Source organism: Anomaloglossus baeobatrachus, chromosome 5 (assembly GCF_048569485.1).
Source record: "Anomaloglossus baeobatrachus isolate aAnoBae1 chromosome 5, aAnoBae1.hap1, whole genome shotgun sequence".
Lineage (NCBI taxonomy): Eukaryota > Metazoa > Chordata > Amphibia > Anura > Aromobatidae > Anomaloglossus > Anomaloglossus baeobatrachus.
This window is the reverse complement of record NC_134357.1, coordinates 133,443,938-133,516,026: the sequence shown is the minus strand read 5'-3', so window position 1 is coordinate 133,516,026 and position 72,089 is coordinate 133,443,938.

Genomic DNA, 72,089 nt, shown 5'->3' with positions numbered 1-72,089 from the left:
ATGATGAATGCCACACAACTCCAGGCACATTTAAGGGAGGTAAGAGGCACCCAAGTGTCATGACAGACCATTAAAAACTGTTTACATAAGCATGGTTTGCATGCTAGACAACCTGGAAGGGTACCTGACCACACCAGCAAGCATAGGCATCATCGTTTTGCATGGGCATCATCATCTTTGCTGGATGGGGGACCTGTGGGCTTCAGTACTGTTCACTGATGAAATTTGATTCATGCTCAGCAGAAATGATGTTTGCCAACGATATTTGGAACGTTAAGGAGCACACTATGCATCAGCCACTGTTGTTTCCAGAGGAGCTTTGGTGGTGGTGGTGTTATAATGTGGGCAAGTGTGTCAAGTCAATACAGAACTGACCTACTCTTTTTGAATGGTACAGTGACAAGCCCCTACTATTTGAATAACGTTTTATTTCAGTCATTGTGCCTCTGCATGAACAACACAGGTCTAATTTCATCTTTATGTATGACAATGGTCCAGTGCATCGAGGTCGCATCATTAGGGAACAGCTGCTTGAGAGTGGGGTTCCTCAAATGTATTGGCCTTTCTCCAGACCTCAATCCCATAAAAAACTATGAAATAAGCTGAGTTTCCATGTATAGGCTCATAACTCTTTACCCCAGAACTTCAATGAGTTTAGGGCGGCCCTTCAAGAAGAGTGGGATGTCATGCCTCATCAGACAATAACTCGACATGTGAACAGCATAATATGTTGTTGTCAAGCTGCAATTGATGGCCACATGACAAGTTATTGAGAGATTACGTTTTTTGTCGGTATATTCACCACTGTGCCTTGAAAAAATATCCATACCCCTTTGAACTTTTCCACATTTTTTTATGTTACACCCACAAACGTAAATGTATTTTATTGGGATTTTATGTGATACACCAAAACTAAAGGCCCCGTTACACGCAACGACGTATCTAACGATATATCGCCGAGGTCACGGATTCCGTGACGCACATCCGGCATCGTTAGCGACGTCGTTGCGTGTGACACCAACGAACGGCCGTTAACGATCCAAAATACTCCCCTTATCGTTGACACGTCGTTCATTTTCAAAAAATCATTGGTTGCTGCAGGACGGAGGTTGTTTGTCGTTCCCAAGGCAGCACACATCGCTACGTGTGACAAGTTGAGAATGACGAACTACACGTTACCTGCGGCCACCGGCAATGAGGAAGGACGGAGGTGGGCGGGATGTTACGGCCGCTCATCTCCGCCCCTCTATTGGTGGCCGCTTAGTGACGCTGCTGTGACGCCGCATGAACCGCCCCCTTAGAAAGGAGGCTGTTCGCCGGCAACAGCGACTTCGCTAGGCAGGTAAGTCCGTGTGGCGGCTCCTTACGATTTTGTGTGCCAAGGGCTTTCCAGGAGAATACATTTAACAGTCCAAACAACTTTAAAATATATAGTTCCTTCACCGCCTATCATGGTGAAGACTACAGAGTGGTTTTGTCTCTCTCCCATCGGACCCAGACTGTGAGAGTACAATCCTTAAAAACAAAAGGGGAGAAGCCTTCCAAAAAGTCCAGTAGGTCTAATACTTGCTAAAAACAAAACATCCCATTTTGGTTCCATCTCTGGCTGGACACAGTCTCTCACGGTTGGGGGCAAAGTCCATGAAGGGGACAGAGGAGAGTCCAGAGGCAAAGTGGGAAGGGCAATGTCCATAAAAAGGATGAGACAAAGTCCATGACCAGGACAGAGTTCACGGGACAATGAGGCAGGGTCGCTGAGAGCTGCAGGGTGAGTCCTTGGCCGAGGGTACTGTCCTTCTCCAGCCCCACGGCCTTGCAAGATTCCCCAAATCCAGCAGGGGAAAGCGCAACCAGTGCAAATTAGAAATAGGGGGAAAACAAATTCTAACTCGCAGTTCTGGCCTCATCCGGCCATGAGGGGCATTACTCCTCCCTCCAATACAAAGCAAAGTTCTGGCCTCTTCCGGCCACTAGGGGTATCTCCCATCCCTCCATCATTCTACAAAACAAAGTTCTGGCCTCTTCCGGAGACTCCAGGGCAACATACTCTAGCCCAACTGGTACAATAAGGTCCGACTAGCCTGGGGTCCCCTTCCTCCAGTAGAATAGAAGACTTTTAAATGAGCATCCCTTTTAACATGGCTAACAGTGGAACAAAGAGGTTTCTCCGGCTTTTCAGGCTGCCTTTTTCTTCCAGGCCTCCCAAGATTTTAGAGAAGGAGGCCTAGTCAATTTCCATGGGATGTTGGGGAACACTCAGTGTTCTGAATCATCCCTCAGCAGGTTGATGCCAGTATATAACAATTGGGTCATTCAGTTCCCCATTACATTGATAGTAGTGTCGGCCACAAGGACAGCAGATGTAGGTAGTGCTGCAACGCTTCTTTCAGCCTCAGGGGGTCTGAACCACCTGCGACCCGTGGGGAAGGGGTGGTCAGTTGGCAGGTGGTCTCACAGTGGGGGGGGCTCCTTGCCACTGGCTGATGGAGCTGTGCCACCCCGTGGACCCATTACCTTCAGGTCATCGCAGGGTCTTCAGGGACGGCACCTCCTGGATCCTTCTGGTCACAGGTAGGTTGACTTCTATGGGATTCGTGATGCCACTCTCAGTATTGCGGTCAGGGTGACCGCCACTGCAGTTTAAGGGACACCTGGGGCTGATGGTGGGTGCAGTTAGATGTGGTGACCTCCCGAGAGTGAGGCTGCCCCAGGGCCTCGTGTAGGTGTGTGGCACCACAGGTCGTAGAAGAACTCACACGCACAGCAGGAATGTCTTTCAGGGGTTTTACTCACTTCAGGTGGCAGGGGTGAGTAACCCGGGCGATGCTGTGATGCTCCAAGTGGGAACCAGGCTCCTTGAGCCTGACTTAGGGGGTGGCTGCTGACTCGCCTTCCTTGCCCTCTTGTGTTTGTGGTGACCAAGACTTGTAGTCCTACGGAGTCACCCAGTGAAGTTGCTTCTGCCTGTTCTCCCCTTTTTCGACCCGTTTGCTTGTAGCCTGGACCAGGTCACTCCGGCTGCTTGCCTCTTGTGATCTATGGACCCTCTCGTTGCTACGTGGCTGCGGACTCTGTGGTGTTTTGGTAGAGGGTATGAAGTACCCCCACCTGCAGGTTGAGCAGGCCAACTGAATGGGCCCCTGCTCTGGGGACCTGTAACCCCGTGCAGGCCTTGTCCTCGCCTGGAAGTCCCCGTATTCAGCCACCTCTCTGCACTCCGGCCTTAGGTGGATTTCAGGTGGCACTATCAGGCGACCGTTCTCCCCTGCCAGCAACCACTGCACCTGCGGTGTCTGACTAGTGACAGCCTCCAGGTTTCCTCCTGGTGACTGCTCTCCCTGAGCTTCACTGACTGACTGGCTCACTACTCCCTCCCCTCTGTGCCTGCCTACGCAACTTAGCAACCAGGCTCTCTACCACACCCCTTGAGTGGAGATGGAGGCCACGCCCCCTCCTGGATTCCGCAGGGGTCCCTTCAAAGGTCAATGTGGGAGACCTGGTTACTATGCGCCTGTGTAACCACACCCCGGTCAGCCTTCTGGATTACCTGTGTTGTACTGCCCCCAGCATGAGTGAAGTACTCAGTGGTGCCTGACCAGGTCAGGGACGCCACAGAGCTCCTCCGTGTCACCGGCTACACTACAGTCTCAGCCTCCTCTTCACAGCTGTCTATCTGTTCTGCTATAGTAGGCTGGGAAATTCCCACAGCATACCAGCCTTTCCGGCATCACAGCCATATAAATATAACTTTTTCTCCCACGTTGAGGGTCTGCAATTGAGCAGGTAGTCTGTTACCTCCACAACAAGCAATTCACTCTGCTTCATCCGACCCTGCAGGTTCCTTTTCTTGTGCTACTCACTGTCTCGCCATTTCTCTATCTGCCTGTACCCAGAAAACCTCTGCCCTATATTTCCTCCTGTGCTGGGGACCGTCCGCCCCACTTAACCCGTGCTGTCCTGTCACTCCCTCTGCATTCCCTCACACTAGGGGACCAGGGAGCCGTGACACCTAGTGTCAGTCGGCCATATTACACAGGAGAACACGTGCAAAATACCATACAGTAAAACACAAGCATATATAAATACAGTACATTACGATAAACCGATTTACCATACATATTCGGGGGCGTCAGGGCACTGGACACCCTATTACAATTGCTCCTCACTCTTTCTACCCCTACACACTCCTAATTGTAGCTATAACCTGCTACTTCTGTGAACTAATAGTTCATTTTGCTTTTCCCAAGTTAGATTTCAGCTATATTTCAGAGTAGCTCAATAATGGAGATATAAGATCATTTCTCCAATTGGATATATTATAAAGTTTCTCACTATTGATTTAAGAAAAATATGTTAGAATGACTGTGACCATATAAATGTGCCACATTAGTCACAGTGGCATATGCTGCATAATACCTTTTATGCTTCTTTAGACTCTCTGGATAAACTTTATTCCACTTAATTATTGGATTTTAATCCAGAAATTGCACCAAAATTGTGGCTCCTTTTGTTGCACCTGAAGCCAAGACCACTTCAAAAAAAGACGCACCATTTCCTGTTTCGTCACACCCCTTTGTCAGACAAGGAGAAGAAAGTGTCTAAAACACATAATGAAATTAATGCAAGGCATATGACATTTCACAGCAGAATTAATAAACAAGCTAGAATTTGTACCAGTGTTTTTGTCCTCAGTATATGCCATTGTTAGATCTTGTCCAGCTACTCAGAGGCCCATTAGGTAAAAGAGGCGCTCTCACCGTACACACATCTTTCTACCAGGAATGAGACTGTTGGTAAATGCATAAGATATTTAATTTCATGGCTAAAAACTATTTGTCAATTGTAAGAGATGTGGCGCCCCTGAGACCCTCAGGCACTAAAGGGAACTGCATCCTCTTCAGAATGCAGGACCTACCCCCTGGGACCTGGAGTACCAGTGCCCATTCCATCAAAAAATGACCAAAATCCTAGTTCTCCACTCCACACTGGGCATAGAGGCTTAACCATGTATGGGGATGGTCGCCATTGTAATGAATCCCTGGGTATAGCCAGCCTGGTGGGAGGGGTCAGTCAGTCGGTAGTGGTGTGTGGACGTGCCTGAGCTGGGTCCGTGTAACGTTGAACCTGGGGGCACAGGAGAGAGGTCACCAGGACAGGTACCGGAGATACCACTGGGAGACCGGAGCACGCATGGGGCACATGACCCTAGGTCAAGCATCAGTTTCAACCGGTTTGATAAATACCTGCCCGGTGAGGACGCCTTCACGGACTTCACCGAACCAAATAATCCGGGGGCATCAGCAGTAAACTAGGATCGGGGTTCAGACACTTACCTCCCCACAGGGTCCGCACTGCCCGCCGTACGGAGAAGGAGACTGTACCCCAAAGGGACAGTCGGGGCCCCACACGCTCCACGCTACGGGGACCCAATCAACTGAGAGTGCCGGGGACAGAGCAACCTGGGTCACTACACTGGCACTGGTCCTCCAAGTGACCTGAACCAGCAACCCCTGGGTCCACAATGAGTAGAGACTGTTAAAGACAACCTGGTGTAGTCTCCGTTATTGCCCCCGTTACATCTCCCAGGCACAGCCCTACCTGCGGAGGGCCTACCATCACAGCTGCTACTACCACCAGCCCTAGGAGTACCCACATCTAGCAGCGGCAGCTCTCCATCCTTAACCGCAACCCGCAGGTGGCGTCACATGACAAAAACTCTTAACTCCCCTGTAAATACCCCCATTACAAAAGAGGCCCAAGGTATGGAACCGGGCAACGGCCACCAGAGTGACATTCCCATTTATTACTGCCCGGGACTGAGTACCCCATATCCCTGGGCACTACAGAGATACATAAGAAATTGTTATGTAATGAGATGTTCTCTTGCAAAGGGGTCCCTAGGTGTCTGTGTCTGCCTCTGGTGTGCTAACCATGTGGACTGCTCTGAGGAGGCCTCATAAATGAATAAAGTAAATAAGACCCTAACAAAATAAACCTGGAGGGCAGTGCTGAAGAACCAACATTTTATACTTTTTGAAAGCTTAAAGGATTCTTCCTATTTTTTAAATTGTGTGCAAGACTGGAAGGGTCACACCAATTAGACCCTGACTGACTAAGGCCTCTTTCACACGTTCGTGAAAAACCACGCACATTTTTCACGGACGTGTCAGAGGTGCTTTTTGCCCTCCGTGAGTCATGTTTATGGGCTACGTGTGTTCTCCACGTGTTATCTGTGATAACACACGGAGAATGGGAACTTTCTACTCACCTGTCCCTGGCGTCGCTGTCTGTGGTGCTGATCTTCGGTCTCCGGTTCTGCCGACTGCCTGCTGCTGCTGCTTCCGGCCGCAGTGAAGTGAATATTCAATGAGCATAATGAGCAGCAGTCGGCAGCAAGTGACAGCAGCGGCAGAAACTGCAGGGCTGGAGAAGGTGAGTAAAGTTTTTTTTTTTTTTTTTTTTCAGACACATGTCTTTTCTTCGGTGCGTGTAACACGGAACACATCCATGTGGCCCATTTGCATTACGTGTGACACGTTTGCGTTCCGTGTGACACCCGTGATGCCGGAGAGAAAACGGACATGTTGCCGTGAGAAACACACGGACACACGTAAGTACAGAACGGACACACGTTCCGTGCGAAAATACTTACGTGTGTCCAAAACCATAGGAATACATAGGTCTACGTGTGCCCGTGTCTCCGGTACGTGAGAAAACTGCCAAACACGTACCGGAGGCACATACGTGTGAAAGAGGCCTAAGAAGAAGCAATGTTGCATGTTACCATGGCCCATTTACTTTTTCTTTGACTCGACCCCATTTTCACCCAATTTCTGTGTTTGGTATAGCAACAAGCATAAGAAAAAAATATTTTTAATATCGAAAAGTTAAAAGAATATAAGGACCTAATATTTTACCTAGCTGAGAGTTTTCTATACTTTTGTGCAATTTATATTCCAAATACTATTAGATTTAATGAAATATTTCTACATGCAATGCTATTGTTCCAATCCAAAAAATATCACGCTCCCCCATATAACCAATGGACCTCCCTGAAAGTCAATGTGTACAGGAGTGTTATTGTGACGCCCTGGCACTGCCAGGTGGACACACAGTGTAGGCCTCCGCACAACACCTTCCCTCACAGGGTTAAACCTCTCCAACCAAATCCTAGTCACCCCCCCAGGGTAGGAAAGGCACACCAGTGGGCGGGACCAGGCGGATGGAGAACGCCCACCTAGGGGTCTAGAGAACCCGGGGCGGAACAAGAGTTAGTTGAGTTTTGAGTTGAATTTTGAGTTGAGTTTTGAGTTGAGTGTTGAGTAGAGTTTTGAATAGAGTTTTGAGTAGAATTTTGAGTAGAGTTTGGAGTGGAGCTAGGAGCAGGAGTTGGAGAGGGGCAGGAGGAGAAAGTCTGAAGCTCAAGTACAGAGAGCAGAGGCGTCGGCGTTGGAGCCCCGGCGTATTGGCTAGGTGGCAGATGGTGGTCCGTGTCTGTCAGGAGACGGGAAGATGGCAGCCGGAGATCTGAGGTGGACAGGGGCAGGGATGGAGCCCACCGGTACCGACACCGGAGACCCGACCCGGAAACCGTGCACAGAGGGGGTACTTGGACCCTGAAGCCAGGTCCGGAACCAACGGCCTAGCTAATTAACCAATTGAGGGCAGGATTATAGGTCCTGTCCCAACCAAAGTCCCATAAGCAGACAACCACCCACCGAGAGGGATAGGGCATCAGACAGGGCCTGGTAGATCCCATGGGTCAGCATCAGCGGGCAAGGCTCCCAACAGAAGTACCGGGAGCGGACTCCAATGTTCCTCACCAGGAAGTCCACCACACCAAAAACACAGTACAGAGGAAAGTGACACAGACCATCACCCCGGGTGAGGGACCAGAATACACCCGGCCGTGGCGGCCGGCCACCAGCACCTTGGTTAACCATTGGACTTGTCTGATTCATTTAATCATGAGTAAACTGAGACTCCCTGGTCTGAGCAGGCGCGCCGGCCCCTGCCATCACCGTCCCCTGCACCGAGTCATCGGGCCCCGGGGCAACCATCCCTACCCACGGAGGAGTTAATAATCAGCTGCCATCCCATTGCACCTGGGTGCCCCACAACAGCAGCGGTGGTGCCACACTTTACCACACACCGTGGGTGGCGTCACAGACTGCGTACGGCAAATTTCGTACAAATACGTCCCCTTTCATTTGAAGTGTCCGCGTGACCCTCGGGTCTGGAGAGTCCCTCGAGCCACACTGCGGATCCGGATCTGAGCAGCCTGGCTGCTACTGACGGGGGGGGCGGCACACCATTACAATAGGTACAGAGGTTTAATCGCACCCGGGCCATAGATCTTAGGGGGCTCAAAAAGTCCCTTTGGTATATTTGGTATATAAAAAGATTAATGCTATTTAAAGACTTGCAGTAATTGGGGACCCAGTTGGAGATTTTGCACTGGGGGCCATGAGCTGCAAGTTATGCTACTGAAAGTGTATTATTGGGATATGATTGCATGATGGATCCTAAAGACCACTGAGGCTTCCGTTATAACTAGAAACCAAAACACTGATGTGAAAACAATGTTATAAAGTTGAAATATCTACTATACACCTTCTTTTACGTAAATCAGGAAATCCATAAGCACAACACTAAATATCATATAAATCTGACTTATTTGTCCAGAAACTATATAGAGAAAAGCTTTTAAATCCCTAATACCAAAGGCTATTACTGAATTTCAAAATTACTGTAGTTTTCCCCAATTTACAACATTTTATGTAAATTACTAGTTGCAGGTGATTGCATCATGAGTTATTGCACCCTATTGAGAGTGAATAAGGGCAATGTAAATACTATTAGGAAATAGAAGGGTTGACCTTCTGGTCTATTTCCTAAATCTCATGTGCCACTTCTCAGTGATCCTTTCACAGCCCATTCTGGAGCCGTTGACCTTTTGTAGACAGGCTACACTGTTGTTAACATAGCCCAAGGATGGAATTACTCGGATACCATATTTTGTCTTCCAGACATGTTAATAGGAGTGAAGGTGATTAAGTGAAATTTGCAGTAAATCGTGACATGTCATTTATGAGACTATGGGAAATAAGACAAGAGAAAGGTTTAGAGGGCCATATAAAGCACTCACTGCAACTTTGGTAAACACAGGTATGACGGGTGCCATTTCCTGCCAGTTGTCTAGCTGGTTAATCAAACACCGTCATTCATTGACTATATACATGAATACAGCCCTGTGTAATCCAAGCAGGTCTGGATCAGTGTATTGATGTCATGGTGAATTCTCAACATGAGAACAAATCTAGATCCTTTATATATCACAAACTAGAAGCCGGAGAAACAAAAAATGGAATGAAAAATCTTGCACCTGTGCATAATCCATTCACCGCCCAGCCTGTTTTCACCTTCATGACCAGGCACATTTTTTCAATTCTGCCCAGTGTCACTTTATGATGTCATAACTCTGGAAAGCTTCAATAGATCCCAGTCATTCTGAAAATGTTTTTTGTTTTGTGACATATTGTACTTCATGCCAGTGTTAAGTTTAGGACAATACTTTTTGTTTTTGTTGTTAAAATACTGGGAATTTGGTGAAAAGGTCACATTTTTCATATCTTTTTATACGCTTATTGGTATGTGCACATGCTGCAGATTTGGTGTAGAAATTTTCTGCATGAAATCTGCACCTTCTGGCGGAAAAACACACCATGTGTTTTTGTGCGTTTTGCCATGCATTTTTTAAATAAAATCAATGCGTGCAAAAGGCTAAGGCCGAGGACACATATCCGGCTTTTCGCCAGTTTGACGGATGCGGCACACGCCAGTGCAGTATGATACACTACAGTGACAGAGCCGCAACTTCCGGGTCACGTGCTCCAGTCACATGACAGCATGTGACCGTCGCTTGTTGCGCTGCCAGTGTACTATATAGACTGTACTGGCGTGCGCCATATCTGCAAACCGTCGAAAAGCCGGTATGTGCACCCGGCCTAAAAAAAAACCGCACCAACAATTGACATGGTGCAATTTATTTTCTGCACCAAATCTGCAAGTAAAAAATAAGCAGTATGAACACAACACTACAGAATTCTCAGTGACTTTGCTGGCATAGCTGGCATGAAGATAGACATGCAGATTTGGGCCACAATCTGCATTAAAACTGTACCAAAAAATGCATAAAAAATGCTCTGTGCGCACACAGCTTAAGCTAGAGCGTTATGTCACACAAAATAGTTAATAAATAACATTTCCCAATTGTCTTCTTTACATCAGCACATTTTTTGAAAGATATTTTTTTTTTGCTAGGAAGTTCAAAGAGTTCAAAGTTTAACAACAATTTCTAATTTTTCCAACAAAATGTACACAATTATTTTTTCAGGGACCACATCACATTTGAGGGGCCTAAGTGACAGAAAATACCCATAAGTGACACCATTCTAAAAACTGCCCCCCTAAAACTGCTCAAAACCACATCCAAGAAGTTTATTAAACTTTTAGGTGTTTCACAGGAACTAAAGCAATATGGAAGGAAAAAATGAAAATGTTACTTTTTCCCACAATAATGTTTCTTAAGCCCCCAATTTTGCATTTTCACAAGGGTAACAAGAGAAAATGCACCATCAAATTTGTGTAATTTCTCCTGAGTGCACAGATGCCTCATGTATGGTAAAAATTTATGGAAGGGCCCGGAAATGAAGAAGTTCCATTTAACTTTTCGAATGCAAAATTGCCTGGAATCAATAGCGGATGCCACATCACGTTTAAAGAGCCCCTGAGGTGCCTAAACAGTGGGGCTCCCCCACAAGTTAACCCATTTTGGAAATTAAACCCCTCAAGGAATTTATTTAGATGTTTGGTGAACCCCCAGCTGCATCACAGAATTTTATAACATTTTTGTTGTTTGCAGAAATTTTTGGATCTCCTGACAGAAAAAGCCCTTTTTTTAGGTGCATTTCTTCTGTGTTTTTGGTGCATTTTTGATGCGTTTTTTTCATGCATTTGGGGTGGAAAAACGCTGAAAGAATTAACACATGGCAGATTATTTTGTGCATCAAATCCACAAGGGAAAAATAAGCAACATGCGCACAGCACTTCAGAATTCTCATTGATTTTGCTGGCTTAAGGATAGCCATGGAGTTTTGTGACAAAGCTGCATTCAAAAATGCATTAAAAAAAAAACTAATAAAAAGCGCAGTGTGTGCACATAGCCTAACTGTGGGTTAGGCACATTGTGGGGCTCAGAAAGGAGGGTGGCTTTTAGATTTGTGAGCACAGATTTTGCTGTATTTCTTTTTTGAGAGGAGGAGCCATAGTGTTTTTCCAGAGCCTTTGTGCTACCAGTAACATGGAAGATCCCTATATTTCCATTAACAGATGATGGACCTGAGTGGGGACTTGTGTTTTTGTGGGTTGAGGCTAATGCTTTTTGTCGTCAACTTAAGATACAAAACATTTTGGATCAGTTCACATTTATCTTGTACTCTATGCTGAGCACTTACATCAAAGGTTTCCATGTACATCTCCAAAATACATGATTTAGGCAAAATCCCCAATGGAACCATTCACTTTAATAATGCAGCAGATACTCCAGAATGTGTTTGGTCTTTGTTCAGCAGTGTCTGTCTTTTCAAAGATAAACAAAACTGTTGATGACCGCACTTTGTGCACGCCTAAAAAGACGCTTAAAAAGATGGACACTACCGGACCACAGGCCAGATGGGAGTTCAGAGTGACTCTCTCTGCCTCATTACAGTGCATTTTCAGTTGGGATTTTTTTCTGAATCACAATTTTCAAAGATTTACAAGAAATCCATTGTATACGCGCTCAGCGTGGAGCGCAGGATAAATGTAAGTTAAGCCATACTGCAATCTTTGGGAGCTAGAATGAACAAATCAACAGCAGTTGAAGAATTGACTTTATATATTTATTTTGTACACCACACACCATGTGGTATAAGTGATGGGGTGGCTTTATTTCTCTGGTCAGTACGATTAGAGCAATACCAGATTTATATTCACTTTTTTAGGTTTGGCTGCTATCATGTAAAAAAACATTTTATTTACAAAATAAAGGTTTTTTTGTTTAACTGAATTTTGAAGGCTATAGTCTTTTTATTTTTCAATTTTTATGCAGAATGCAGCCAGGCCTTTTAGTGTTGGTTGATTAAGATGAGGTGTCTGTCCTGTGGGGTGCACTTTATAGTGCTGGGCAGCCCGCCTTATGTAACTGTCGCAGGCGGGGAGGACGCCACTGCGCTGCGCTCGCTAACGCTCGGGTGCGGCACTGCTGCGATGGCTGCTCGGTGGCTTAAGCGGTGGGCCGGATCCGGGGACTCGAGCAGCGCTCCTCGCCCGAGAGTGAAAGGGGTGGTTGGTTTGGGGAATTTAGTCCGTGACGCCACCCACGGGTCGTGGTGAAGACGGGCACCACCGCTGCTGGTGACGGGGATCCCGGGAGCGATGGTAGGGAGCAGCTGGGATGTTGTTTTCCCCCTCCGTGGGTAGGGGTCGGTGGTCCCGGGGCCCGATGATGATGTGACAGGGAGGCAGGGTTGGCGAGGTACAGGGTTGCAGGGACAGCGTGGCGCGGTGTCGGATGGCAGGGGTGTACTCACTCAGCAAGAAAGGTACAAAGTCCTCGGTAAACCAAACGGCTGGATGGACGGGTCCCGCAGCCGGCTGCATTGTTTCTCCCCGGACAGGTGATGGCGGCTGTCTTTCCCTGCACCTTGATCTTCTCCTTCTGACTACTATGGATTCCAGTACCCATAGTCCGCTCCCCGGTGTATGGGTACCGGAGGAGCCCATTTGCCCGCAGGCGCTGGCCCTTGGGTCTCTAGCCTTAGGCGGTAGCTGTATACCCTCACGGTGTGGGCGGTTGCCTTCAATTGGGACTTTTGCTGTTATGAAACCCCTGGGGTTCCAGTCACATTCGGATCTGACTATTGACGGCGGCTCCAAGCCTGGTCGGGGTCCGATGGCCCTGCCTGGGTGTGCTGGCTTCACTTCGCTCCCCGGTCGGTATTGGCGGGCCGTCGCCCGACCCCGGTCCTACATTTCTGCGTTGCTCCACCACTCTTGCAGACAGCCACCACCGTCTGCCAACCTTGCTGTCAGTGCCTGGGCCACAAACCCAGACACCCAAGTGCTCACTCCTCTCACTTCAAACTTCAACACTGAACTGTCACTTTTCCCGCCTCCAGGCCTGTGAACTCCTCGGTGGGTGGGGCCAACCGCTTGGCTCCGCCCAACCTGGTGTGGACATCAGACACTGGAGGGAGGCAACAAGGGTTTTTGTTTGGCTGGTGTCCCTGTCTAATGGGGGTGGGGGTGTTTGAGTGTTATCTGTGACGACCTGGCTAGGCCAGGGCGCCACATAACAGTATAGGTATCATCAATAGGCTGTAAGCCAGACACTGCATTGCACTTACCTGCACTTACGCAAGGCTTATCTCTGTGCATGTGTAATACTAGCAACCACCTCCTCCGTGAATTGATAAGGTTTGTGAGTGGTTGTTTCATCAGTATTGTGCACTTGTGTTGTCTTCACCTTTATCATGGGGTCTGCTGCAGCCTGCTAGCACAATGGTAATCTGACCTTGTGTTGGAAATGGCTGCTTCTTTTTTCTGGGATGTTATCTGAAAGAGGTGAGACACTCATTGCTTTAGAAATAGTATACTTTATATAATATTACACTTAACAAAAATATAAATGTTGCGGACGGGGGCCGGGCCGCTGCAGAGGCTGCTCAGATCCGGGTTCGTTACTGCGGCTCGAGTGGTAGCCGGATCCGGGCTTGTACAGCCGTCCGTCCTCACAACTGTAGGAAAAGGGGGTATTTATAGGGGATATAGTCTTTGTCAGTGACGCCACCCGTGGGTTGCGGTGAGAGTTGGTAGCACCGCTGCTGCCTGGTGATGGGATGGCCAGGGCTGATGGAGCAGGGCAGCAGGATGGATCCCCTCCACTAGTAGGGGAGGTGTAGTCCCGGGGCCCAGGGTGTACGGGAGTGCTGGTTATGGAGAATGACATGCAGGGTCGGACCGGGGATGGATGGTGTACTAACAGTTCCAAAGAGTTTCACACAAAGTCCAGTGGTAAACCAAATTGCCAGTGACCGGACGCCTCCGGCGGGTGTATTCGGGTCCCACACCCGGGTGTAGCAAACAGGGTTCCCTTCCTCCTGCATTCAGTATTTGTGTTTTCAATGGGACAACTCCACTTGGAACGGGGAAGTCCACTCACGGTACTGTGTATGTTGGGAGCTGTGGCCCGCGAAATCTTACCCTTGGGATCTCTGTGGGTTCTGACGGACACCCTTTCCCCCGCGTTGGGCTTCCGTTTCGCTCTCTGGGCTTACGGTGGAACAAGCACAACTTGGCACCGGAATTAACAAGCCAAGAAAGAAGTGAATGAATACCAAAATCACTATCAAATTTTAAATATTTTATTCTCAATAAATTCATTCAATAAATATATAAATAAGAGAGCCACCTGGGGGGCACATGGTTCCAGAACTATTTAGTCATCATATCTTATCCATTGTTCAACATAACAAAGAGTGACCATGCATCACATCAGTCAGGTATAAGGCTATGTGCGCACTAGAAATGTGAAGTTTCTCAAGAAAATTTCTCGAGAAACTTCTGGGAGTGAAAGATTTCCGGACCTCCGGAAAAAATCCGCACCAAATCCGCATGCGGATTTGACGCGGATTTGCCGCGGATTAGCCGCGGAATTGCCGCGATTTTCCCACGGGTGGTTCCCTGCGGATTTCTGCAGGCTGTACTGCCGAAATACGCAGGGGTACCTGCGGAAATAATGGACATGTTCATTTTCTCAAGAAAGTTTCTCGAGAAATTCTTCTCGCGGAAATTTCTTGAGAAAAATCCGCACCAGTGCGCACAGCTTTTTTTTTTTCCATAGAATTTGCTGGGAAATGTCTGCACAAAGATTGCAGACATTTCTCAAGAAATTTCCGCGGCAAATCCGCGGGTAAATCCGCGGGTAAAAAGCTCTAGTGCGCACATAGCCTAATATTCCATATCGTATCAAATCAATCCCAATGGTTTCATGCTGATATGAAACAAAGGAAAAATACATTAGAACATGGCATTGATCACCATAGTGTATTTTTTAAACCATCAAGGCATATAGAATAGTCATATGTGGCTCCAAAGTGCCGATAAATACTAACATATATACATCCTACGGTATATCTCTGCCACCGTTCCAGTATTATACCTTTGTATATCGTGGTAATCACTGGGGTTATAAGTAGTAATGCAATAGTAATGGTATATTGAAAAAAGGTATATTAAGTAAAGGAATTGGTTTACAGATAGTTCCTATTTATATTCCCAGCCATACGGGCTGGTAGTATTTAGTATAAACCAATTACCATTTGCACCCATATGCATTCAGCATATCCATACCGCCATCTGGCGATTTACCCCAGTGTGTCATATGCTGATTCGACCACTTGACCGACTGTGATGCACGACCACTTAACAGTACTACAATACAATAATGCAAAGAATTATATGCAAAACATGGATAGAGAAGTACTTACATTGGTAAATAAATTGCCTGGCCATGCGTCCCGCCACCCCTGACGTACGTTTCGCCACTCGCTTTATCAAAAGTCGGTCAGGTGGTTGTATTAACATATGACACACTGGGTTAATCGCCAGGTGGTGGTAAGGACTGCTGAATGCATATAGTTGATAATGGTAATTGGTCTATATCCAATATTACCAGTCTGTATGGCTAAGAATATAAATGGGAATTATCTGTAAGCCAATTCCTTAATATACCATCATATATGCATCACTATTTTAACCCTAGTGAGTACCACGATATACAAGGGTATAATACTGGAACGGTGGCAGAGATATACCGTAGGATGTATATATGTCAGTATTTATTTGCACTTTTGAGCAAAATATGACTAATTTATATGCCTTGGTGGTTTAAAAATACACTATGGTGATCTATGCCATGTTCTAATGTATTTTCCCCTTGTTTCATGTCAGTATGAAATTATTGATTGATTTGATACGATATGGAATATTATACCTTACTGATGTGATGTATGGTCACTTTCTGTTATGTTGAACAATGGATAAGATATTATGATTAGATAATTCTGGAACCATGTGCCCCCCAGGTGGCTCTCTTGTTTATATATTTATTGAATGAATTTATTGAGAATAAAATATTTAAAATTTGATAGTGATTTTGGTATTGATTCACTTCTTTCTTGGCTGGTTAATTCCGGTGCCAAATTGTGGTAGTTAAGTCTGATTGAAGTGTGTACAGTCAGAATTGGACTTTTGTGATTAATTACGGTGGAACAAGGCCTGAAATCTTGTCCCCAGCTGGTTAATTAACAAGGGGCTTGCAACCTTCCTCGTCCTAGGGTCCAGGCACCCCGACTGTGAACGGACTCCGGACCGGATTCCCGCTGTCGGCACCGGCGGGCTACAACCCTGCCCCGGTCCACTTTAGGTTTCCCGCGACCGGATCGCCTGTGGTCCTGCTTGCCATCTGCCACCTAGTCCGGTAGTCCAGGGGCCCCTACCCCTGACTCCGCTGCTCTCCACACTCCTCCACTGTCAACTGTCAGAACTCCACTCTTCTCTTGTCTGTTCTGTTCTACTGTCTGAGCTTGTCTGCTCTGTTCCCTCCCATAAAACCTCACATTCCCATCTGCCTGGTCCCGCCCACTGGTGTGTCCCTAATTGTCATGGGGGGTGACTAGGCTTTACTGGCTGGTGTTGTGCACCTGGGTGTGGGTTTTGTGTTGGTCTGCCAAGGAGGATGGAGTTTTGTACCTGAGAAATTTGTACAACCTCTGTGACTACCTGGTTTTGCCAGGGCGTCACATAAACACAATTTTGTTTTTGTTCCCATTTTTCATGAGCTGAACTCAAATATCTAAGACTTTTTCTATGTACAAAAAAGGCCTTTTTCTCTCAAATATCATTCACAAATTTGTCTATATCTCTGTTAGGCCTCTTTCACACGTCAGTGATTCTGGTACTTATGTGCTAGTCTTTATACGTACCAGAATCACTGACATATGCAGACCCATTATCATCAATGGGTCTGCACGCATATCAGTGACTTTTCACTGATTGTGTCTCCGTGCGTGTCTGTGATTACCGCATGGAAATGTGTCCGTTTTTTTCTGGCATCACTGATGTCCCACGGAATACACTATGGTGTGATCTGTGAAACACATACCAGAAAAACACGGACATTGAAAATAAAAAACATTTTAAGCTCACCTTCTCCAGCGCTGCTTGTCTCTGGCCTCTGCTGCCTCTGCTTATTCTCATGCATATTTATGTATGCAGCCACAGCTGACCCGGAAGTAGCTGCAGCGGGGTCAGCAGTGAGAGGAAACACAGCAGAGTCAGAGTTCTGCACCGCGGACAGCAGGTGTGGGAACAGGTGAGTTTATCTCCATGTGCTATCACGGGTAACGGAGCACATATCATGGATTGCACATGGACAACCCAAGTGTGCTGTGAATCATGGCACACGGAAGGACATATGCGATTTTTACACGTCAATGAAAAATGTCTCCTTTGATGAGATAATCCATCCACCTCACAGGTGTGGCATATCAGGATGCTGATTATACAGCATGAATAATGCACAGGTGTGCCTTAGGTTGGCCATGATAAAAGACCAGACTAAGTGGTTGACACTTGTTTGCCATGTTAAAAAGTAAAAGGTAAATGTCACACAGGGAGACAGTGGAAATCTTCAATGACTCAGGATGTGCTCATGAACAATAATCCCCTCAAGCTAGATTTTCTCCCGATAAAGCTATAGAATTAAGAATAAAATAAATTAATTTAATTTATAATATATTACAATATTTCAGTTGAATCCTAAAAGTGAATCCGATCTTCACAAGAAAACATTCATTTCATCTTTCTATTTCCCACAGTTAATTATTTGTCTAATTTTTTTTTATTTCTAACTTGTATGTTACAAAATAAAAACTCCCAGCACTCCCACACTTACTGTCTGTTCCCTGTTCCTTCTGAAATTGTTATCTCACTCACTTCAAAGATTACTAAGTGTCTCCGCCATGTGTTCCCAGGGATTGCATGAGAAATTCAGTTCTGCTTAATCGTTCACCATGTTTTTATGCTACAATGTAAGTCAGAGCTAATGTCATCACAGTAACATTTTGGGGTGCACAGTTTGTATTCTACGTATATTCCATTCTAGGCTGATTTAGACTACATTTAGATTCTTTTACAATGTTATGTTCTATTCCATTTTCAGGTTTACACTTTTCCCAATTAGCTTTCTGCAGAGAAATACTTCTCTTGTTTCTAAATTCATAACACCGGTATTAAACAAAACTTATCCTAATTCTATTCATAAAATGAAACGATGCTGCAATATTTTGCTGTTTGACTATGGGAATGTTTGCACAAAGAGAATTTGTCAGGCTGGGCACTGATGTAAGGTTAGGTCTGGTTTGTAACGGACTATAAAGGCCCCGTTACAAGCAGTGACGTATCTAACGATATATTGCCGGGGTCACGGATTCCGTGAAGCACATCTGGCATCGTTAGCGACGTTGTTGCGTGTGACACCAACGAGCGGCTGTTAACGATGGAAAATACTCACCTTATCATCCATCGTTGACACGTTGTTCATTTTAAAAAAATCGTTGCTTGTTGAGGGCGCAGGTTGTTCGTCGTTCCCGAGGCAGCATACATTGCTATGTGTGACATGTCGGGAACAACGAACCACAGCTTACCTGCGGGCACCGGTAATGAGGAAGGAAGGAGGTGGGCGGGATGTTACGGCCGCTCATCTTCGCCCCTTCGCTTCTATTGGGCGGCCGCTTAGTGACGCCGCACTAACCGCCCCCTTAGAAAGGAGGCGGTTTGCCGGCCACAGCAACGTCACTAGGCAGGTAAGTCCGTGTGACGACTCCTAACGATATTGTGCGCCACGGGCAGCGATTTGTCCGTGACGCACAAACAACGGGGGCGGGTACGCACGCTAGCAATGTTGCTGTGTGTAAAGCCCCCATTAGAGTAAAAAATTATAGTTAAAATTTTGAAGTTTATAAATGATTTAGTGTTAAAGAAGAATCATGCACATATCTGGTATTGACATAATTTTAAAAACTAATAAAAATGTACAAACTATTTAAAGGGTAGCGGTTTCTTTACGTAATTTTTCAGAATAAACTATGCTGTGTGTGTGAATGAGAAAATAACACTATTTATTGCGTTTTTACCAGTTTTCTTCTTTACATTCTCCTTCTCTAATTTGCAATAACCCCTGAGCTGATGGGAGGAAACTAGATGCTGTCATGTCTCCCATAGAAAGCACCACAAACAGGGATACATTTCTGCTCTTCATTCCTTAGCACACAGACAGAAGCAGCAGCATGGCGGAAGTTATGTAGCAGCAGTGTTTAGTGTAATCGTGAATCCAGCTCTTGGTTGTAGTAAATAACATGACAGAAACATTAGCACAATCTTTCTGTGTCTCTGTCATGGGTATGTCACTGGTGACAGACAGTCAAGTGGTTTCTGGCAATAGAAGGTCACAGCATTTGGCTGCGCAAAATGCTCCCTGACTTTCTGTTTTTCCTGCAGTTAGCATTCATTGTACTAGGTAGATTTCCTGCTGTATTTTCATCTATTCCCCTTTAGGACCCAGTGGAGCAATCCTTCCATCCAGCTGATGATTATCAGCGTTCTCCTTGTGAATAAATACTCCCATCTTCCCTGGACTTGTGCTGGTGATAATATTCAGTTGATTCAATCTCTGGTTGCAAACACATGGCTTGTTCTCATCTGTAGTACCATTGCTGTAACTTTGCTGAACGTCTACCTGAGCCATCTGTGGATAAGTAGTTCATACACTTTAGCCGTGTGTGTCCTCCTTGTGTCTTCTATAGCATTAAGAGGGGCTGACGAAGAGCTCATCCTATCCATACCCTTTTTAGGGCCCAGCTTTAGGGATACCTAGGCTCGGCGCCTAGGTGCGGAACCTATCTAGAGTGGTGAGGGACCCCAGGGACCTGCAGTAGGTTTGATCAGGGGTCACCATCTTCTTCTTCGCTAGATACAGGGTTTCCCTTCCCTTTCACTGTTTTCTTGGTACTTCCCCACACCTAGCGTCACAGTCTCCCTCTGATTATTTTCTCACTTGGCTCCTCATTCCTCCTTCCTCCTTAATTCAACATGGAGTATAATAGGTTGTCTAATCTAACATTTTATCATGGCAGTCCATTTTTCCAACATGACAGAATTGAGGTGTTTTAGCACAGTAGGTAACAAACTCAGGAGGTGGGGGGAGGAGAACAAGCGGCTCATAAATGGGGAAAATAGCAAAATTCTCTAATAAGATATATATCAAAGTTTCTTACATTTTGATTTAGGGTGTTTGCTCAAATTACTATTCCCTTTTAAGCCTGCATAAAAAACAACATTGGTCTATATGGCCATTTTAGAGCACCCTCCAAGTGCATGATGACTCCACCTTACCTTTTGATGCCTTTGCCTTCATACAGATGTTTTTTCTGAGGATTTGATAATGATGTATTCCTCACTATAAGTATTTAGTTTAGTAAATACAGTAAGATCTGATAGACTCTGAACGGCAGCACATAGGGGCCATAAAGCTCTATAGTGGGAGGATATTTGGTCTCCACGCACTGCTCTACTGGCGCCTGGTATATAGAACACTTGCTTCACCAGTAAACCACTGTGTGCTCATTTATGCCTATGTATATACATATTCAGTTACTGCTCATTTTTTTTTACTTTAGTAAGATGTAGGAACACACTTTTTGGAAGATGGTCGGCCATTTATTATTATGCTGTGCGGCACAAGTGCTCTGCATATGTGCGAATAGTTACAGAACCATAAATACCATGTTTGTCAAAAATCTGTATTATGTGTCTCATTTGTAGATGGGAGAAGACGTCTCATGAATAATTGTTCTCCAGTTTGAATCTTCCTATAGTTTGAAGAGTGAATAATTGGTGTCATACTGCATCCCTAAAACATGGAAATATTGCCAGTGTAAAGGAAAACAGGTGTTGAAATCACTGGCTCAGTAATTTTCATGGTACCACCTGTGCAAAAGCAGGACCATCCCCATCCCCAGCACACGCTCAGCCCTTTAGGAAGGCCCCTGGTAAAACACAGTTAACTTTTCTAATTGGCAATAATAGTTCACATGCCTGTTAATTAAATACATGTTTTACATACCTAAAAGCAAGGAAGAACATAGCAGTAGAATCTGTTTCTACAAGCGTCTAGTCTTTTTTTCAGACTGTGACAAAGCAGATAGTGCGGAAGAACGGACATTGCTTGTTAGGATGACAGCTTATAGTAATCTGAAACTCAACGGGTTATCCTATATTAGAAAGAAGGTCAGCTTTATTCCAGACACAGTGCTACACTTATCCATAGACTGGATTCACGTGAATGCATCTGATGCAACATGCTAATGACCCTCCGCTCCCCTGTGCTGCCAGAGTGAGCAGAGCGTCATGCAACTGTCATCTGATCCTGCAATCGCATCACTGCTGCGGAGGAGAGGGAGGGATTATTCTTCCCATCTCCTCCACTGTCAGCTGATGCGATTAACGCACTGCACGCGGATGTCATCCAAGTGCAGTCTGATGTTTCACTCGCACCCATAGACTTGTATGGATGCGAGTGACATGTCTCTCGCTGGCAGTCACAAAATGCTGCAACTATTTGCTCATTCAGAATCTGGATTACATAGAAATAAGCTGACCATCTGCTCTCCCTCATTGAATAACATTGGTCCGAGTGCATTGTGGGATTTTGTCGCATTGCACTCGTCAAAGTCATACACTCGTGTGAGAGTACCCATAGATTGTGGTTGTTATTGTGGCTCATGTCAATTTGCTTAATTCACACTAGCAGGTTTACAGTGCCTGAATAATTATTCATATCTTGTGAACTTTTCTACATTTTCTCATGCTACACCCAATAACTTAATTTGTTTATTGGGATTTTTATGATATACCAACACAAATGAGCAAGTATTCATGAGGTGTAAACAAAATTACAGTTTTCTAAATATTTTAAAAATAGAAATTTGAAAATTGTCACGTGCCCTTGTATTCAGCCTGCCTGAGTTAATACTTTGTAGGACCACCTTTTGCTGCAATTCCTGCTGCAAGTCTTTTGGGGTAAGTCTCTACCAGCTTTTCACATCTAGAGGCTTGCCCCATTGTTATCTGCAAAATAGCTGTAGTGAGATTGCATGGAGAGCATCTGTGAACAGTAATTTTCAAGTCTTGTTACAGATTCTCACTGGGATTTTGACTAAGCCAATCAAACACATGAATATGCTTTGATCTAACCATTTCATTGGATCTCTGGCAGTATGTTTAGGGTCATTGTCATGCTGGAAGTTGAACCTATACTCCAATCTCAAGTCTTTCCCAGCCTCTAACAGGTTTTCCCTCTGCAATTGTCCTGTATTTAGCATGATATGCCTTCTCATCAACTCTGAAAAGCATGATACAGCGACCAGCATGTTTGACGGTGGGGAAGGTGTTTTCAGGGTAATGTGCAGTGTTTTCTGCCGCTGAATGGGGACAACATCACTTGCGCTGTTTTTTTAGGGTGCCAACATCCGTTCCTTAGGTAGGGTAGTCCTTATGACTGCAATATAGTAATTGTCAGTGGTGATCAAATCCAGCCCTCAGATTTCACCTGGACCCCTTGTTTCACACGATTGACTACACTGTGTCTTGCCTGGTAATGTTTTTTAGTGAAATATAATTTTCTTTACACTTCCCAGATATTTGCTATTTAGTTTTGGTATATCACATAAAATAAATCTAAGTTTTGGTGCGAAATGTGAAAAAAAATGTGGAAGTGGTCAGAGTATGAATACTTTTTCAAGGCACTATCTGGGTAAGACTGGTGCTTTTTCTAGGAAAAGTAGCTGATATTTTTGGCCAATCCTGACAAACCCTATAAAATGCATTTTATATAACAACATGCTTAAGATGCATGCAAATAGTTAAAACAGTAAGGAGTGATTGCAATGTCTGCATGGCCCTCAGAATCAAAACCACTAATTTACAATTTCCAGTCAAGTCAATAGATTTTCATTCCTCTTAATGGGTCAAAAGGGTAAAGTTTACTTTTTAAAAAGAGCACCCATCTGGTGTAAGGAGACTGTTAAGCCAATGCTCCCCTGAGAAATAAAATATGCAAATAGCTCCTTTACAAAGAGAACAGGGTTTCCGGTGACACCTTTAAGAGTTACCAATCATAGAATGTAATGTCGACCATTTAAATAGCCTTGTGACATGATGTGTTGATATAAAGGAAAACCAAAATCTTCTCCAAGGCATGACACTATAATCTAAAATGAGAAACTGGTTGCACTTCCTAGGAAGTGCATTAAGTTTTCTAAGTTTGTCTTAAATCTAAGACCCCTGATGCATGTCTTAGTGCTCTTCTCCACTTGCAATTTCTATGTGCGAGTGTGATCCGATAAAAAATTGGATCACACTCGCACCAGTGTTAATTAATGAGGCAGTGTCCTCTTGCTAAATTTTTACCAGCACGACTCGTGCTCTTGGTGAAATCGCAGCATGCTGCGATTTGCACCGAGTCTCAGCTCTCTCACCCCCATGCAATCCTATGGGAGCGAGAAAAAAGTCAGAATCCGGGGGGCATGCACATATCATACAGATGGCATACGCATTTCACACGGATCCTTGACACTTGCATACCGCGTCAGACTGGCTACTGGAGGAATCATCTCCTGTAAAACCAGTCCTGGCCGCGGTTACATGCACTGAACTCTGGAGCTGTCACCTGAGCTCCAGAGTGCAGCCTGAACAGTGAGCGCCGAGTGATTGATTCCCCGGCGATTGCTGTTCAGTTCAGCACAGCTGCAGACAGACCGGGCTGATGTCTGGAGCTCAGGTGACAGCTCCGGAGTTCAGTGCAGGTAACCGCGGCCAGGCCTGGTATTACTGGAGATTCCTCCGGTAGCCAGTCTGACGCTGCTTGCATAAACACTCACATAGCACCTGCATGACGCTTGCATGTCATACGGATGCTATGTGAGGAAAAAAACACACACCGTATGCAGACCACACGCAGGACATACACAGGACACTCGACTCACATTTTGAGCCGAGTATCGCTGTGATTTTTAAAACGCAAGTGGAGAAGAGCCCTTATACTCATCCTCAGGCAGCTTCATCTTCTATCACCACCACTTCTGTTGGTGTTGCATGATTTGTGACCTGTCGGCAGCTCCAATGTTTCTTGGAGTGCAACGGATGTCACAATCAATAGAATTTCATGAGATCCTCGCCCTGGCCTCGTTCTTGCTCTCATAGAGTTGCATTAATTAGTGACGTAACTTTTTACATCACAACTGAGAGCTTGGGCCGTAACCTATGACTTCCGGCAAGTCAGAAGTTACAGTCACAAGATGGCGCACCGACACCGGAGCAGCAGCGAAAAAGCATGAAAACGCCGGAGGGTGAGTATATCACAGTGGGCAGGGGGCTTACATTTAAAGTGCCACTCTGGCACTAAAAGAAACAAAAGGCTGGAGTGGTGCTTTAACAGATGAGCCATAACACAGTAGTTGTCCAACTAGCATTGAAGTCACATTTTGCATAATTGGAAAAAGGAAACCTAGCAAGCATGCATTAGTGTAAAGCTGAGTTTTCACATAGTCTTTGATGGTATTTTGTTAATGTGTAAAATGGCCTATAGTTCCCCACAGTTTACAAACAGCCCTAGTGAAACATAAAAATCATAGACTGCAACCATTGCAAGCACAGGTGAAAAACATGATTTTTTTTGTGTTTCACTAAGGCTTTTTGGTAATGGTGGCTAGGGCATCACAACCATGGCTGGTGTATGGGGCCCCAAGAAGAGGGAGGCTCGGCTGGGCCCAGGGTAATTAATTAGCTTTATTAGACCCCAGGCCGAACTGGGCCCCCCTCTTCACCAGGCCCTAGTCACAACGTCAGTAGAGGGGCCTGGCCGTGTCACTTCGGCCACTACACTGGCTAATTTGCATGTGAACTAGTGCTTCAGGGGCAGCCCATGCACATGCAAATTAGCTATGTGCTGCTGGCAAGGTCAGTGGAGCAAAGCAGGGCACCGGCGCTTCATCCCATGGCCAAGTGTGCAGCAGCATGATGAGGTCATCACCCTGCAACCTCATCACACTGCTGTAAGTAACAGAGCCGCGGAGGTGGCAAGGATGCAGCAGCTGGCTCGGCGGGGACAGGTAAGTGTTCAGTGCGCTGAAGACAGGGGTGGGATGATTGCCGAGGGTGGTGGAGGTCTGCTGACTCCAGTCCCTGATTTGTTTCAGCTGGATGCACGTCCAGATGAAATGTATCGCTGCTCAGAGAGGATGTCCTGTAATGTTATATTCCGGGAGGAGCCAATGAAGGAAGGGGTCATATATACCAGGAGGAGGAAAAATATACCAGGAAGGAGACAGAAACCAGGATGGGGAGATATATACCAGAATGTGCCCAGGAGGGGAATATCAATACCAGTAGGGCTCCAGGATGGGACATATATACCATGATGGGAACAAATAATCCAGGATGGGGACATATATCTACCAGGAGGAGGAAAAATATACCAGGAAGGGGACAGAAACCAGGAAGGGGAGGGGACATACATGCCAGAAGAAGGATATATATACTAGGAAAAGGATAGAAACCAGGATGGGGACATGTTTACCAGAATGTGCAAAGGTGAGGGATATCTCTATATACCAGGAGTAGCCCAGGAAGGGGATATATATGCCAGGAGGAGGCCAAATATACCAGCAAAGAGACAGAAATCAAAATCAGTATGGGGACATACCTACTATGAAAAGTATATATATATATATATATATATATATATATATATATATATATATATATATATATCAGGAAGAGGACAGAAATAAGGTTGGGGACATATATGCCAGAATGTGCCCAGGAGTGGGATATATATGAGATATATATATATATATATATATATATATATACATACCAGGAGGAGACAAGGAAGGGGACATATATTCCAGGAGGAGGACAAATCAAATATACTAGGAAGGGGATGGCCAGAAACCAGGATTGATACATGTATGCCAGAATGTGCCCGGGAGGGAAATATAAATAGCAGGAGGGCCCAAAGATGGGACATATATACCAGGATGTGGATAGATAAACCAGGATGGGGACATATATACCAGTAGGATGACACATATACAAGGAAGGGGACAGAAACCAGGATGGGCACAAATATATCAGAATGTGCCCAGAAAGGAGAAACCCAGGAAGGGGACATATATACCAGGAGGAGGACATGTATACCAAGAATGGGACAGACACTAGCATGGGGACATATATACCAGAATGTGTCCAGGAGAGGGATATAGGCACCAGGAGGGGTCCAGGATAGGACATATATACCAGAATGGGGACAAATAAAAACAGGATGGAGACTTATATACCAGGAGGGGCCCATGATGATGTAATTTATTCCAGAGGGAGAACATCTATGCTAAGAAGCGGATAAATAAACCAGGCTGGGGACATATATAACAAGAGGGGGACATATATACCAGGAAGGGTCCATTATGGGGACATATATACCTGGAAAGGGACATATATAAGTAGAGAAGGACATATACCAGGAGTATAGTATACAGAGGGACAGTGTTTGTGTTGGAAGATAGTATACAGAGGGGTAGTGTGTGTGGTGAGATATACAGAGGGGCAGTGTGTGGGGGAGGATATTATAAAGAGGGACAGCTTGTGTAGAGTGATAGTATACAGAGGAGCAGCATATGTGAGGGATATTATACAGAGGGGCAGGGTATGTGGTATGTGTATAGGTATATTATACAAAGGGGCAGGGTGTGGGGCATATTATACACAGGGGCAGTGTGTGGGGGATGTTATACAAAGAGGCAGTGTGTGTGGGGGAATATTATACATAGGTGCCATGTGGGAAAGATATTATGGAGAAGTGCAGTGTAGAGGGTGTTTTATGGTGAGGGGTGGTGTATGGGGTGTATTATGAAGAGGGGTGGTGTAGGGGGTGTATAATTTATTATGCACATAATAAGGGAAATACCATATGTGGCCTTCATATTACCGTAAAATCCAGCAGTTTCTACTGGCTATACTAGATCTCTATATGCCTCTGTTTTCAGAAGCATTATATGGCTGGAGAGTGTCTACAGCTTTGTAGATTGGCTCTGGATGTTTTTTTCATGTGCATTGCACCACGGTGTGAATATAGGCTTGATATTGAAGATTTCTGCATGTCATGCAGTGTCTCCAGGGTCTAAAGAACTTATCATTACATCCACAAGAAACAACTTGTTGTCCTTTTATTATAAAACTAAGAAACCTCAATTTTTAGCTACATTCATAAAATGTGTCCCTCAAATATTTTACAATTTTCATGTTTTGAATAACTAACATAAACCCACGCTATAAAATATTTGTTTCCAATAATGATAGGATAGTGGAGAGGAATTTCTGCAATCTATATATTTGAGTGTCTATTACAACGTACATTGGAGGAGTTGGCACTAAAAAGATGGAGGTGATTCGGAGACACATTGTAATGCTAACAGATTTTTGCCAAAATGTGCTGGGCCATTGGTCCAGAAGATTCAATAAGTACATTAGTTATGTCACACTCTGCTAGGTGACAGATAGTGGGAGCATCAGCTTGGGCTCCTTGTGTTTGTGTTTATCGTGACAGCAGCAAGCAGTCCACGTGAAGTAGCTTTTGTCATTGGTTATGATGTGAGGATAGGAAGTCAATAAGACTAAGTAAAAAGCTTCATGCTGGCAAGACACGCTGACAGTGCATATTGCACTAAATCATGGCAGTTTTCTCTCGACAGTATCTATTGGCACTTCAGGCTGGCAGCTTGCTCCAATTGTATGCTGACACTGTACTATGAGAGTCTGTGTTTTATTTTCTTACGCTATATGCTGACAGTATGCTGGCACTTAACGCTGGTAATGGAATTTGCCAGCACCAGCTGTTGTGGGTCTCTATCACATTATGTGGCCAATGCTTGCTGTCACTATAAGTTCTCCCTAGTGATCTTAGGTAATATTTAGGTTACGAAGAATAAACATTTTCTGCCTTTTTTTAATTCTGTGAATTCCCTATTTCAATAATGGTTCTGTTGACAGGGAAATGCAGTCTTCATTTTGGTGGCATGCATGGCGAAGATACATTTTTTTTTTCTTCCATCTGTTTGGAATCCCCATCTGTCATTGAAGAGAGCTGCCATCACTATTTCAGCTTTTCACTTGCCTTTAAATAAATATATATGTCTTGAAATATCACCCTTAACTCCTATACTATGTAGCTTAAGAGCCATCCATAGAGATCTAATTAATTGTTTGGTTGAAACTGAGAATATTAGTATCATTCATAGCAAACTTGGCCAGAAATTAAAGATTCTAATCTATTTTTTTTTTGAGAATTTATTTTGGTCATTAGGTAACTACTATCAATGAGTGAGCATACTCGGTACTCGATAGAACATCGGGGTGCTCGGCAAGCTCGATACTCAATTGAGTATCTTGGTGCTTGGACACCATGCTCAAGTCCCTTTCCCACATGTTTCACAGATGTGCGGAGATTGCCCAATTCAGCGTCACAGCCCAGCATATGAAAGAATCCAAAATGATGTAGTCAACATATGCAAATAGCATACAAGTGGTCGCATGACCGCCTGCTCCCATTGACGATATTGGTGACTCAAGACAGCAGACGTACTGCACTCTGCCATGATTTGACAGTTTGTAGTCTTGCACAGAGACTGCAAATTTTATCCTTAAAGAGGCAAAGGTAGCATCAAAAAGCAAGAGAAAATATATGTATTTCATGGCAATTTTTTAATTTACTATACAACCAATTGAATGGTTTTAGCAAATATATGTAGTAAATTAAATTTTAATGCTTATATCAAAATTTAGCCAGTTTCACAGTAATAGTAGGAAGATCTGTCTCATGCACCATCCTCCATATATTCTACTCACCAGACACTAAGATGGTACCAGTGAAAATATCCCTAATAAAAACATTTACGTTGTACAGACATATCATGGATTCCTCTAAGGCTGGAGTCACATTTGCATATGACTTGCGCAAGTGCAATGTGAGAAAATCTCACACTGGCCTCTAACCAATGTTAATCAATGAGGCAGCTCCAATCTGTGTTTTTTTTCTCAGCTCCTATCGGACTGAGAAAAAAATGGCAGCATGCTACGATTGCAAGGATATCTCACGCAAGACTAGGCAATGCAAGTCTATGTGAGCAAGAAAAAAACGGATTGCAAACGGATCACTCATCATACATCCTTGTGCTGTGTGAGAAATATGATACTCTTGATATCGATTCAGTAGACTCACCATCAGTCCTGAAGTAAAGCTCAATACTCAGTTTGTGATATACAGATGTCTGATTTCAGTCTTAGGCTATGTGCCCACGGGAGTTTGTACCTGCGGATCTATCCGCAGGTACATCCACAGGTTTCCCGCAGCTGCTCGCCGGAATCCGCAGCTATTTTTAGCTGCAGTAGTACAGCGAAATAGCTGCAGTAAACCTGCAGATATTCCTGCAGATTACCTGCGGAAGTCCCGGCCCTATCTCCATAGTGAAGGGCCGGGATTTCCACAGGTAATCCCGCAGAAATAATTGACATGCAATTACGTGCAGCCGGGACATCCGCAGCATATTCCGCAGCATGGACACTGCACTCCCCATGTCCCATAGAATAACATGGGGAGTGTGTGTACATGCTAAAACCTGCGGATTTATCTGGAAAATCCAGAAAATACGCGGATTTTCCGTAGATAAATCCGCAGGTTTAATTTCCCGTGGGCACATAGCCTTATGGTAGTGAGAACCCAGTCCAAGCCTTTGTTTTTAAACATTTGGTTAAAAGGGGTGTTCCTATCTTCAAGATCCTATCTTTATATGTAGTAGGTGTAATAATAATATAACCCCTTCACACCAGGGTGATTTTCCGTTCTTCCGTTTTTGTTTTTTGCTCCCCTGCTTCTGAGAGCCGTAACTTTTTTTTTTCTGTCAATCTTGCCATACAAGGGCTTATTTTTTGCGGAACCAGTTGTACTTTAAAATGAAATCATATGCTTTACCATATAGTTTACTGGAAAACAGCAAAAAAATCCTAAGTATGGAAAAATTGCAATAAAGTGCAATTGCATGCTTGTTTTGGGGATATTTTATTCACAGTTTTCACTTTATGGTATGGCTATGTGCGCACGTTGTGTTTTGTACCTTGCAGAAATAAACGCATCCTCTGGCAGAATTTGTCATTGTCAAATTTGGTTTTGACCACACAAACGCAGGAAATACGCATGCGTTTTTGCTGCGTTTTGAGCGAGTTTTACATGCATTTTCAGTGCTTAAAATGAGATGCGTTTTCAATACAAAGACACTACTAAATAAAGTTTGAACACTCAAACACTAGGAAAAATTGAAAAAAAAATAAAAAATCATGCTTTAAATCATACACTATAATGATGATTTTCATAATAAGATTATTGAGATTTAATATTTATGTTAAAAATAAATTTAACTTATTGTTTGACTCTTTATTTTTTTTTAGACCATGTGCGCACGTTGCGTTTTTTCATGCGTTTCTGCAGCATTTTGAGCTGCAACGTTTCAATGCCAAAATGCATGCGTTTTGATTTATAAGCAGAGTCTATGGGATTTCAGCAAAATTCGTCTGCAGTGATGCATTTTTAAATGCAGCGTTTTGAGTGCCAAAATTTTGTCAAAATCTCTGCGTTTAGAAAAGCAGCATGTCAATTATCTTTTGCGTTTTGGCAGCGTTTAGCTAACATTTAAGTCAATGACAGTTTTGAAAACGCATCCAAGTTCAAAATCCTAGCGTTTTACGTGCATTTTTGATGCTAAACGCATGCTTTTTTGTCAAAATTAAAGCATGTGTTTTTAGCATTATAGTGAGGAAAGAGGTTTCCTTTTGCCTTCACATCCAGCCCGAATGAAAAAAAAAGTCAAATATTAAGTTAAATTTATTTTTAACATAAATATTAAATCTCAATAATCATTTTTGGAAAATTATCATTATAGTGTATGATTTAAAACATTTTTTTTTCACTTTTTTCCTAGTGTTTGAATGTTCAAACTTTATTTAGTAGTGTCTTTGTATCGAAAATGCATCTCATTTTAAGCACTGAAAATGCATGTAAAACGCGGTCAAAACGCAGCAAAAACGCAAGAGAAACGCATGCGTATTTCCTGCGTTTATGTGGTCAAAACCAAATTTGACAATGACAAATTCTGCCAGAGGATGCGTTCATTTCTGCAAGTTACAGAACGCAACGTGCGCACATAGCCTAAGTCGGGCTGGATGTGAGGGCAAAAGGAAACCTCTTGACCTCACTATAATGCCAAAAACACATGCTTTAATTTTGGCAAAAATGCATGCGTTTAGCACCAAAAATGCATGTAAAATGCTAGGATTTTGATTTTGGATGCGTTTTCACAACTGTCATTGACTTCAATGTTAGCTAAACGCTGACAAAACGCAAAAAAGAATTTACATGCTGCTTTTCGAAACAGAGAGATTTTGACAAAATTTTGTCACTCAAAATGCTGCATTTAAAAAGCATCGTGCGGACGAATTTTGTTAAATTCCCATAGACTTTGCTTGGAAATCAAAATGCAAGCTTTTTGGCATTGAAATGCTGCAGTTCAAAACGCTGCGGAAACTCAGGAAAAAACGCAACCTGCACACATGCCCTAAAACTGATGTCGGTATAATGCCTCAGGTCAGTAAAAGTTCGTAACACCAAACAAATTTTCTGTTATCTAAGGGGTTAAAAAAATTCAGACGTTTGTCCAAAAAAGTGGCACACTTTTTGTGCCATTTTCTGAAAACCGTAGCGTTCTCAGTTTTTGGGATCTATGACTCAGTGATGGCTTATTTTTTGCGTTTCAAGCTGACATTTTTAACGGTACCATTTTTGCGCAGATGCTATGTTTTGATTACCTGTTATTGCATTTTGTGCAATATATGTGGTGACCAAAAAACATAAATTTGGTATTTGGAATGTTTTTGCCGTTACACCGTTTACCGATCAGATTAATTGATTTTATATTTTGATAGACTGGGCGTTTTTGAAAGCAGTAATACCAAATATGTGTGTGTGGATGGATATATACTGTATGTATATATATATATATACAGTACAGACCAAAATTTTGGACACACCTCATTCAAAGAGTTTTCTTTATTTTCAGGACTGTGGATTCACATTCAAGTCATCAAAACTATAAAAAAAAATGTGGAATGAAATACTTAAAAAAGTGTGAAACAACTGAAAATATGTCTTATATTCTAGGTTCTTCAAAGTAGACTACTTTACTACACTGCACTATACTAGTGCACACTCTTGGCATTCTCTTGATGAGTGAGCTTCAAGAGGTAGTCATCGGAAATGGTTTTCCAACAGTCTTGAAGGAGTTTCCAGAGATGCTTAGCACTTATTGGCCTTTTTGCCTTCACTCTGTGGTCCAGCTCACCCCAAACCATCTCGATTGGGTTCAGGTCTGGTGACTGTGGAGACCAGGTCATCTGGCGTAGCACCCCATCACTCTCCTTCTTAGTCAAATAGCCCTTACACAGCCTAGAGGTGTGTTTGGGGTCATTGTCCTGTTGAAAAATAAATGATGGTCCAACTAAACGCAAACCGGATGGAATAGCATGCCGCTGCAAGATGCTGTGGAAGGCATGCTTGTTCTGTATGCCCACAATTTTGAATAAATCCCCAACAGTGTCACCAGCAAAGCACCCCCACACCATCACACCTCCTCCTCCATGCTTCACAGTGGGAACCAGCCATGAAGAGTCCATCCGTTCACCTTTTCTACAAAGACACAGTGGTTGGATCCAAAGATCTCAAATTTGGACTCATCAGACCAAAGCACAGATTTCCACTGGTCTAATGTCCATTCCTTGTGTTCTTTAGCCCAAACAAGTCTCTTCTGCTTGTTGCCTGTCCTTAGCAGTGGTTTCCTAGCAGCTATTTTACCATGAAAGCCTGCTGCACAAAGTCTCCTCTTAATAGTTGTTCTAGAGATGAGAAGGTGTGTCCAATCTTTTGGTCTGTACTGTGTGTATATATATATATATATATATATATATATATATAAAAATATATATATATACATATATATATATATTTATATATATATACAGTATATATATATATATATATAAAAATATATATATATATATATATATATATATATATAAAAATATATACATATATATATATATATATATATATATATATATATATATATATATTTTAACCTTTTAATTCTCAATGGGGAGAATGAGGGGTGATTTGAACTTTTGGGTTATTTTTATTTTTAAAAGCTTTTTTGTTCCTTTTTTTATTTTACTAGTTACCCTAGGGGACTATAAGGATCAGTAGTCTGATCACTGGTTTATTTCTGTAGATCACAGTTGCATTGCTGTGATCTACAGAAAAGCTGCTCTCCTCTTAGGCTTCCGACACACTCACGTGCCACCGGTCCGTGTGTGCCATTTTTTACATGGACCGGAGACACGTACACACGGGGACCTAGGTAATCCCTATGGTTAGGAGACACGTAAGTATTTTGGAATGGAACGTGTGTCCGTTCCGTAATTACGTGTCTCCATGTGTTAAAAACGCTGACATGTCCGTGTTGCTTCGGCAGCACGGGTGTCACACGGCCCGCACCCGTACCACACGGATGTAGTGTGGATGCGGTCCCATGTGACACGTGCCGGAGAAAACACACATGTCAGAGTAAAAAAAAAAAAATCGTTATTCACCTTCTCCTGCCCTCCTGTCTCTGCCGCTGCTCACACTTGCTGCCGACCGCCGCTCATTATACTCATTTAATATTCACTTCACTGCGGCCGGCAGCAGCAGCTGGGAGATGGCAGGGCTGGAGCCGAAGATCAGCACCACAGACAGCAGGAAGGACCACGTGAGTATGCAAATTACCGGTTCTCTGTGTGTTATCGCGGATAGCACACGGAGAACACATGTGGTCCACACGTACCAGAGACATGTACTTACCTACACGCAACACGCAGGGTAAATACATGTCTCGCGGCACGTGCATGATTTTCACGTGAGTGTGTCGGAGGCCTTAGAGACGGTGCTCTGCCGGCTATAATGGGAACTGACTCATGATAGCTACAGGAGTCATCACTTGACCCTGTGCTACCATAGCAACAATCGGCTTCACGTGATCACGTCAAGTGACTTCCGATGGAGCCGGGTGAGTGAGTGCTTACTGCAGGTAGGATGTACACAGCGCTGCCCGTGGCAGCCAGCAGTGAGTATACCGACATGAGGCAGGATGTACCCAGCATGTCTAATGTCGGTAAGAGTATAATATTAACAAATACCTCCAATTAGAAATGTAGCATTCCTTACCTTGCCCAAGTTTCTGAGCACTGAATACATTGTACTGTACTTCTGGGAACTCCAGGGAGGTTGCAGTTCTGGAATATAACAGGACTGGAGGAATCGGTTCTTGGTGCCATCCTGTTGATTATTCTCAAATCTTTGACAGCTAATGTTTGTAATTTTTTCTCAACACGTTTCTGTGACTCTATTGACTGCTGCAAATCTTTTGATGCCCATAAATACTTACTCTGCAATGCCCTGCACATGAGGTAATAGACATGGCTATATAAAGAGAACTATAATAGATTTCTTATTGGAGATATTTGCAATATTATTATTATTATTATTATTATTATTATTATTATTACTACACATAATGCATATTGGGATAGGATCTTGGAGATGGGAATATCCCTTTAACCCTTTTAATAACTTTTGAATAATATTATTAATACCCTGCTTATTATGAAATTATTAAATACAATGCAGCCCATGCAATGTTTACTTTATGGGGTCTTGTTCTACTAACAGGCTAGTGTTTATATAAGACCCAGGCCATATGTATAATTAGCCCCCATCTCCCAATCTGCACCCTCCTCTGACAAGAACTATGGCATGAGCTGGAGTGCATATATTCTCATAAAACTAAGCAGTATGGTAATAAGGACACCAGCGTCTCCTCCCTCCTCTCACATTCACCCCATAGAAACCATGACTTGATTGAAATTAATAAACCTAATAAGTTACAGCCATGCTTACAGAAAAAGGCAGGTAGTTAATGGCTGGTACTGACAAATTCTCATCTACCACAAAACGGGCAGCAGTGTCGAAGACTATGAGGTCAGGCAGTGTCTGAGTTCAATCTATGGTGTGCACTAGGACCTGGAGGAAGTCCAGCATGTGTGGACCTATTAGAGTGCAGGCTCTGGGTGTAGCTGACTGCAATACTGCCAGTCCAGCCTGTAAGAAGCTTGCTATGTTAGCTCCAGCCCACACCATACACTACACTTACTGAGACGCTGGGATTGTGCGTTAACCAGTTTGCAGAGTGGGAGTCAGATAGGGGAGCAAGTATTTTACCGTCTTCTCTGACACCTCAGATTGCCACCTTCTGCCTCATGACAGTGTTATGCACGTATCTAACTCAAACACGAGTGAAGGGAGAAAAAAAGACTACAACACAGCAGCCGCACCCATACCCTACTAATTCATAGTCAAGGCTATGTGCAAATTTGGTACAGAAATTTACTGCATGAAATCTGCACCTTATGGCAGGAAGTGCTCCAAAAAACACATGCATTTTGGTGTAATTTTGTAGCAATGCATTTTTTTTATGAAGTCAATGGATGGAAAGACTACAAAATGCTGAAAAAAAAACGCACCAACAGTTGACATGCTGCAGATAATTGTCTGCACCAAATCTGCAAAATAAGCAACATCCGCACAGCACTTCAGAATTCTCATTGACTTTGCTGGCATAGCTGGCAAGAACATAAACATGCCGATTTGGACCACAATCTGCACCAAAGCTACACCAAAAAAAGGCAACAAAAGCGCAACATTAGCACAAGGCCTAAAGCTATGTGACACCCTGGCCTATCAGATCGTCACAGGGTATTGTGCAACCTGCCCTTCAGCACAGTATCCACCCTCCTTGGTTATGGGTCCTGGTTATTTGGTGTTGCCAACAACTGAGCCAATCAAAACCCTAGGAACACTTTGCACTGTACCCACCAGACACACCATTGGGGGCATGAAGGGAATAGGGCCACCCACATGGGGGGTTGGTAGGGGATACTGGAAAAGTGAGCAGAAGCGAAGTGGCAGTGGAAGGGGAAGGAGGTGACTCTCGTGAGGAGAGGTCACAGGTGGAGCAGGGCTCTTGAGTACTAGGTGGCAGACATTGGTCAGGGCCTGGTAGGAGCTGGAACCCTGGTCGCAGGGGATAGTGTCAGGGGGCACAGACTGCTGAGGAGGGTGGCCGGGGGCCTTGAGCTATCACCGGGCAGGGGCCAGGGCACAACGGGGTACGTGGACCCTAGGCCGGGAAGTAGCTTCATGCGTCCTGGTAATTTACCCGACGGGGGTGAAGACTTCAAGTGTCATCCCCAACCCGCTCCAAAATCGGGGTACTAGTGCACCGATGGGATAGGACTTTCCCAATACAGTCCAAAGAAATCCTAAGCGTGAACCCTGAGAGCAAGCTCACTCCGTTAGCCATACGGGTGAGCGGGACCCGAAAAGCTTCAGACTTGAGGGTCCAAAGAAGTAAACACAGGTGCCAAGGAAAGGGTCACGGACTAACTGCAACACCAAAGACACGGACCCAAGCGTTCTCCCTCCCAGCTGCAGAGATGCTCAGAACTCTGGTTTACAAGCTGTCGGTGTGGTTATTTCTGGACTGAGTGACTACACTGAAAAACCTTTCTCCTATCCCCAACGGCACCCCTACAGCACCATCACCGGGCTCCTGGAGCAAAAAAACCCTACCCATGGAGGGGTTAAAACACCTTGCTTCCATACCACCGCCATCTGGCGTCCCCAACTGCAGCGGTGGTACTCCAAATTACCACGCACCATGGGTGGCGTCACGGATTTTCCTAATCCCGTGTATTTACTCTTTTTAATTTGAGTGTCCGCACGGACCCCCCGGGTTCGGAGACCCCTCGAGCCACCAAGGCTCCGGATCCGAGTGACTCAGCTGCTGCTATGGGGGCGGTACAGCTACACTTCTAGAATGTCTCAGTGCACTTTTATCAGGCTTTATATTGACTTTATATATCACCAGCTTATTAATTGAATATACAAAATTCAAAAATGGCAGTTGCACTCAAGCAAAGGGAAGGAGAAAAAACAAGCATGTAGATGTGAATATAGGAATGTGAATATACATTACTGCTCAGAAACCATGAAAAAAATTCTTTGAAAAATATGAGTTAAAGCAAATAAAGGTGGATAAATTTACTTGTGCCCAGATACCAAAGTCAAGGTGTAACTCTTATCTGGGTCCTACTCTAAGGGTATGTGCGCACGTTGCGTTTTGCCGTGACAAATATTCTGCAGCGTTTTGTCACTGCATGTGCGTTTCAAAACGCAGCCGAAAAGCTGCGTTTTGGATGTATTTTGAGTACAGAATGGATACAGAATTCTTGCGTTCTGGATGCTTGCTCTGCCATAGACAGAGGGGGAAAAGCATCCAAAACGCACAAAAGAAGTGACATGTTGCTTTTTAGAGCGCAGCGATTCAGCTACAAATTTCAGCATGCAAATCGCTGCGTTCTAAAACGCAACGTGCGGATGGAATTTGCACAAGTTACATAGACTTTGCCGGGGATGCTTAACGCACGTGTTTATGCTGCAGTGCAAAACGCTGCGTAAATGCACGCAAAACGCATACGTGTGCACATGGCCTAAATGCTATGCCTTTCTTGTCTAAAATGAACTATTATATAGGCTAGAATAGAACCTGCAAAGGGAAAATTAAAAACACCTGAAATTACTCGGAAGAGTGCACAGACAAAGGACATGACTCCATAATACAAACTAAAAAATTGCCGGCACTTCCTATTCTCATAGTCTGAACTGGTGCATACTGAACATGACATACAATATCCAAAATAGCAGTTGCACTCAGGTCAAGGGAAGGAGAAAAATCAAGAATGTAGACGGTGAATATTGGAATGTGAATACGCATTAATGCTAAGAAAACATGATAAAAACATGAAAAATAAGTAAATTTGGCCATCTTTATTTGCTAAATAACTCATATTTTTCAAAGAAATGTTTTCATGTTTTCTTACCAGTAATGCGTATTCACATTTCAATATTAGGCCCTCGCGATAACGTCACGGGGGCACTGATCAGATTGGAAAGGGAGCACACTCACTTTCCCAGGCCCCTAAATGCTGTGATCAATATTGCTGTGAGAGTTCGGTTTCAGATGTCATGTAAGCCAAGCTCCTGCTGACGATCGTGAAGCGACATCGCCATAAGCAAGCAGGGAAGGTTAAGAACCCAGGCACACTGCTTTTGAATGTTTGAGTGTGTGAGTGTGCTAGGATTGTTTCTCTGATTACCTCCAGGTCAGTCCTGTTACACTCATCACCCGATCCATGTGAGCCACGAATAAGGATTACAGACACATTCTTAAAAGAAAGGCAGTCTTTACTGAGCCCAACATGTGTGAATAGGATGCAGCAGGCAATACACTTCATTGTATCTTCTGCATATGAAGCGCCCCTGAGCTACTCAGGGCACAACTTGGAACTGCATCCTCACCAGGATGCAGGACCTACCCCCTGGGACCTTGAACACCAGTGCCAGAAACACCTACACACACACCAAAATCCTAGTTATCACTCCACACCAGGGGTAATTGGCTAGTCAGACACAAGGGGATGGCGACCTAGAGGGTGGAGCAAAACCAGAGGGACTAGACAATCTGGTGGGAGGGGACAGCAGTCTGAGTTGGAAGTGAAAGTGGAAAGAGGTACCTGAGAGCTGAGTCGTGTAATGGTGACCCGGGGGCATAGGAGAGAGGTCGCCAGGGCAGGTACACCCAAGTACCGCTGGGACCAGAGCATGCACGAGGCACAGGGCCCTAGGTCAGATGACCGGTTCATATGGCCTGGCAAATACCTGCACAGAGAGGGGACCTCCACGGACCTCTCTGACCCCAAAAATCCGGGGGCACTAGCAATAAAGCAATGGATCAGGGTTTGGGACACAGACCAGCCCTACAGGGTGCACACTGCCCGCCATACGGACAAGGAGGCTGCCACCACAAAGGGACAATCGGGCCCCAAACGCTCCACGCTATGGGGACCCAACCACACTGAGAATGCCGGGGACAGAGCAACCGCATCATCAACTGGCACTGGAAATACAGGGACCTTAACCAACCGTCCAAGGGTCCAGAGTGAGTAGAGACTGTTAATTACAACCCCGGTGTTGCCTCCCTTATTCCGGCGCTTCCACTATACAGCTCCCTGTGCTCAGCCCTACCTGCGGAGTACCTACCACCTCAACTGCCATTACCACCATCCCTAGGAGTAACCAATCCAGCAGCGGCGGTTCCCCGATATTAACCGCAACCCGCAGGTGGCATCACACCAATGACTTTATTCTCCCCTGTAAATACTCCCCATTAAAAAAGCACCCAGGGCACGGGACCGGGTAATGGCCATTAAAGTGACATTCCCCAGCTAAACACTGCCCGGGACCAAGTACCCCATTCCCTGGGTGACACACACAAACATGACGGGTTTTGGCGATGACACATTCGTGTGATCGATTTACTGGCCAGCAAGTTAAACTAGTCCTCCTTCATCCCAGGGCACCAGAACCCACGGGTCAATATGTTTCACTGGGTTCCCTACCCACTACCATGGACTGTGATTCCCTTTTAAGGCTCGCTCCTAGAGCTGCCATCTCTTCACTGTATTCTCAACTGGGCAGCACCATCACTTTACCGGGTGCCAAAAGCCTGAGCAGCCATGGACTCACTTGGTTCTGCTTCTCTTTCTCCCTTCAGGTCCACTCCAACCTGACACCTCTATGATTGCTGTCACCTCAATTAGTTTGTTTTTTGCAAAATCTTGCTGCTCTCCTCTCTAGCGTCCACCACAGCAACACACCACTCACTCCACTCTGCTTCATCTTCTGTTTCCACTTCTATGCTATTCTTCACTAACTAAAACCAGGAAATGCTTCACTCTGTATCCACTCACTGTGGGCCAGCTTCTCACCCCAGGCGATTTTCCATTTTTCGTTTTTTTGCTCCCCTTCTTCCAAAAACCGTAACTTTTTTTTTTTTTTTCAATGTTGTCATATAAGGGCTTGTTTTGTGAGACAAGTTGTACTTTTAAATGAAATCATACGTTTTACCATAGTGTGTATACTGGAAAACCGCAAAAAAAAAAAGTAAAAATTCCAAGTACGGAAAAATGGCAAAAAAAGTGCGATTGCACAATTGTTTTTGGGATATTTTATTCACCGTGTTCACTATATGGTAAAATTGATGAGTCAATGTGATGCCTCAGGTTGGTACGAGCTCGTAGACACCAAACATTATTAGGTTTACTTTTATCTAAGGGGTTAAAAAAGGGGTTAAAAAAATTCAGAAACTTGTCCAAAAAAGTGGTGCAATTTTTGCGCCATTTTCTGTGACCGATAAGCTATTTAAGATATTTAAAATAGATCGGGCATTTCTGAACGCGGCAATATCAAACATGTATATTTTTCCTTTTTCAACCCTTTAATTTTCAATGTTGTGAATGGGGGGTGATTTGAACTTATAGGATTATTATTTTTTTTAATTTCTTAAAAACTTTTTTTTTACTTTTTTTTTAAATTTTATTGGACCCCCCTAGGGGGCTATAAGGATTTGAGCAGTCTGATGGCTCATTCATTTCTCCTGATCAGAGCAACATCACTCTGATCAGTAGAAATGCTGTGTTTTTATTACAGCTGCTGCTCTGCCAGCTGTAACAGGAACAACATTATGATAGTGACAGGTGTCATCACATAACCCTGTGTTAATAGAAGAAAATTGAAAGTAGTCAAAAAACTTTAATCGACACATTACGGCAAGTCTGCAAGTTGCATACTTGAAGTCAACATGACCGCTTGCGCACATCAGCGAGGTTGGGAACGCATAGGCTATTATTACTGTACATGGCGTTTACTCAGGGGACATTATTACTGTACATGGGGTGGACTCAGGGGACATTATTGCTACACATGGGGTGGACTTGAACATTATGAATGAACATGGAGGGACTCGAGGGACATTATTATTGTATATTGAATGGACTCAAAGTCATTATTACTCTACACGGTAGGGACACAGGAGACAATATAAAATGTTAAATAGGCACTTCAGAAGCATTATTGTTATAGGGGAACTCAGGGTATTGTGACCAAGAGAAGGGGCACATTTTACCATCTAGAAAGCACAAAGGTGGCATTTTACTATATAAGAGGAACAGTGGTGGCCATTATTATGTTCAGCACAAAAAGGAGTACTGTTATTTTGCCAGTAATAGGGACACATACGACAGCAGTGGATCAGCATTTGGGTATGAGCAGGATGAGGAGTTTGTGCAGGTTCGGAAAACATGGAGACGGTGCAGGAAATGTAAGAAGCCAAATGTGTCTTTGCTGTAAACTGTAAAAAAAAAATCACAATATCCATATGGATTTAAATCAAGAATAATCCAGACTATTGTGCAGAATAAAGGTAAAGGTGCATATTCCATAAGCATATTTAAAAAACAGGAGAAAAAGGAGTAATAGATGCAAAAATAATTTTATTAGAGTGCAAATGGCAAGTTAAAATTCCAGTGGTTCACAGAAGAAGAAATATAGAAGCTGGGAATGATACCACACTGACAAATACATAGATATGATCTGTTATATGTGCATGATTATATGACCAGGGTATTGCACAGAGCCATAAAGTGAACAAAGGCGGTAAAGTGACCATCAAAAATAACGCAACCTATTAAACCCACAATATAACATGCAACACAAAAATAGTAGAAATAACTGTAGTAGACATACCAGTGTATGTGTGGGGCATAGAGGGTTAACACATGATTAGTACAAAGATAGCATTTATCACATAACCGCAGTATTGCACTGACCCTTAAAGTGCACAAGAAAAATGTAATGGACACGAACATTTAACCCAAATGGGAAACCCACAATATAATATGGAGCACAGAAAATGTATAGATGACTCCAGTAAACATACCAGTGTATGTGTGGGACCAAGAGGGTTAATAGGTGGCAAATGTTAACGTGGAAAAATTCCTAGCAGCGGCGACCCCAACGTACGTTTCACATATGTATAGCCACATAAACAGCTTCATCAGGGGGAAGAGGCAATCTGTTTTAAACTCTGCAGCAAATTCGTAACTGAAAGAAGTTGTCATGTCTGTCTGGGTGAGATGTAAAATTCAGAAAAGTGAACGACTCCATCAGAAAGAATGAAAAGGTGAACGAATCCATCAGAAAGAACGAATAAGTGAACGACTCCATCAGAAACAACGAAAAAGTGAACGACTCCATCAGAAAGAACGAAAAAGTGAACAAATCCATCAGAAAGAACGAAAAAGTGAACGACTCCATCAGAAAGAACGTCAGCTGTAAGTTACTATCTGTAACTGTACTGTAATTGCTTGCATGTTCTGCAGGACAGGTATCTACCACTATATGGTCATTGTATGGCGGTAATATCAGTGTTGGTCTTTTTGTATAGAAAATTCATTTTCAGCAACACCATGGTTATCTGCTGAGAGTCCCCTGTACCCACGATTAGGGTGCGCCACCGTAGTTGAAAAATGGTTCTTGTTTTAGAAGTTTGCTCCCCCCTTTCTGAATCCTTAGCTGCGCCTCTGTGTAGTCCTCACACTAAAGCCTGCTTTACACACTTCAATAAATCTTTCAATCCGTCGTCGGGGTCAAGTTGTAAGTGACGCACATCCGGCATCGTTCGTGACGTGTTTGCGTGTGAAACCTACATGCGATCGATATTGAACGAAAATACGGTGATCGCATACACGTCGTTTATTCCTCATACATTGGACGTTTGGTAGTACGAAACTAGTGAATTGTAACGTGTGACATCCCTCATACGATTTTGATGTCTGAGGCTATGTGCGCAGGTGTGCGCTCTGCACCGCAGCTTAAAAAAGGTCTGTTTCAGAGCGGAGCTGAAAAGCTGCGTTCTGAAGCGCCTCACAATGTCTGTCATGCACTAATCTCTGTCAGTCCGTCACTATCTCTGTCCCTCTCTCTCTGTCCATGTCAGTCTATCCCTCTTACCCCCTCTCTCATATACTCACCGATCCCCGATCCCCGGCGCGGCTCTGCACGGCATTCACACTGCTCCGGCGGCTTTTACTGTTTTGAAAAAGCCGGCCGCCCATTAAACAATCTCGTATTCCCTGCTTACCCCGCCCACCGGCGCCTATGATTGGTTACAGTGAGACACGCCCCCCACGCTGAGTGACAGGTGTCACACTGCACCCAATCACAGCAGCCGGTGGGCGTGTCTATACTGTGTAGTGAAATAAATAAATAAATAATTAAAAAAAACGGCGTGCAGTCCCCCCCAATTTTAAAACCAGCCAGATAAAGCCATACGGCTGAAGGCTGGTATTCTCAGGATGGGGAGCTCCACGTTATGGGGAGCCCCCCAGCCTAACAATATCAGCCAACAGCCGCCCAGAATTGCCGCATACATTATATGCGACAGTTCTGGGACAGTACCCGGCTCTTCCCGATTTGCCCTGGTGCGTTGGCAAATCGGGGTAATAAGGAGTTATTGCAGCCCATAGCTGCCAATAAGTCCTAGATTAATCATGTCAGGTGTCTATGAGACACCTTCCATGATTAATCTGTAAATTACAGTAAATAAACACACACACCAGAAAAAATCCTTTATTAGAAATAAAAAACACACACATATACCCTGGTTAACCACTTTAATCAGCCCCAAAAAGCCCTCCATGTCCGGCGTAATCCAGGATGCTCCAGCGTCGCTTCCAGCGCTGCTGCATGGAGGTGACCGGAGCTGCAGAAGACACCGCCGCTCCGGTCACCTCCACGCAGGTAATGAAGACAGCCGTGCGATCAGCTGATCTGTCACTGAGGTTACCCGCTGTCACTGGATCCAGCGGTGGATGCAGCGGTGGCCGCGGGTGACCTCAGTGACAGCTCAGCTGATCGCGCTACTCACCTCCGCTCCGGTCAGCTCCAGTCAGCAACTGAGGTGAGTAGCGCGATCAGCTGAGCTGTCACTGAGGTTACCCGCGGCCACCGCTACATCCACCGCTGGATCCAGTGACAGCGGGTAACCTCAGTGACAGATCAGCTGATCGCACGGCTGTCTTCATTACCTGCGTGGAGGTGACCGGAGCGGCGGTGTCTTCTGCAGCTCCGGTCACCTCCATGCAGCAGCGCTGGAAGCGACGCTGGAGCATCCTGGATTACGCCGGACATGGGGGGCTTTTTGGGGCTGATTAAAGTGGTGAACCAGGGTATATGTTTGTGTTTTTTATTCCTAATAAATGATTTTTTTCGGGTGTGTGTGTTTATTTACTGTAATTTACAGATTAATCATGGAAGGTGTCTCATAGACGCCTGACATGATTAATCTAGGACTTATTGGCAGCTATGGGCTGCCAATAACTCGTTATTACCCCGATTTGCCAACGTACCAGGGCAAATCGGGAAGAGCCGGGTACTGTCCCAGAACTGTCGCATATAAAGTATGCGGCAATTCTGGGCGGCTGTTGGCTGATATTGTTAGGCTGGGGGGCTCCCCATAACGTGGAGCTCCCCATCCTGAGAATACCAGCCTTCAGCCGTATGGCTTTATCTGGCTGGTTTTAAAATTGGAGGGGACCGCACGCCGTTTTTTTTAATTATTTATTTATTTATTTCACTACACAGTATAGACACGCCCACCGGTTGCTGTGATTGGGTGCAGTGTGACACCTGTCACTCAGCGTGGGGGGCGTGTCTCACTGTAACCAATCATAGGCACCGGTGGGCGGGGTAAGCAGGGAATACGAGATTGTTTAATGGGCGGCCGGCTTTTTCAAAACAGTAAAAGCCGCCGGAGCAGTGTGAATGCCGTGCAGCGCCGGGGATCGGGGATCGGTGAGTATGAGAGAGGGCTGCTCAATTCAGTTACTCAGGAGTTTAGCGGTCACCGGTGAGTCCTTCACAGGTGACCACTAATCAGGGCGCGACACAGACAGAGCCGCAGCATGACCATGAAGTCGGGTGAAGTTCACCCGAGTTCATTCTGACAGTGCGGCTCTGTCTGTGTCTGCTGTCATCTGCCATTCACCGCTGCTACATGGCTGTCTGTGTCTGCTGTCAGCGGCCATGTAGCAGAGCTGAATGGCAGATGACATAGTAAAAACGCATCCCTACACATTACACACGCTTGTCAAGTCAATAAATAATAAAAAAAAAGGTGCTCAATGCATACGTCACAGAACACATGATCTAAAGGATCGCACACAAAATTGATCAATTTAACATAGACTACTAACGCTCGTGTGACAGCAAATGAACGACCTACGTGCAATCTCATTCAATCGCATATGCGACCTGGGCGTGTCACATCGCATACGAGATCGCATACCTAATTGTAAGGTGTAAAGCAGGCTTTAGTATGATAAACATTCTCAATTTTTAAACTTCTGCTACTACATATAAAATATATTCTGCATAATGATCAGTTATACACCATGTAATATGTATGGCACAGAATGGGCAGAATAACCGCAGATACAACAGAGAATCTGTCTGTAATCATTGTAGTGCATGTTCTTGTCTGGATCTGCATACCAAGCACTGAATTATGTCCTTCCAGTCCACATATTCAGTTTGGCATCTGAGACCGATTAACTAGAAAACATGACCCTGAATACATACAAGACCTATTTGGGGTTTTGCTCCCGCCACAAGCATTTAACAATTTATTTGGTGGTCTGAAGCACATGGGGAATTTTGACTCTGATTTGAATAACTGGTCTATGCTTCAAGGGTAGTGACATTTTGCTTCAGTGGATACAATGAAGCAAAGTAAATGCAATTTAAAATTGGAGTTTGTTCCTGGTCCATTGCCACAAAATATAAAGCATTTTATTTGCACCAGTTTTTGCTCCAAAACTGATTTATTTGGAAATGTTCAGATGGGATTCTGGTTTCATCTGGAGGGTAGTGGGAATAAGCTCATAACCTGATTTTTGCTGGACCCTTATACAGACAATCGCGTGAATGATATAATTTATCATCCGACTGCTTCCACTTTCCATGTAAATGTATTGCACTTTCTCAGAACCTCTTTGAATCAATAGCACTGGTAAAGCTTCTCAACCTATCATTACTGGTCAATTCTTTGTGACAATGCTTTCCCGCCTGCATAATTCACCTCATTTATTACCACTACTGGTTGTAAGACCAGTTTATATGTCACAGTTTTCCACAAAGCACATATGCAGCAAAATTATATTCATCTGTATAAAACCACAATAGACACACAGAAAAACTAATGCATAGGTTTAAGTAAAAGTACAAGACTAAAATGGTATAACACACCAATCAGGCAGAACATTAAAGCCCCCGACAGGTGAAAGTAATATTATTGTTCACCTTATGACAATGGCACCCATCCAAGGGTGGGTACAGTAATGGCCAAAAGGATTTAAGTGAATAGTTGGCTCTTGAAGTCGATATGTGAAATGCAGGAAAAATAGGCAACTGTGATAATCACAATTTCACCATTGTCATCAAAATTGCTCAGATTATAATTTGGCACTGAGGAGGGGCGGGCCGGCTCTGCAGAGGGGCGGGCAGCCGTTTCGGAGGAGAGGGAGGGATTTATCTCCCTATCTTCTCCGTTGCCGGCTATTACCATCCTCGCCCTGCACTCGCGATACACCGGTGTACTGCGAGTGCAGTGCGATTTTTCTCTCACCCCATAGACTTGAATGGGTGCGAGAGAAACAAGACTCACATTACAGTCGCAGCATGCTGCAATTGTTTCTCGGTCCAATTAGGGCTGAGAAAATAATCGCTCATGGGTGCTGGCACATAGGTTAATATTGGTCAGAGGGGAATGCGATAAAACATCGCATTCTACTCATTCCGATTTTCATGCTGTGTGGATTAGGCCTCACCATAAGTGAAACAGCAGGCAGAATAAGCTATCATGTAATTCATACTGTTATTTTTTTTGCTCATTTACAGTTGAATCCAGAAGTTTCCATACACTATCTACAAAGACACATCTGCATGTTTTTCTCACCTTCATCTGACATGAAATCAGAATAAATCTTTCCTGTTTTAGGTCAATTAGGAACCAAAATTATTTATATTTGCCAAATGCCAGAATAATGAGAGGGAGAGAGAATGTTTTAAAGCATTTTTATTACTTTCTGTAAAATTAGCTCACAATGATCAATGAAGCTTTTAAAATGTGGAGCTAAGAGAAAAATGAAAGGAAAGAAATGATCTCTATGTTCTTGCCAAAACTAGACCATCTATTTAAAGAGTTAATGTTATGGCAGATTGGTGTACATCTATTAGGTGCCAAAGTGACCTTTAAACTAAACAAATCCATACAATATTCATTATTTCTATTTGTTTCCTGAAACGCATTACATAGTCAATAATTTGCTAAAGTTGCCCTGAATCAGTGGAATGACCCAAAGAAAACTGATGATTATTAAGAACAGAACAGAGCACCTGAAAAATGACAAAATACTGTGTGCAGATATTGTTTGTAGCCATTATATTGGGTCGTGAAGCAATGTTCTACAAAAGTGCTGACGGCATGCAGATTTCTACTATTGCATTTGGAAGTTTGCTGATGGTGCTTAAATTCAAAAGAAAATCATAATCTAAGCTATAGTTGTCGGGAAAGTAATATATTATGTAGTAAAACATGGATTTACGTAATCCTCCTGATCTAGGCATCAAATAACACATTAAAACTTTGCTAAAGACTGCTGGATCAGGGAAATTTAAAAAGTAATAGTAATAACAATGGTACCCAACAAAAATCCAAAGACGGTATCGAGATGAGCTCGGGGCACATAGAAAAATATTGGATCCTATCAAGATTTCACATTTGGTCATAGGGATGGAGTACCTTGAAGCTCATGGACCTTTTTGAGAAATATGTACCAGGTCTCACTGCCCCTATATGTTTTTAGGATACTAGACTATGTACACATGTCGTCTTTTACAGGCAGATTCAGGAAACACTTCATAGAATGAGCATTTCTATGGGAAGCCACTAGGTGTTGTATGTCTTTTAATCACTTGAGTCATGGAAAGTTGCCAAGCGGTAAACATGGTCGATTTTTCTGGTGATTTCAGCTCTGAATACGCTCCATACTCTACAATCCAAATCAATGGACACCTGGAAGATGCCCAGATGGCTTTTGAAGTGTTTTGCCATTGTTTTTGCTTAAAAAACTTTAAGCGGTTTCATAATTATTCAATAAAGTGGAAAAAATCCCAAACATCAGAAACCGATAGTAAAAAAGTTGTCACAAATACCATGAGAAAACCCCTGCAAAAGAAACATTGGTTGCCAAAACTTCACAAAAGCTGTTCAGGAAGTGACTGAAAAAAATCACAGAAAAGGTGGCTCAGGAAAAAAAATAAATTCCCGAAGCGTCTTCAGGCTGAAAAAAATCGGCAGGTTTAAAAGATATTGTGTGCACAAAAAACATATGTAGTTTTCTGCCTCTGAAATGCACTAAGGGTGAAGTACAGCTGCTGCCTTTGCTATAGCTAAATTTTTGGGATGGATACAGGGGTATTCCCATCTCCAGTGACATGCACTTTCCATCAGTAGCCATGTTCTAGACTGAAGCACCATAGCTTGAGGTAGCGCTGTAGGCTTAAAGGGTTATTCTCATCCCAAAGATCCTGTCCCAATACGTATTAGATATAATAATAGCAAATACCTCCAATTAGAAATGTTCTCCTGATATAGCCATGTCTCTTACCTTATGTGCAGGGCATTGCAGCTTAGGTATCCATGGTTACGATCTAGCGCAACTAAGTAACCGTCACTATATGAGTGGTTGTAACCATGGATATGTAAGCTGCAATACCTGCATGTGAGGTAAGAGATATAGCTATATAGCTATTAGGAGAACTATACTATATTTCTTATTGGAGGTATTTGCTAATTTTTTTATTATTATTATTTCTACTACATATTGGGATAGGATCTTGCAGATGGGAATACCCCTTTAATGTAGTCTCGGGTTCTCTTCCACATACCTCTGTCCCAGCGTTAACTGGACAATGAAACTTGACATAATGGCACCTATGTAAATACTAAATACAGTGGAACCTTGGTTTAAGAGTAACTTAGTTTGAGAACGTTTTGCAGGACAAGCAAAGCTTTTTAAAAATTTGTAACTTGGTTTAAGAGCAATAATTTGCAATAAGAGCAAATTCCCACCATGCACACGTCTGGTTCTATCCTTTCATCGTACTCTGACCCGCTCTGGAGGTATTTTTCTGTACATATGAACTGTATATAGTAAACCATTGCACAGTACAGTATATACTATATAGCATTTCTATCAATTTGCATTTGTAGATACAGTATTGTACTCTATTTCGGCTAACCAGTACAGCACATTGCTTGTACTGTACCTCTTGCACACCAACAATTCTATTGGAAGCTAATGTGCAGTTTAATTTATTTTATGTTTTTTACTGTACAGTATTTTGGATTAGTGTACTGTAATAATTGTATATGAATACAGTACATTATTTTGTATTACTGTAATATGTTTCTATAAATACTGTAAATATTGTTGGGTTGTAGAACAAATTGTCTGCATTTCAATTATTTCCTATGGGAAAATTCGCTTTGATATAAGAGTAACTTGGTTTAAGAGCGCACTCCCGGAACCAATTATGTTCGTAATCCAAGGATCCATTGTATATTGAAACAGACCAACTAAAAATCTTTTATTTTCTACTCAGATATTTTATGTAATGTATTTAAGTGATTACATAGTCCAAGAAGTAAATAAACTAGCATGATAAACTGCAGCATGAAATATTAATATGTGTTTTCATACTATCCCTTTCCATGTATAACATTGGTCTACATTTGAAAAAAGTACCGTATTTTTCGCTTCATAAGACGCACCTGATTATAAGACGCACCCCCAAATTTGGTGAAGGAAAAGAGAATTTTTTTTTTAATGTTAAATGGGGTCCATCTTATAATGCCAGTGTCCGTCTAACAAATCATATAGGGTATATGTCCCTCATAGCCCCCCATCCTAAAATTAGCCCCCTTAATCTGGATATGGCCCCCTTATATTGAATATAGCCCCCTTGTGCTGGCACACATTCCCCTGTGCTGCCTATGGCCCCATATGGATTGCACACGTTCCCTGTGCTGCCTATGTCCCCCTATGGATTGCACACGTCCCTCTGTGCTGCCCATGGCCCCCTATGGATTACACATGTTCCCCTGTGCTGCCTATGGCCCCCTATGGATTGAACACGTTCCCCTGTGCTGCCTATGGCCCCCTATGGATTGCACACATTCCCCTGTGCTGCCTTTGGCCCCCTATGGATTGCACACATTCCCCTGTGCTGCCTATGGCCCCCTATGGATTGCACACATTCCCGGTGCTGCCTATGTCCCCCTATGGATTGCATACGTTCCCCTGTGCTGCCTATGGCCCCCTATGGATTGCACACGTTCCCCTGTGTTAGAGATTGCCCCCATGCTGCTGCCCATAGTAAAATAAAACACTCTTTCCTTACATCCTGCAGTGCTGATCTCCCTCCTGTCTCCCTCCGTGCTTTTGTTCCTCCACTTCCTGGTTCTCGGTGCGGTCATGTGATCGGCACAGCAGAGTGAGTTCATCGCTGCGTGCCTGATCACAGTGGAAGCAGGGACACCGGGGAGAAAAGCTGGAGGGGGTAAGTAAAGCTTTTTTATTTTAGGATGAGCAGCAGTATGGGGGCCATATCTAACACAGGGGGGGCATGTGCCATCACAGGGGGGCGCAGGCTCATATAATATGCACCGCTCCCCCAGCCCGTCACTGTGGTGCGGTTTCAGCACCACGGTGATGGACAGCGGATGTGCATATTATATGAGTGGGAGCAGGAGATCTAACGTTGCCGCCCGCAGCTTCACCAGCCCCTAGAACCACTCCAGAGCGGACCCTGCAGTGTATATATATATATATATATATATATATATATATATATACACCCCCTCCCCCCCATATATTTGGCTAATAAGACGCAGCCCCTACTTTCCCCCAAAATTTGGGGGAACAAAAGTGCGTCTTATAAAGCGAAAAATACGGTAAGTATTTTGGCTGATTTTGCCCAAATGAAAAGTGCTGATTAGAGATTAGCAAACCTGTCAAGGTTCAGTTAGTGTTCACCATCTTTTCCGCTGTTTGATGAACAGCTCGAACCTATCCAAACACTATTGAATTCAATGGGGGGCAAACATGTGTTAGTTATGGCTAGAAGGGCTGGTGTGTGTGTTAGTAAGGGCTATTGGGATGCAAAAGAAAGAAAATAAAGAATACAGCAGGTCTCCCGCGCTGCTTTCACCTTGCTTCCGGGTCTGCTCATTAACCCTCATACATATTCTCTGCTTCCCTCGCCCACCAGCAGTCCCGATGTCACTGATTGTTTGTAGTCAGACTGCGCCCCCAATCTGTGTGACAGTGTCTGTGATTGGTTGGAATCACACACACTGTCTGGATCCCCTAACAGAGTGTAAAAATAAATACTTATTTTTATTAAATTAATACATTTAAGCTCGGGTGAATTGAACTCATTTAATTAATTGCTAGTGTGATGTGCGTTTTTACACTTTTCATTGTGTGTTTCTTTGTACTCATTGTTAATTAATAAAATTTGTATTTTTGGAAATTGGTTTTCTGTATAACCCCGCCCACACCACTGATTGGCTGCTTATTGTGTGCATTGTACATTAGCCCTCGGTGGAGGCGGGGTTATACAGATTAGCCTGCTTGCCTTGCATGCAACGGCCTGTCCTACAGTGCTAATCTCCTGACAATAAAAAGCTAATTGTATTATAGCTACAGAAAGCAGGGTTGCCAACTGTCGAGAAATTGTAGGGCAGTCTGTAAAAATAGGGCACTTTTTTGCCCCATCTGTAAATAAAAAAATTAAGGCGTCTGTAACTTTTTTCAGTTGTAGAAACTTACAGGGATTTTTTTTACTGTAATTATCATCATTTTGCAGCTCACAGTGAAGGCAGCTGATGTCTTCTTATCAGAATTATGGGCTATAGACATACAGTAGATCACTTATCATAATGATTTATTGAGGTTTTTCTATGTAGCTGTAAAAACATTGTCTGTCCATGATATTTAGATAAGGTGTTCTGAAAAATATAAAGTCAAGTTAGCAACCCTGACAGCAAGTTGTGGAGCAGGTACTGTCCCAACTGGGTACACCTTGTCGTTGGTGGCATAGCTTTATGCTTTTTTTATCAAAAGCAGTATTTACTAAGTACCCTATGTTTATATGCACTATGCTTTCATTTAGTTACAGCAGGGTATGGTTTCACATTTTTTCACTTGGTCTCTCTTTGTTGTATGGCCAGTGTGAATATGAGCTCACAAGCTCCATATATACTATCTCATACTCCGGCTCACTTTTTTGTTTTTGTGTAGTTTTTTGTATTCAGTACAAATAGGGTGTCCCCCCCCCCCCCTCTTAGTGAGCTGGGCATTTCATTCTGTGCATCCCCCGACTGTGTGTCCTGTTGGGATCCGGTCATTCTCAGCCCTTAGTCACATTGAGGCCTATTTTAGACCCATGGTAAGGTTTCAATATTAGAAAGTGTAGGTACTGTCCCAACTGGGTACACCTTGTCACGGTGGGATGGCTTTATGCTTTTTTTTTTATCAAAAACAGTGTTTACTAATTACCCTATATTTATATGCACTATTCTTTTATTTAGTTACAGCAGGGTAGGTTTTCACAATTTTTCCCTTGGTTTCTCTAAGTTGTGGAGCAAGTGACCCATCCCTGGAATCAGGGTCTCAAATTAAAAAGCAGAAACCTCCTGACAGATTCCCTTCAGGCTACAATTCCATGATGAGGATATGGTGAGATTTTGATGTTGCAGAATTTCGGCAGCATTTCTGCACCTATTATGTAAATTAAGTTTTTCATTAAATTAAGTTTTTTATTGCGTTTTCGAGTGAGACTTTTACTCATGGATCTATTACATTTTTTATGTTGCTTTTTTCGCTTCTTTGGTATGTCATTTTTTAAATTAGGCTTCCTTCACACGTTCATATAAAACACATACGTGAAAGTAATGGATCAGTAAGGAGAAATGTGCAGCGAGCACCTCAATATTAATAATAATGTGTCCATTGAGGCTATGGAGGTTGAGTGCATTACTTATTGTTTTCTTTGACACAATTGTATCTGCTGATTCCAGGTATTTCTGTAGCTCTCCACAGGTGGTCACTGGCTCTTGAACAACTCTTATGATAAAACTTTTCACTCCTCTTTCTGAAATATTACAAACAGCTTCTGGTCGTGGCCAGTTTATAGTGAAATTATGTTTTTCCCATTTCCAGATTATGACCCCAACAGTGCTCTCTGGAAACTTCAATAGTTTAGAAATTCTTCAATTAATGCCAACAATATGTTTTGCAACAATAAGATTGTTAACATTTTGAGACAACTCATTAGTTTTACCCATCATGAAATGTTTCTTGTGTGTCACCTTGGTAATAAGACACCTTTTTATAGGCCATTGGTTGAAGTAGTTGATATTATTTTTCATAAAGTGGCAGGATTGTTTTCAAATTACTGATAGATTTCAGCTGGTGTCATGACTTTCCATGGACTTTTCACCTCTTTCTGGTTGTATTCAATACTTTTTCCCTATGTAATTTCACATTATTACACATAACCTCATTTCTGGACCACTATGATTTTATTTCTTTGCCGGTGTGGATTGGATGGGTTGTTATCAACATTGGTGAAAAATTCATGTCAATAGTCCCTTTATAAATATATTTACTTAGAAAATTTGAGGCATGTTTAAGGCTATGTGCCCACGGGGACAGTGTCCTGTGGATATATCCGCAGGACATTCCGCAGGCGCTCCCAGGAAACAACATCACAACTTCTGTCTGTTTCCATGCTGCGGAATGTCCTGCGGATATGGCGCGGGCATTCTGCATTGAGGCTACAGTACCATGGCTTCGGCACTGCATCCTCAATGCAGAACAAATGCTGCAGTGATCAGGAGTTCATACTTACCTCCATCATGCAGCACCTCGCTTTCCGGCAGCCGGGTCACTCTCTCAGTGTCTGCAGGAGAAGGTGGGCGGGCCTGAACTAGCTCCGGCTGTCACATGACCAGAGCTCGTGCAGGCTCCGCCCACCTCTTCCTTCCTGTACCTGGATTCACCGCGCTCCTGTGCACCGGACGGAGAAAGTGACTCTGGTGAGGCAGGTAAGTATATGGGACCCTGCGGAGAAATCTGCAACAATAATTGACATGCTGCAGATTTTTCCGCACGAAAATCCGCACGATTTCCGTTGCGGAAAAATCTGCAGCGTGGGCACAGCATTTCCCAAATGCCATAGAAATGGCTGGGGAGTAGCTGTGCTGCAGATTTCTGGAAAATCTGCGGCTTTTCCACGAGAAATCCGCGGCAAAATCCGCGCATTTTCCGCAGCGTGGGCACATAGCCTAATACTTATTTCACCCACTGCATCAGTGTAAATCTGTGTATATATGTATAGTAGTATACCATGATATTGCGTAATGTATATATGTGTGTGTGTATATATATATATATATATATATATATATATATAAATTAGTAAAACATGATACTGCATAGTGTAAATATGTGTATATACAGTACGTACTGTATATTAGTATAACGTGATACTATGTAGTGTATATTTGTATATATATGTGTATATATGTATATTATTACAAGGTGATACTGCATGTTGCACTAAGACTTATGGAAGGCTACACCCTGGTGGTGATTTTCAGAGCCAGTATGTGTGTAGTCTATATAATTCACCTACTTGAAAATACCTACATACCGTCCCTAACCATTTAAACCAGGCCATGTATCCTTTTGACATTTTTCTTATTTGTTGGAGAATATAACAACTGTAAAAAGGTGATATTAGGGAGAATAGAATAGCCTATGATTTACAGAAAGCCTAACAGTTTGGTAGCATTTACTGCAAAGAAACAAAGCAAACTATTTTTAATGCCGTTCACACTTCCCGGCTGGAATGTTACCAAGCATAGTCATGCTCATATTACAATGCTTAGATACCAATAATTACTTAAATAGTCATTTCAAACATCAATGTACTGCACCAAACGAACGTACGGCTGCAGGGTATATAAATGCACCTGTTGCCATATGAAGCAAACTCTTTATGACTGTTTATAGCTGTAAATATAGATAAAGCATTTCTAATAATATTAATACTAATAACATTAATGTGGTGTCAACATACTCCAGGCAGTTTTACATAAATTAAGGAATATTAAGAGAAATGAAATACAACACACAGTGAAACAAAATACAATATAAATGATGTATTTCACTGGCAACTGGTTCACTAAAGATAACGCCAGCCTTTAAATAAGTGATAAGTCTGCTTCTTGTGTTTTTTTGTGAAAAACGTCCTCGGTTTATTTTAGTGGATATTGTTTTTTGTTTGTTTTTTTTGCTACAATGCTTGAGCAACCAAGCAAGGATTATAGCTTTTTGCTTGGCATACTGACCAGTAGATGGCAGCCTTCTATTGCTATTCATGGAGAACTGTGCATTTCATTTGACCCTAGTCGGAAATTAACATAAAACTATGTTTGCTCTTTTTTAATGCTCATAGTCAACTTGTCCTTCTAGTTTAGATGTGCATATGCTGTCTTATATATATAAATGGTCACATCTGTAGAGTTGAGAATCTGTAATGATAATGATCGCCAAAAATGTCATAATTATTATGCAAACGTACTATTAAAATGAAAAATACTTTAGTGGAGATAGCTTAAGGCTAAGACCGCACTTTGCGTTCATCTACTTGCAGTTCTAAACGTACATTTTGGGCTTAATTGATTTGACCAAAGTTGCCTTTTTCAGAACTTTAGCGCTAAAAACGCATGCGTATTTACCGCATTTTAGATGCGTTTTTAGCGCTTTTTACATGCTTTCTCATCTGCGTTTTGACAGATGTGTTTTGAACATCAAGACACTGCTAAATAAAGATTAAATAGTCAAACATGATGAAAAAAGAGAAAAAAACGGAAAACATATAATTTTGGAATTAATAAAGAAAATAGTTATATTTCATGAAATTATAGCGGTTTTATAATGTTTAATGTTAAAATAGCACTAAAATCTAAATTTTCTTTAATTTCATTGTTGGACTATGTGTGTGTAAAGGGACATATTATTCCATTATTTTAATGTCAGAAAAGCATGCGTTTTTGAAGTTAAAAACGCATGTTTTCAGCACCTAAAAAGCAGGTAAAACGCAGGAAATTTGAAGTTTCTTGGTATTTGCCATTTCTCATTGACTTCAATGTTAGCAAAACGCACCCAAAATGGCAAAAACAATTGATATGCTGCTTCTTTGAACACATGGTTTTTGCCACAAAATATGCAAATTAAACGCAGCATTTTAAAACGCAAAGTGCGGTCTAGAAATCCCCATTTTCCATAGACTTTGCTGGAAAATCAAAACGCATGCCTTTTGGCGTGAAAAAGGTGCATCTCAAAACGGACCTAAAAAGCTGGTGGAAACGCAAAGTGCGGTCTTAGCCTTAAGGTACTGTCACACATAACGAGATCGCTAGCGAGATCGCAGCTGAGTCACCGTTTGGGTGACGCAGTTGCGATCCCGTTAGCGATCTCGTTATGTGTGACACTTACCAGCGATCAGGCCCCTGCTGTGAGATCTCTAGTCGTTGCAGAATGGTGCAAGCCATTTTCTTCAAAGGCGATATCCTGCTGGGCAGGACACATCGCTGTGTTTGACACTGTGTAACAGGATCACAGTGACTGCTGAGATCGTTATACAGGTCGCTACTGCGATCTGTATTGTTCTGCATCGCTGGTAAGATCTGACTGTGACATCTCACCAGCGACCTCCCAGTGACTTACCTGCGATCCCTATCAGGTCGCATCGTTTTTGGGATCGCAGGTAAGTCGTTATGTGTGAAGGTACCTTTAGATGAGACAGACCTATCTACCCACCAATCTTTGGCTAGGGTGAGACAGCCATATATTCTCACATCCAGGAGAATTTTGGGACAATTATGCAAATCACAAACTCCTCAAACTCGATTTGCTCAGAGTGTGAGCATAGTGTGATCTGATTCTCTAGGACGAGGAAAAGATGTAGAAAACAAATTTTACATCTTCTCCAATATGTCAGTCTTTAAAAATCAGACTGCACTCAGATTTCATCCTGGTGTGGTTGATTTTTTTCAAAGGTCTCATTGACTTGCATGGTTGAGTATGATATGATAATCTGATCCAACTCAGACATACTGTGAGGAAAAATTCGGACTTGTGCTCGTCCACATAGCATAACATTGCAAGAAATAACAGAAAAATGTCAGCTCACCTTCCCACCCCTGTGTATGTGCTCCTCGATCAACACAGAAAACGCCAACCATGAAAAAGGAATAAGCCAAATGCGTCGGTTTTGGGGGGCATGCCCCCTGTCTATTCCTGTACAATTTGGATGGTTCTGGCTGATTTGTGTTTTTCATTTGGATTTATTAAAGTTTGCTTTTATACGTCTTTATAAAAGCTATAGGGAGAAAGCGCAATAGGGTCTTACCCAATGGACATATAAGACTAATAAGGGATGTGCTCACCTTATGGGGCTGTGTGTCACACAACCAGATTTAAAGCATGTAGTCAGCTGCTTCAGAGTCCGTGTGCTAAAAAAACTGAAGCAGATCAGGAACAAAGTTGTTGTTGAACTGTTAGTGCGCTGCTGAAGATATGACATAAATCCAGGAAAGTTGAACGAAGTTGATTTTATTCAACGCGTTTCGAAGTGTCACCTCACTTCTTCATCAGGAAATCCACAGATATCAATGGTATTCCTGATGAAGATGTGGGGTGACACTTTGAAACGCATTGAATAAAATCCACTTCATTCATCTTTCCTGGATTTATGTCATATCTTCAGGAGTGCAGTAACAGATCCACATCTACTTTGTTCCTGATCTACTTTGGCTTTATACGTCTTTGGCATATCGCCGGATACTTTCTTCTTCTTGCATAGTACCACATTGGTCCAAATGCGAAAATATGGCAATGTGCACAAGCCCATATCAATACCTGTAAGGAGGCCTGGCGCAATCTCCAACTTCAAAAAGGAATATTGTCACAGTGATCAAAAATCTGCAAAAATGTTTGAGCAGTTTCACGTAGCAAACCCACTAATGATGTTATTTCATAACTGTGGTGAGACACAAAAATACCCTTGCATGATGCTTTAATTGCATAAAAAAGCTAAAAAAATCATTTTAAATATGCGTAAATTGGTTGTAGACATAAATGGCACAGATTCTTCCTCTATGAAGACATTGTTTTAGTTGGATTCATTTTAATATGGAAAGAAGAGGACATCGTAAGAAGTTGATTTTACTGGATATAGAGATGCGGCCAAACTGAGGGGCCATTTATGGAAATTCTCTAAAGCCAGCTCATCCCCGCTTAATGATAGAAATGATGCTTAAGCTCTAAGTAATAAAACTACAGGGAGTCAACAATACAAAAGGGGGCAAATCTCCCAATAAATAGAACTCTGGTGGAGATCTTTTTTTTTCCAGGACTTCCAGCGAGTCCACCAGGAATCTGAATGACGGGGCTGGCTGCTATTTTAGAACTACTGTTTGTGATTGGAAAACAGTTAGGAATGAAAGTGCTTGGTTTTAGTTTTCCCTTAGTGCTTGTTGCATAAACTCCTCCTTGGTGGTTCTGGGGTCCTGGGGAGGAAAGAACAAGGGCCTTAATGAGTGAGGGATTAACAAACAAGAGAGAGGGAACTGAAAGAGCTGTCCTTATACAGGTCCCTCAGTGTGAATCAGAGTAATTGGATTGGACCTCTACCCCCTAATGAATGAAAGAATGGATTGCACACTGCAGCAGTTTCTTTAGCCACTGATGGTTTCTTTGGAGGAAAACTATCGTTGACTGTAATAGCCTTCGGCACAAAGTGGAGCAGGTATTAGAGGGATCAGCTATCTCATTAAAGGCTTAGATTATTTGTTCTACTCAATCCGTTTGTTGGTGAAACACTTTTCACTACCTCTCTGGAGACTTGGAAAAGCTTAAACAGTTTGTCAAGTCATTTTCCCTTTAACTACACAGGAGATTCCGGTCCTTAGATTCCTCGGCACTTTTCCTTTACTTCTGCCTTTTTTGTTTTTCTTCTTTGTTCTTCGTGAGCTTTTTTGCCAGACTGTGACTATGAGTAAAAAATACAAACTTTGGCCAAACGGCTGACAGTACGACAGTAATGCTTTCTAGCCCAAATTCTATAAATTATAGACTGTATCTGTCCTGAATGCAAATATTTCTCTCTGATGATACATTGAGTAATATTAATTGTTACTGTAATGGTGGAAATCTTCAGTTTTCCTTCTGCTGTTATAGTTTTAGTCACATAGGACCATAAATATGTTCTGTAACTGGATTTGTCAATTATTTTTCATTACTTTGTTTAAAAAAATACTTACAGTATGTTAACTATTGTAAAAGTGAAGATGTTTATAGTGCATTGAACACAATGAGGGAGATTATTAGTGATGAGTGAATTGTAACTATTCATGTTCAGAATATTCATAACGAATCCCAAAGTACTATTCCGATATTAGTCACTAATAATGAACCTAATGCAAGTCATGGGAGAACCCCAGCATTTTTCTTGGAAATCTTTATGAAAACTGCTCGGGTTCCCCCATAACTAGGTTCGTTATCTGTGACTAATACCGGAATAGTATTTTGAGATTTGTTGCGAATGATCGAAACTCGAATAGTAACTATTCGCTCATCAGTAGAGATTATCACGAGTATTATAGGATGTATTCTTTTGAAAATTATCAATGTGATCTCCTATATATGTAATATTTATGCTGTCTGCAGGGTCAAGCTGCAGCTTTATATAACATCATGCAGGATATATTTTTGGAGCCATTTCGATAGGAAAGTAAAAATAAAGCTAAGCTGCCTGCAACCTTTAGGTCAAGAACATATCACATTTTTAAAGGACTAGCTATGAAACATATTATGTATACAGTATATACAGAGACTATGCACAATAGTAAAATGGTACATGAGAAAATATGGAAAATGCAATGTGAGGCATGTTAATCAATATGGTACAAATCATGGTGCTGAAATATTGTAGTATGTATCATCTCACGTGATAAAAGTCATGTAGGTGTTTGAAGGGACAGACCTGCCATATAAGCGTCCACGAAAACATTCAGCATTTACACACCTCTCTCAGATAAGGCCACTTGGGCGACGATCAATGAAAGGGTTAATTATAAGATCCCCAATATACAATATCAATATATATCACTATTGACTCGGAATGACCAATGCCCTATACACTTTATTTGATATAAAGGAGGCTTTCACTTCCTCTACTGCTGTAATGTAATTGCATTATTAGTTTAAAGACCCCTTAGATCAGCTTCAGCATATGTGGTCAGATTTACATCTCTGCTTTTCCTAGCTCAGCATGTCTGTCTAAAGAGCCTTGGGCACAAAATCTGCTCAGTGCGGAGCAGGTAAAGTTGGAGAAGAAAAATAAGACTAAAAATTAACACAAAATATATCTGGAGTTAACACTTGCATTATTATTTTCAAAGGAAGAATCCTGGTAAAAGAGATACATTGTGATTAGAATAAAGGGTCTGGTCTTTGTTTCCAGGAACAGCACCTCTATAGTTGGTGTTTGAAATTTTAGTTTTTCTTCATTCTCATGAATAGTAGAGAGATGCACTTTGAGAAACAGCCTATTGACAGGAGTGGCGCTATTTCTTGGAAAAAACAGCCCCTTTTTTCTAAGGCTATGCTCACACGTTGCATTTCTGTTGCGGTTTTCGCATGGTTTTTTTTCATCAGTTTTATGCAAATTAAAAGCTGCTTTTACAGTACCAACAAAAGCTATGAGATTTCACAAATCTCATACACACCCACACACACCCCCACGCACACCCAAACCCACGCACACCCACCCACGCACACACCCACCCACGCACACACCCACCCACGCACACACACACAACCACCCACGCACACACACACACAACAACCCACACACACCCACCCACGCACACACACACACACACACCCACACTCCCACACACGCACTTGCTTTTTTTCCTGTCTGAAATGGAAATCTGCCTCATTTCTTAAATGAAACAGCCTGTCAATTCTTTCAGCGTTTTTGCTGCTTTTTTTACCTTTGAATGTAATGAGAGTGCAAAAACAGTGGTTTTTTTGCTCCATTTTTTGCTGTATTTTTGCTGCGTTTGTGGTGAATAAAACTAACAATAAACATTTGCTGTAGACAAATGACACACCAACAATGCAGCAAAATCACAGCAAAAAAGCAGCAAAAACTGCAGCATTTTTTTACTGCCAAGAGTGCAGATTTTGCTGCAGAAAAAAAATGCAGCAAAAATGCAATGTGTGAACTTAGCCTAAACCTCTAAATTTGTAAAATTGACAAAATAATGATTTGTAATTTTTGAAAGACATTTATAAAAACATTGAATGTGTTTTTTCAGAATGTTTCTTACTTTTAGATTGCCTTTCATTTTTTCCACTTTTTTTCCAGTAGTAATGACTACAGATACTTATTTACAAGATGGAATATAACACTGATAAACATAACTTTTAGGTCATCATAAAATGATGTGATTGCTCAAACACCAACCGATGAATGATATTTGATTATTTTCATGGTTAGTCTGGACAATAACAAAATAATGGAGTAGGCACCACCTGTATCTTGATGAAGTGATAACTAGTGATCAGCAAACCCATAGATGTTCATGTTCGCGGAACCAACATGAACTTTATAAAAGAAATCGTGTTTAGCAACCAAACTTGAACCTGGATACCAAACCGCATATAACTCTAAGGAACTTATGTGTATGTGTTATAAAATGGTGTTAGTAAGAGCTAGGGGGGCTGCAAAAGTAAGAAAATAAGGAATAAAGCAGGACAATTATACTTACCGACCTCTTCGACGGCTGTAACACTGCTTCTGGGTCCGATCATTAGCTCTCATACATATTCACTGCTTCCCCCACTTACCATCAGACCCGGCTTCTGTGATTGGTTGCAGTCAGACCGTGCCTCCTCCCTCTGTGATAGTGTCTGTGATTGGTTGGAATACACATACTGTCTGGATCCCTATAGTGGTGTAAAAATAAATAAATAAATTTAAAAAATGGTGTAGGTTCCCCTATATATTGATACTCTGTGCAGATAAAGCAGATGTCTACAGGCCACAGCGCCCAGCCATGCATATCATCTTGGCTGTGTATCAAAATACAGTTGACCCCAAGTGGCTTCTTTAAATTATTTAAATAAATAAGTTTAAAAATTGACATGTGGTCCCACCAATTTTGATACAGAGCCAAGATGATACCGACAGCTGGGAAATGGTATTCTCAGTCTAGGAGACCCATGGTTATTGGCCTCCCAGCCTAAAAATAGCAGGCCAAAACCATCCAGAATTGTCAAATCCATTAGATGTGACAATTTTGGAACTTTGCTTGTCCTTACCGATTGCCCTGGTATGGTGGCAATCAGAGTGAAATTAGGGGTTAATGACAGCTGTCATTTGTCAAAAATCACAGCTGTCACCAAACCCTAGATTAGTAATGGGGAGGGGTATATCAGATCCTGTCATTACTAATCCTGTAAGTAAAAAGAAATGAACACAAAACACACAGAAAAATTCTTTAGTTAAAAAAACACCCTCTTTCTCCAATTTATTAACCCCAAATCACTGAGATCTGATATAATCCACACCATGACATCCCACCACAATCCCAGCTCTGCTACATACTGAAGTTGCAGCGTGCGGGCACATTAGGGAACATGACTGCCTGCTGCGACTTCAGGCAGACACAAAGTGAGCTGCAGCTGTGGGCGGTGACGTCATTGAGTTTACCTGCGGTTACAGCTGGAGGTTCCCACGGTACCCCACCTGTGACCGCAGGGACACTCACCTCAGTGAACTCATTGAACTTAATGAGACCTGCATCTCCTGGTAGAAAACAACATTTTTTTGCCAAGACATGCAGATTTATACACCAAATACCTGCATCAATACTGCATTTCGTGGCAAAAAAATGCATCAAAATGCATCACTGCTTTTCGCAGCCACAGGCGTCTCTGTAGCCGTATGCTGTATCTGTGCTGGGTATCATAATATGAGGGAACCCTACGCCAATTTTTTATTGATTTATTTTTACAGTACGATAGACCCGCAGACAGGTGACTTTATTAAGCTTAGTAACTTCACCTGAAGTAAGGTCACAGAGTTCATTGAGAACCCCTGAGGTCAGGTCATGTTCTTTGGCCACGCGCTGTGACTTCAGATGTAACAGAGCCAGGATCTTCGTGGGACCTCATGTGGATTACGTCGGACCTTCAGGGGTGTTTTGGGAGTTAATAAATCAGTGAAAGAGGGTGATTTTTTGTCTTTTAATTCAAATAAAGGATTTTTTTGGTGTTTGTGTTTATTTACTTTTACTTACAAATTTGTGATGGGGGGTCTCATAGATGCCTCCTATCACTATCACTTATCTAGGGCTGAGTGACAGCTGTGAGCTGCGGTTAACCTTTTATTACCCCAATTGCCACCACACCAGGGCAATCTGAAGAGCTTGGTATAGTGCAGGGATTGTCCCATCTAATGGATGTGGCAATCCCGGGTGGCTGCAGGTAGCTGTTTTTAGGCTGGGGGGCTCAATAATCATGGATCTATCCAGCCTAAGAATACCAGTCCCCAGCTGTTGGGTTTTATGATGGCTGGGTGTCAAAATTAGGGGTGAACCGCACTCCGGTTTTTAAATATTATTTATTTAAATAATTAAAAAAAAGGCACATGCAGTTCCTCCTATTTTGATACAAAGCCAAGAAAACCACACAGCTGGGGGCTGAAGTTCATGGTCGTAGGCTTTATCTGGGCTGGTATCAATAGATGGGGGACCTTACACCAATTGTTTTATTTAATTATTTTATGCCACATTAGAGACCCCAACAGAATGTCTGTGATTCCAAATGCGTCTGACTGCAGCCAATCAGAGACCCCGGTGACTGGAGAAAGCAATGAATATGGATGAGGGATAAAGAGCAGCCCCTAAAGTACAGCTGAGGGAGCAGTTGCAGCCACGGGGAGATTCATTATGTTGTACTTTAACCCTTTTGCTTCCTTTTTTTTTTACAGTGATTTCCCTGGCCAATCACAGGCGTGCCAATACTTGACACAGCTGTGATGGGGCTGGGAGTAGGTTTTCTGCAAATGAAAAGTTACCAAACATTGCCGACTTTTGAGCAAAGTGTTCACATAGCTGAGCCCGAACGAACAGGCCGAGGCTCGTACTGAATCTCAAATTGGTGAATGTGAACTGAAGAGGTTCGCTCATCTCCACTCAGCATGGGCATGTATACTGCTTTTGCTTCAACTCTACCCACAAATGTTCACTTGGGTTGAGGTCTAGGGACTGTGGCACTTCTATTTAATTGTCATGGCACCATTTCATCGCCAATCTCAACTTATGTTTTGGATCTTTGTACTGCTGGACCACTATGTTGTACTTTTTATACCCATAGTAATCGAATGTACAAACTAACTTGTCTTATAGGATACTCACATATTGCTCAGCATTGAAATCACCATTGATCCTGGTCAAGCATAAAACACCTTTGGCTGAGAAACAACCCCATATCATCAGGCTTCTTCCACTGAACTTGATGGTTCCTTCAATTTCTCTATCCGTTAACTCCTTTTTCCCTTGTTTCTTCCAGACTCATCTTCATCCATCCCAGCCTAATCTATTGACTTTTGCCTCATTGCTCCAAATCTCCTGTTTCCAATCATCTACTGTCCACTTTTTGTACTGCTTTGCAAATTCAATGAAAAAAGAGGATTGGTCAGCTCACCAGAAGAAGCAAAGTGGATATGTTTGGTCCCAAGAAGTGAATGGATCAGCCAGAGCAGCTCCAATATGGACAAACTGAAAACAGAAATCCAGCGCTTGGAAATTTTCCAAGTTCTTAAAAAATGTCATATTTATTGAATAATAACGGTAAAAATTCTATATTAATAAAGAACAGTTCGTTTTAACATCCTACTCATTTCGGCCATAATTGATTCTGGTTAAGTATCCAACGCCTTTGGCTGAGAAACACCCCAATATCACCTGGCTTTCCCCACTGAGCTTTACAGTTCCTTTAATTCTCGATACATTAGCCAAGTTTTCCCTTGTTTCTTCCAAGTCATGGATTTTTTACCTTTTTTCAGGCCACCATTCCAGACAAAAGTGTTGCACGCTACTTGCATGGGTGTCTGTGATCTCACTATTATGAAGCATACGAGCCAATCTCCACTACCATGTTTGTCGCACCAGAACTGATAGACCTTGGGATGAGCCTACTTGTTGATTCCGATATTTTTCTTGGACCTTCACCTCTTTGCATTTGAATGGATGGACAGCCTTCATTTCATATTCTTCCAACTGTCATAGCACTCACATGATGTAGTTTGGCAATTCTCTTAGCCAAGAAAACGCTATTGATGACCTGGATGATGCGATTTCTCTTTTCTTCGGAGATCTTCTTCAAGGCTACTCCTCAATTCGAACCAGTGACCTTTTGCTTGTGAATTAGTTTAATAAAACACTAAGCTATTAGGGAGTGTGAGACAGGTCGTAATTTGTTGTATACTGTAAAAAAACATTTTTCAAACACTAGGAGCAAAACAGTAACAATGCAGTGACATGACAAGAATCTGCAAAACTAATCAGATGTATAATAGTTGCAAGTCAAGTTTATGTATGAGATTGGTATCATGATTGTCTATAAAATTAAAGTAGCCTCCTGCTCCAAGATGTACTAAATGGTGAGATATGCATATGAAGCTGAAAATCAAAAGCTCAAAACATTGTGCTGTGAAATTGCAAAAAAAAGTGCAATTCCGCAATGTTGGGTTTTTTTTTAATTATTGTGTTCAATATGTGATAAAGCTGGCCAGACAATAGGATTCCTCAGGTCAGTATGAGTAAGCAGATATCAAACATATAGGTTTTTTTTATTTAAATCGTGAAAAAAAAATCAGAAATTTATTTATTTTTTTTTTTTTGCTTTCATTGCCATTTTCCAAGACCCGTAATATTTTCATTTCTCAGGATCTGCAGCTGTGTGAGGGCTTATTTTTTTCACCCTAAGCTGATGTTTTCACTGATACAATTCTGGGGTACATACTATGTTTTCATAAGACAAAACAGATTCCCAGTACAAAATCCTCTCTATTAACAAATTTTAAAATTTGCACAAACATTATCACACCAACAAATAATAGAAAGTAGTAGAAAATTCAGTGCAATCCTATATAACAAATTACATGGATGAAACCCAACCCATTGAAACCAGCCTTCATCGTGTACCAGAACATTTTGCATATTTGAATTGTATATATACAGTAAATACTATGTTTTGCCTCTTACTGCATCTTATTGCATGACCATTAAGGAAGGATTCTCCAGTCGTGCTGTATGTGTGTTACCCACCAATACCATCTGTAAATAATTCACGGACAGCATGCGACTTGGTTCAAAATTGGCCACAGCAGCCTTTATTACCTATTATTTACATTCTAAACACAAGGGGGCGCCGTCCAACGGGCGACCCCAACAAATAACAATAGGTAACACAGTAACCAATACAGTAAATATATAACCCCGGGTAGGCCCAGGAACAACTTCTCACCCCAATATCCGTGGCCGCAACACACCGACGGAGAGATGATGTATTAATTACCCACGGATTAATACCCCCAACTTTGCAGAACCCCGTGCCTGCAACATCCCGGAACCCGGAGCACCATACCAAGACGGGGTCTCTCGGTCCAGCTACCATTCCCTTCAACCGCCTCTGGACCAGACCTACCCCCGCTGCTGCGACAAATAGAAAAACAACACATCCTAATAATATTCCCCCCTCAATACTGAAACACAAGGGAGGGTGGGCGGGAATCGGTCCACGTTCGGAAGTCAAGAGAGGGTGTAAGACAGATATCCTCATGTATAACCCCTCATCTGCCCCCCCCTCTTCCTCCAGGGAACTCCTCCTACCCACCAATCCCCTCTCTGCCCTAAACCAAAACCACCTCCTGTTCCTATTAACCCCATCACTCTTTCCCTTCCCTCTAGTCAAGTCGCCCCTCCACCCTATGGGTTCCATTTCTTTCTATGTTGCGGCGACCAAAACACTGTAACTGTGACATTTTGTTTTTTTCTCATAACACCATTTACTGATCAGATTAATATATTATATATTTTGCTAAATCAAATATGTATTTTTTTTTGTTTTATTTTAAATAGGGCAAAAGGGGGGTGAGTTGAACATTTCTGTTATTTCATTTCTTTAATATTCTTTTAATTTTTTTTACTTTTTATTGTATTTTGTAGTCCCTTTAGTTGACTTGAAGCTGCGATCGGCTGATCACTTGTGCTGTAGAAAACAGTACATCAGCACTGCTCTGTATAGCAAAAATCATGATCTACTATGGATCGTGGCCGGCGTTCACAAGAGGATTGTGACTACAGGCATGTGGGTCTTCAGCAGACCCCCAGCTACAATGACAATTGATCGGCACCCTAAAATCACGTGACCGGTGCGGGCAAGGGCAGGATCAATGACACGCTTACTGTCTGGCACAGTGATGAATAGCAGCATTAAACTGGTTAATATCCTTGAATCAATGGCTTTTGAAGGCATTTGATGACTATCACTCTGCATGTGAGCCCGCATCAAAGGCAGGGACATGGCCAATGACGTAAATATACATCATCAGTCGCAAAGTGGTTGACCATTTGCCCATATGGGGCCTTAAGGACACAGCTTTTTTTTTTCTTCGTTGAATTCCAGTAGCCATAATATTTTTTTTTGGTCAACATAGCTGTATATTAGCTTGTGTTTTTTACAGGATGAGTTGTGTTTGCCATTCTCACCTTTGTTTGGAGATATATAACTATTACTACACTTTAACTCTTTACAGGGTAGAAATATAAATAAACAGAAATTCTGCTGTTGTTTATATATGACATTTTTAATTTTACGTTATTCACATCCTGCACAAATATGTGTTAAGATTATACTGTGGGTTAGGGCTCACTCACACCACCATATGCATCAAATGAGTGTTATCCGAATTTTTACTATATAGCACCTGAACTAATGTTATTCAATGGGGAAATGCTGATGCCCCATTTTTTTCGATGACAGAACCTGGATATTATTGATTGTGGCAGTGCTGCCCTCTTGCAAGATCAGAGATGATGTCAGTCAATTTATATGACCTTAACGCTGGGGCCACATGGGGCACTAATGTGATGCTGGCATGAGACTCAGCTCGCGCTGGCAGCACAGCAGGAGCCGAGTGTCATGCGAGTGTGCCTGCGTCTGAGGTCCGACCCTGCGAGCGGACCTCAGCTGTGGGGGCCGGGCCAGCGATGCAGAGGGGCGGGCCGGCACGGAGGAGGGGAGGGAGGGATTTCTCAACCTCTCTCCTCTGTAGCCGGCTATTGCAATTCTCGCACTGCACTCGTGGTAGCGATTTTTCTCTCGTCCCAGTCACTTGAATGGGTGCCAGAGAAAAGAGTCTCGCGTTACAATCGCAGCATGCTGCGATTGTTTTCTCTGTCCGATTAGGGCTGAGAAAATAATCGCTCATGTGCGCTGTCATGCAGGCTAGAATTGGTCCGAGGGGAATGCAATGTTTTATCGCACTCCACTCGCACCGATTTTCTTGCCGTGTAGCTTAGGCCTAACACTCTTGCTGGGTATTGCGGTTGCAGAGGACAGCGCCAGATGTGTAGTTTCCCACAAGCGGTGAGGTCTTATAAGGTTGCTGCTGTCAGTGCCCGTGGAAAAATCCAAGGCTGGCGCTGCCCGACAGTGACCTATGGACTTTCATTCTGAGAACTTTTTCAGAATGAGACTCCATAAGAATCGATGGGCATCAGAGAAAATTACTGTCACGCTAGGTACAGGGGAGTACCAAGCGAACGATGAAAGGGAAGGAGAACTCTGCATCTAGGGAAGGGGAAGATGGTGACCTCTGACCAAACCTACTGCTGGCCCCTATGGTCCCTCACCACTCTAGATAGGTTCTGCACTTATGCGCAGAGCCAGATACCTGACTCTAGGATGACCCTAGAGTTGGGCCTTAGAAAGGGAACAGGTGGGATGAGCTCTTTGTCAACTCCACTGAACACTAAAGAAGACACACGAAGCACACATGGGGAAAGAGCATGAACAACTTATCTTCAGATGCCTCAGGAAGAAGTTCAGCAAAGAGCAGCAATGATCCTACAGATAAGTGCAAGCCGCCTGCTTGTATTCAGAGCTTATGAAAGAACTGAAAATCCCCAGCACAGGTCCAGGAAAAATGAGAGTATTTAAACCCAAGGGGAAATACAGATGATAGAAGCTGAAGGGAAGAGGTGCTCCCCAAGGTGCAAAAGGGAAAAGGATGAAAACCCAGCAGAGGAGATACCTAGTACACTGAATACTAACAGCATGAATAATAGAATGTCAGGGAGCATTTTGTGCAGCCAAATTCTGGGACCTTCTACTGCCGGACACCACAGGACTGTCCGTTATCCGGGACACACCTATGACAATTACCTGCTGGATTTTCATCGGAACTTCACAGATTTTTTTTTATTTAATAAATTGGGGAACAAAGGTGTGTGGGGGAGGGAGTCTTTATTCAAATAAAGTATTTTTTCCTGTGTGTCTTTTTTTAACCATTCAATGGCCAGGTTAGTAATGGGGGTGTCTGATAGACCCCTATCCGTTACTAACCTCTGGGCTTCATGGCAGCTGTCAATTCATGTTTGACATCAACCCTTTAACTCTTACCTCGATTGCCATAGCACGATTGAAAGATTTGGCACAACAAATGGTTGTAGCCCTTCTGGGGCAGCTGCAGGCTGCTCCTTTTAGGCTGGGTGCATCTTACCCTGGTAATACCAGCACCAGCTTTAACAGGGCTGGTTATCAAAAATGAGAATGAGACAGTAGCCCACTCATTTTTTAAAAATAGATAATTTTAAAAAATGGCCTGGGATCACCTTTATTTTGGACAACCAGCCAAGGTGATGCAGACCACTAGGTGTTGCAGGCCGTAGCTGTCTGTTTCACTTGCGCTTGTTATCAAAATTGGGTGGCTGCTCATGTCATATTTTTTAATTTCCTTAATTATTTTTAATTGGTGCGCTGGCTAGTGACAGCCATGGCAAAACTGGACATGACTGTGATGTGGCCAGAAGTATCCACAAAAACAAGTTTGCTGATTGGCTGCTCTGCTGCCTTTCAACAAGCTTTATTTGCATGGGACCAAATTTACAGTCAGAAATCCAGGGTTCAGCACTAGACACTTTTTGCTAGGAAAGAACCCTGAACTTTACAGTTCGAGTTCGCTCATCCCTAATCACTGACACATATTTAGACAAGCTGTTAATCAATATTTGAGCGAAATAGGCCTTCTATGTACACAGAAAAAGTCTTAAATCTTAGAGTTCAAGGCAGCTCTTGAAAAATTGGAGCAAAGCCAAAACTGTTGTGTTTATATTCTTGTTCATGATATATATATATATATATATATATATATATATATATATATACAATCAGGGCCAGAAATATTTGGACAGTGACACAAGTTTTGTTATTTTAGCTGTTTACAAAAACATGTTCAGAAATACAATTATATATATATAATATGGGCTGAAAGTGCACACTCCCAGCTGCAATATGAGAGTTTTCACATCCAAATCGGAGAAAGGGTTTAGGAATCATAGCTCTGTAATGCATAGCCTCCTCTTTTTCAAGGGACCAAAAGTAATTGGACAAGGGACTCTAAGGGCTGCAATTAACTCTGAAGGCGTCTCCCTCGTTAACCTGTAATCAATTAAGTAGTTAAAAGGTCTGGGGTTGATTACAGGTGTGTGGTTTTGCATTTGGAAGCTGTTGCTGTGACCAGACAACCTGCGGTCTAAGGAACTCTCAATTGAGGTGAAGCAGAACATCCTGAGGCTGAAAAAAAAGAAAAAATCCATCAGAGAGATAGCAGACATGCTTGGAGTAGCAAAATCAACAGTCGGGTACATTCTGAGAAAAAAGGAATTGACTGGTGAGCTTGGGAACTCAAAAAGGCCTGGGCGTCCACGGATGACAACAGTGGTGGATGATCGCCGCATACTTTCTTTGGTGAAGAAGAACCCGTTCACAACATCAACTGAAGTCCAGAACACTCTCAGTGAAGTAGGTGTATCTGTCTCTAAGTCAACAGTAAAGAGAAGACTCCATGAAAGTAAATACAAAGGGTTCACATCTAGATGCAAACCATTCATCAATTCCAAAAATAGACAGGCCAGAGTTAAATTTGCTGAAAAACACCTCATGAAGCCAGCTCAGTTCTGGAAAAGTATTCTATGGACAGATGAGACAAAGATCAACCTGTACCAGAATGATGGGAAGAAAAAAGTTTGGCGAAGAAAGGGAACGGCACATGATCCAAGGCACACCACATCCTCTGTAAAACATGGTGGAGGCAACGTGATGGCATGGGTATGCATGGCTTTCAATGGCACTGGGTCACTTGTGTTTATTGATGA